A 72089-nucleotide genomic window follows, 5' to 3' on the forward strand; every position below is an offset into this window, starting at 1 on the left:
AGAGGGAAGTTTTTTCAGAGAACCTTTCTCTTTCAGATAACTCTTCTCTCCTATCAGAATTATGGAAGAAGATGATCTTTTTTCAACCAACTTGAATCCCACATTATTCATTGAGAGAATAAGGGGAGGGAGTTAACTCCCTCCCCTTTTTATTAATCTCAAATAAATTAATAAAATTATATATATATATAATAACTACTTTATTATATATATACACTATGTGTTATATCAAATATAACATATAGCCTATAGTTTTATATTGCATCAAATATAACATAAATTATAGATTTTATTCTCTCTCAACTATACATGGAATTTAATATAAATCACATTTATGTTAAATCTACTTATATGAATCTCATCCATATAAATGATATTTGGATCATATCCAAATATTCAATTTCTCACAATATAAATCATATTTATATTTAATTACATGAATCTCATTCATATAATTGGTATTTGAATCATATTCAAATTCCTCTCATATATAATGTGTCAAATATATTATAATTAATTATATCATATATAATTAATTCCCTTAATTAATTTGAACACTTCAAATTAATCCAAAGATTAAATCCTTGTTGAGCTACAGTGGAGACCTTATTGACATGTAGATTGAAGCTCTAACGATACTTGTATAATTAATTAAACTCTTTAATTAAATTACTCAACATCTGTTAACTATCGGTTACTCCACTAAAGACCAACAGTTGAACTCTTTACACTACAGATAAATTTCTGTGTCAATTGAATATAACTAATCAACAGTGTGATGACCCTTCACAAATTGCTCGTAAGTACAGCTGAGCCAAAATATATCTAACTCCTCAAGTACCACTAATCCCTCTAATGAATAATAAGTCATAGTTCCACTATGACCAAGTACTCTCGGGCCAGAAGAGGGTGTGGTCACTATGCTCAAGACTCGGAATCAGCCCTCAAGGGAGCAATTTATCTACTTGCCCCTGCATCAGGGAATGAGTGAATTTCGTCTTGTGTACCTGAGTTCCTAGCTCCTCAGTCAGATGAATCCCCAAAATGATAGGCTTGTTGAGTTGGCAATCTGGCCACTCTCATCCATACAAATCAAAGGACCGTCTTCATGAGCAAGAGTTCACAACTCACTCAGGATTCAGGTCATGTCATCTATGGTCATCCTAGTGAAATGTGAGTCTCTATTATTAACGGTGTTATATAAAGAGACTAATCGTGGTCCAGTCTTATACAAACTCTTTGTATAGGATGCCCCCGCTCGCATGTCTCCACATGAATGATCAGGATCAGATCATTTGTAGCACTTTACAATACTTGTAACACTTATAAAGCAGGCCGTATCCGTAGTGTCACCAGGATAAGGTACCCAGACTTATCCATCTACTACAAACCGTTTAGGTAATTATTTAAACAAGATTCACTTATATGTCTCTACATACTTGTTTAAATGATATGAAATAACCTCGCATCTTAGTTTATTGGATTGAGTATATTTTATAAAATAATACTTATTTTATTAACAACAATATGTTTATATAGAGTTTACAAACTACGAGATTACAAGGTAATTTAACACACCATTCCCAACACAATGGACACAGAAATATATCTGTAATGTGAAGAGTGCAGTTGTCGGTCTTTAGTGGAGTGACTGCAGTTAATGGATGTTGAAAATTTGATTAAAGAAGTTTAATTAATTTTTCAAGTACCATTGGAGCTTCAATCTACAGGTCCATAAGGTCCATTTTGTAGCCCAACTAGGATTATTGAGAATTAATTTTGGATCAATTTGAATTGTTCAAATTAATTGAGGAAATTAATTATATGTGATATAATTAATTTAACTTAATTATATATGATCGGAGCTTCAATCTACATATCCATAAGACTAAAGATTCACTTCCCCATTTTCAGTCAAGTTTGACATGCTCCATTTTCACATTTAAGTTGAAATGATGATAAAGTCAAGCACAAATTGTTTAGCTCCCATTAAGAAAAGAAAAATGAATTACTATTGAAAAGGGAAAAAAAAAAAAAAGGAAGTATAAGAAAAAAGTGTTGTAAACAAAGAAATAGTGAAAAAAGGAATAAAAAAGGGGTGGCCGGGAGAGGAGGAGGACATGATGTAATAAAAGGTAGACGGAAGTTCTAAAAAAAAAAAAAGGAAGGAAAATTTAGTGAACAAAAAAAAGTTTAAAAAATTAAAGAAAGAATGAGAATGAGTAGTAGAAAACTTAATGGAAAGATAAAAATACTGAAAAACAAAATAATAAAAGCCATAAGAAAAGAAACAAAAGGAAAGTAAAGAAAAATAGTTGAAAAAAAATCTCTTAAAAAGAAAAGAAAATCGTGATTTTTTTTTAATAAAAAAGGTGAACAAAAAAAACAAAAGAATAGATGGAAAAGGAAAATTGAAAAAAAAAAATAAAGTAAAAGAAAATGGAAATAAGTTAAATTGGACAATTAAAAAAACACATGCAAAATTGTGTAAAATTAAAGAAACCCAAAAATCCCATATACTTTTCTTGCACACAAGTCGCCGCCCTCACCCCCAATAATTTTAATTTAAATAACAATTTCTTAGGATTTGCCTCAAACACATGTGCTGGGCAACCCCAGATCCTAAAATGACGTAAACTACCTTTACGACCATTCCATTCTAAAGGTGTTCCAATAACACTTTTGGACGGAACACGGTTCAAAATGTAAGCTGCAGTTTGAACTGCATAACCCCAAAACGAGTTAGATAGAGAAGCATAATTCATCATAGATCGACCCATGTCCAACAAGGTTCGATTTCTCCTTTCTGATACACTATTTTTCTGAGATATACCAGGTGCCGAGAGTTGGGATACAATTCCATTTTCTATCAAATAGTCTTGAAATTTTAGATCCAAATACTCTCCACCTCGATCAGATCGAAATGTTTTAATGGTTTTATTTAATGTGTTTTCAACTTTAGCCTTGTACTCCTTGAACTTTTCAAGGGCTTCAGACTTATATTGTATTAAATAAACATATCTATACTTAGAATAATCATCAGTAAAAGTGATGAAATATTCAAATACTCCTTTTGTCTTAACATTTATCGAACCACAGAGGTTTGAATGTACAAGTTCTAAGGGTTCTTTGGCCCTGTGACCTTTTCCAGTAAAAGATCTTTTAGTCATTTTGTCTTCAAGGCATGACTCATATACCGGTAAAGAGTTTTTTTCTAACTCCCTTAGAAGTCTATTCTTGACCAGTCTCTCAATCCTATTGAGATTTATGTGTCCTAATATTAGGTGCTAAAGATGGGCATTTACCTTAGGAGAAATTTTAAGTCTTTTATTTTAAGTTATCACAATTTTAAAATTTTCATGATTGCTTTAGTTGCTAATGATCTTAGCACATAAAGATTATCTTCCAGCTTAGTAGAATAAAGTTATACATTATTCTTAGAAATAAACGCTTTATTCATAGAAAAATGTATAGAATAATTTTGTTCAATCAAACACTTTATAGAAATTAAGTTCCTCTTTTAGTCATAAAAGCAAATACATTTTCTAATAAAATATATCTATTTTGTAAAGTAAGTCGGAGTCCTCCCACTGCCACAGCTGAGACGACGTGTCTAGTTCCAATACACATTATCATCTCCCCAGCCTCTAGTTGCCGCTAGGAACTAATTCCCTTAAATGAAGAATAAACATGGTTAGTGACACTTGAATCTATTATCCAGGTTGAATCATTATTATCCAATAAACAAATTTCTAAAACAAGTAAATCACATTTACTTTGCTTGGCCTTCTTCTTTTCTGCAAAGTATTTAGAACAATTCCTCCTCCAGAGTCCCTCATGGTCGCAATGGAAACAAATTTCTTTTACAGCCTTGGCCTTATTGCCCTTTTAGGCAGCAACTGGTGGGTTAGCTTTTCCTTTTCCACCTTTATTCTTTTTTCACTTTTGGTGTTGAAAGAAGAAGGCATAGACTTAGTTCCAGAGGTCAAACCTCTGTATAACTTCTTAGAGGATGAAGAAACATTTGCCTCACCCTTTTGTTCTTTGGATTTCCTCAAGGATTGGAAAGTCTATAGCTCATTGAGTAAAGTGATCAGGTTGTAGTCAATTCTGTTTATAACAACATTGCTATAGAACTGTAGGAAACTTTCAGGTAAAGATCCCAATATGAAGCTAACATGATTGGCTTCATCATCGACAGACCATTCATCACCGCCGTGTTGAAGTGGACTATTATGTTGAAAACATGTTCTCTAACAGATGCCTCCTCTTGCGTACGGGCATTGAAGATGTTTTTCAGCGCATCATGCCTGAGTTGTGTAGATGGTTGTCTAAACATCCCCCTTAGGGACTCCATGATCTCACGGACAGTGATCATGGGCTCATGCTTCTTGACTAATACTTTAGAAAGGCTTGCCAAGATATATGCTCGGGCCTTCTCATTTGCCCGTATCTAATGCTCATATGCTTCCCGAACATTTTTAGGAGCATTTTGAGTAGGAACAGGAAGACAATCCTCCATTAGGATAAATCTTAGGTCATCAATGATTAATATTATGTTGAATGTGTTTTTCCATGTTGTGTAATTTTCGCTAGTAAGTTTGTCGACAGTGAGTAAGTTTAGGGTTACAAAAGTCATAATGAATTTGCTGAAACATACAATTTATTTAAATTAGTATTCAAGCATTACCCATTTAGAAAAACCAATCAAATTTAGCAAAATAACTTAGTGCACCCTATGTGACATCTATTTTGCAATGATGTTTTAGTGAGTCGGGGTAAAAGTTACCGTAGGGTGATCAGGTACCCCTTCTCTAAAATGAGACTATCTCAACCAATATATAGAACAACTCATTGTTACTGTAAATATTAGTCACCATTGTTCAGTCCAGAAACTGTTAACTTGCTTAACATTTTCTTGTAAGTATAACCCCTCATTTTAAATTCTAGAGTTCCGCCCCAATGAGTCAATCGTAGGGAAAAATTGATTGAAGCAAAAACTAAAGCAATCCTATCAATTTCTGGAGTTTGAGTAAAAAGTCATGCAAAAATTTGCCCAAAAATAATACTTACTTTGGATATTTAAACAACTTTGATTAATGTTCATTAAACACTTTAATAAACTTTAATCAATGATTGCATGCTTGTAGCAAATTTATTTAATTCACCTCTCCGCTCCTGCCCCATTGCCAACCCTACTAAAACCCAAATAAAAAATTGTTTATTAAATGTCCCAAACAATAAAAGCATTAAGCATTTAATTTACATGCAATACAATTGCAATATAAGAATCTTTATTAAATTTAAATAATGAATCCAAAACAATAATCCATGTAATTATAATTTGGAAAATACTCTTTTGTCCCTAAGTGTTCAAGAATAGGTCCATTTGGTCTCTAAAGTTTCAAATTGACCATTTTAGTCCTTGAATTTTTTTAAAATAAGTTTAAAAAGCCTTTCAAGTAATAAAACCATCAAATTTAAATATAAAATTGGCTAAATGGATGATGTAGCAAAATGACTTGGAACAAAAATATTTTTTTAATCTTTTTCTCCTATATCTCCTCTTGTTTTCTCTCTCTTGGTCTCCCTTTGTTAGAAAAGAATAAGCCAGCAAGGATCAATCAAGAAATAAGACCCTGCCACCTAAGACAAATGTGCCAAATCAGAAAGCAAAGCCAGAGTGGATATAAAGGAAAAAGGAAAAGGAGACAACTAATTTTCTGTTTCAAATAATAGGTATCGACTTGTAAAATAGGGACACCTGTCCGTTGTTGGTTAGAAAACTTTATTCCCTTTTCTATTTTTCTGATTGCCCAAAACCCTAAAGGAAAGGGCGTGTATATACATGGTTATAAAAGTCACTCTGCTGATATACAAAATATATAGAAAAGAAGGAAAACATTCACATTCGTTCCTCTCTGTTTTCTTTTTATTGACTTGGTATCAAAGCCTACAATGGCTAACACCTCACCTTCTGGAACATCAACAAAAATGTCTGAGACCACGAAGTTCAACACTCCACCGTTGAATCAGCTTCTCAATCAGATCACGAGTAGCAAGCTTGAACGAGGGAGTTTCATGCTATGGAAGACTCTAGCCCTATCGATTCTTCGAGGCCATCAGCTAGAAAGACATCTCTCAGGTACAAAAATCTACCCTCTCATGTTCATTTCCCTCCCTGTTGAAGGTATGCCAATACATGAGGCTGGGACAGTCGTCTCTAGTTTCTCTGGAGGTGCGTCAAGCTCCACAGGTGAGCAACTACTGAATCCTCTCTATGAGGCCTGGGTCACAACTGATCAACTACTATTAGGATGGTTATGTAACTCAATGGCACCATAAGTTGTAGTTCAGCTCATTAGATTTGAAAATGCCAAAGACCTATGGGATGCCATCCATGCCCTCAATGGAGTTCAATCACGAGCTAAGGAAGACTATCTTCGTCAGGTGTTTCAACAAACACGCAAAGGAAACTCCACCATGTCCGAATATCTAAAACTCATGAAGCTTTATTCGGACAACTTGGCTCAAGCAGACAGTCCGATATCTCCTCGAAACTTAATCTCTCAAGTTTTACTTGGTCTAGACGAATAATATAATCCTGTAGTTATTGTGATTCAAAGTAAACCAGATATATCTTGGTTGGATATGCAATCCGAACTTCTCTCCTTTGAGAAATGGCTAGAGCATCAAAACTCGACCAAATCCTTTGTTGCTTTTGCAGGTAATCCCTCTGTGAATGTGGCCTTCAACAAGAGCAATGGTAGTGCAAAACCTACAAACTCTAATAATAATCCAGGTAACTCTAAGTTCCAGCATAACAATTCCAAAAATTCCTATCCAAACAATGGAGAGGGCAACAGAGGCAGGGGTCAAGGCAGGGGGCAATCACCCAACGTGTCAAGTATGCTCCAAGTATGGTCATGTGGCTGATGTTTGTTACCAACGGTACAACAAGGAATATGTGCCCAATATGAATCAGGGCAGGGGGTCTGGTCATCAGCAATCATCCAACATAACTCCATCAGCCTTCGTGACATCCTACTCTAATAATTCCTTCACAGCTACCCACGAAAGTTCAGCATATGTCAATTGGTATGCTGATAGTGGTGCCACCAATCATGTCACAGCTGACTTAAATCAATTTGCCAATCCAACTGAATATTCAGGCACTACTCTTGTAATCGTTGGTAATAGTGATCAACTATACATTTCTGCTGTAGGAAACTTAAGCTTAAAATCTGATAAGTGTGTACTTAGCTTGGAATATGTGTTTTATATTCCCTCTATTGCAAAGAACTTAGTGAGCATCTCTAAACTATCTCAAGATAATGACATATTTGTGGAATTTCATGGAAATTGCTGTACGATAAAGGATAAGCATTCGGGCAACATTCTGGTGAAAGGCACACTTAAAGATGGTCTCTATCAACTTGAAGAAGCAACCGTACAACTATGTGATATCTCAACTCATAGAAGATCAGACCTCCTCAGACCTATGGACAAAAATAATGACTCAAAAGCATTTTTACTATCAAATGTCAATGTCAATGTTCTTGAGTCAACGGTTATGTGGCATAGAAGATTAGGTCATCTTTCCCCCAAAGTTTTGAAATCAATCTTAGATCAGTGTAAACAATCAATCAAAGTTAATGAAAAAGCTATGTTCTGTGACTCATGTCATTGGGTAAATCCCATTCTCTATCGTTTTCTCACTCTATCTCAAAGGCCAAAGCAAAGTTTGACTTGATTCACTCTGATGTATGGGGACCAGCCCCAGTAGTGTCTACAATAGGCTTCAGATACTATATTTCCTTTTTGGATGATCATAACCGATTCCTGTGGACATACCCCCTTAAACAGAAATCTGATATGCTTGCAGCATTTCAACATTTCACTCAAATGGTTAAAAATCAATTTGATACAACTATTAAAGTGTTTCAAATAGATAATGGAGGAGAGTATACAAAGATTCATCAGTTATGCTCTTCATTGAGAGTACTAAGTAGGCATTCTTGTCCTTATACATCCGCTCAAAATGGACAGGTTGAAAGAAAACATCGACATTTGGTTGAAATGGGACTCACACTTCTAGCACAAGCCTCAATGCCATTACAGTACTGGTGGGATGTGTTTATCAATGCCAATCTTCTGATCAATGGACTACCCACCCCTATACTAAATGGATAATCTCCAACTCAGATAATGTTCAACAAGTTGTTAGATATAACCAAGCTCAGAACATTTGGATGTGCGTGCTTCCCTTGCATTAGACCATATCAACATCAAAAATTTCAATATCATTTTGAAAATGTGTGTATTTGGGTCCTAGTGTGCTACACAAAGGGCATTGGTGCTTAACAAAATCTGGTAAAGTATACATATCTAGAAATATTGTCTTTAATGAGACTGAGTTTCCCTTTTCTGCTGAATTTCAGGTGACAAATTGTAACTCAAAATCAACCATTTCACCACTGCCCTCATATGTGACTGTTCCTCTCGTTGATGTCCTTCCCGAGCCATTACCTTCTCATCAAACTATACCAACAACCAATCCTCACCAAAGCCATTCACCAAGATCTATACCTTATACTTACAATCCTGCCCTACCACACCAACCACTCAACCCGTCACTTACTGCACAAGAAATGACATCTCCAATTACATCCACCATCTCCTGTCCATCAGCCCTACAACCCCTCAGCTACTTCCCCTATGACCATCACCACTCATGTGTCAATCTCACCTTCACCAGTCATTGCAAACTCTCTGCACATGGACCATTCATCTTCCCCTACACCTAATCCGTAGTCCACTGTTTCCACTGATTAACCATAACCCATAGTCTCCCTTCAACCAACACATCCGATGATTACCAGGGCAAAGTTGGTATTTTAAAACAAAAAATCCTGGTCACAGCTACTAAAACTGATTGGACTACAACAGAACCTACTAAGGTTAAAGAGGCTCTTCTCACACCTCAATGGAAAGAAGCCGTGGACAACGAATACCAAGCTCTAGTTCAAAGAAACACATGGCACTTAGTACCACCTTCGGCTTCATACAATGTTCTAGGCAACAAGTGGATCTTTAGGTTAAAGAAACATCTTGATGGCTAAATAGACAGATATAAAGCATGACTAGTAGCTAAGGGATTTCATCAACACCAAGGGGTTGATTTCTTTGAAACATTCATCCTTGCGGTTAAGGCCTCCACCATTCGAGTTGTTCTGATTATTGTTTCTAAAGGCTGAAAGATCCGTCAATTGGACTTCAACAATGCCTTCCTAAATGGCAACCTACAAGAAGATGTATATATGCAGCAACCTACTGGGTATGTCAGCACAGAACACCCTGAGTATGTATACAAACTTGACAAAGCCATCTATGGCTTAAAAAAAGCCCCTCGGGCCTAGAGTCACACCTTAGGTAATGTCTTGGTTAGCTGAGGATTCAAAATCTTAAAGGCTGATAACTCAATATTCATGTTTCACACTCGTGAATCAATTATTTTTTTGTTGGTTTATGTGGATGATCTCATAATCACAGGCAATAATCCTCAACTAATCTTGCAACTAATCAGACTATTTGACAACAAGTTTGCCTTGAAAGATCTAAGCCTCTAACCTATTTCTTAGGGATTCAGGTCCATTATCTTGATTCTGGCTTCATTCTCAATCAAGCAAAGTATGTGGAAAACCTACTACACAAACTTGGTCTAACAGATCTCAAATCGGCAGCCTCTCCTTGCACTGTGGGTAAACACCTCTCGTTAACTGATGGGAAACCTCTGTCTGATCCTTATGTGTACAGAAGCACCATAGAAGCTCTTCAATATCTAACACATACGAGACCAGATATAACATACATTGTTAATCACTTGAGTCAATTCCTGAAAGCACCTACCGATATTCATTGGCAAGCAACAAAGAGGGTACTTCGATACATTAGTAGTACTAGACATCATGGACTTCTCTTTCAGTCTAGTACTAATTTACAAATCACAACCTTCTCTGATGCAGATTGGGCTTCCAACATAGATGACAGGAAACCTATTGCAGCCTATTGTGTGTATGTAGGACACAATCTAGTGTATTGGTCTTCCAAGAAGCAAATGGCGGTCACATGTTCCAACATAGAGTCTGAATATAGGGCTCTAGCTCATGCCACAACTGAGATCATTTGGCTACAACAACTGATGAAGGACTACAAATTCAAACTACCTACAAACCTATCCTATGATGTGACAACATTAATGTTGGAGCTCTAGCCTCAAACCCAGTCTTTCATGCTCGTACGAAGCACATTGAGCTAGATGTACACTTTGTTTGTGATCAGGTCATCAATGGCAAGCTTGAAGTCAAGTACATTCCATCATCCGACCAGATAGTTGATTGCTTGACAAAGCCATTAACACAATCTTAGTTCCATCTGCTTCGAAATAAACTCGGTGTGGTTGACCTCCCCACGAGTTTGAAGGGGGATGTTAGAGAAGAAAAAGGCAGTAAGGATCAACTAAGACAAATAGTGCCAAATCAGAAAGCAAAGCCAGAGTGGATATAAAGGAAAAGGAGACAGCTAATTTTCTGTTTTAAATAATATGTATCAACTTGTAAAATAGGGACACCTGTCCATTGTTGGTTAGAAAACTTTATTCCCTTTTTTATTTTTCTGATTGCCCAAAACCCTAAGGGAAAGGGCATGTATATACGTGGCTATAAAAGTCACTCTGCTGATATACAAAATATATAGAAAAGAAGGAAAACATTCACAGCCGTTCCTCTCTGTTTTCTTCTTCTTGACTCTTTCTTCCCTCTCCATCTCTCAATTTCTCTTCTCTTCTCTCTCTTGGTCTCTCCCTTCCCTCTCCATTCTCTCTCTTTCTCGTTAATTTTTCAACTAAATTCAAGCTTTCAAATGTGTTGATTTTTTGGGAATTTATGTCACGATCGTTGATCTTGAACTTGCTAAGGTAGCTGGAAAACTTACAGCTGCGAAACTAGAGGAGAGATTTGTGGAATGCATCATCAGAGAGTGTAAACGTCACTAATTATGAATTGCGGTGTGACATTTTGGGTGTTGGAGGATCAGGTTAGAAACATATTCGTGGACAGAGAAGCTTTTTTGTTAATTTTCTTTCCTCTTTTCATGTCGATTGCTCATCAAATCTCTTGAAAGAAAACGGATGGAATTCATTTACTCCTATAATTGTATATTTCCATTATTCCTTTTTTTTGTTACCATTGTCGAGGGTTACAAATTTTGTATTTGGATATTGATTTTACTTCATTTCCATGAGTGAAGTATTTTTTATTTTCCCCTTGTATGAGAAAAATTTGCAACAAGAAAACTGATATAAAATCAGTCTTTTCATCTATGTTTAACTCAATTCACCTTCCCCAACAGTGAAGGGAGATCCACTTTTAGAGATTAGAAATTTTTAGTCGAGCATTGGAAAATAGATTTGTAGATTTTATCAAAAGGGAAGGGAGAGAGGATATGTGAGGAAGAAGAACGAGAGAGAGGAGATAAATATTAAAAAAAATATTTTTATTCCAAGTCATCTTGCCACATTATCCATATAGTCAATTTTGTGTTTAAATTTAGTGGTTCGGACCTTTTAAGTCTATTCTCGAAAACTCAGGGACTAAGATGACTAATTTGAAACTTTAGAAATCAAATGCAAATATTCTTAAAAACTCAGGAACTAAAAAGATATTTTTTCCATTATAATTTCATAACTCAAAATCACCATTAAAAACTATAATTCTAATAAAAATATCCTAATAAATTCTACAAAACAGGGGAAAAGAAAGAACTTTTACACATGTCACATTTGTTCTCATTGCGAGTTTCATGATCTCAAACCTTGAATTTCTTCTTAGCTCTCAAGAATGTCACTCCACAACTCCTCTAATATGCAGAAAATATTAAGAGACTTTTCTCTCTATAAGTGACCTCTCCATTAGAATGAAGTGATTAACTCTATTTATAGAAGGGAGGAAATATTCCAATCCTAATATATTTAGGTTCTTTAAACACTTTAGGAATCTTAAATAGTTGACTAACTTTCCTATTTAAAATAAAAGCTAAAAAGATTGAAAAAACATGCAAGTAGGCACATGTTGATATTTTTTCTTCATGGTCATAACGTTATGTATTGTAATTAAAGTGTGTGATAAGGGAATCAAACTTCAAACTGTGAGATTGATTGTACAAACACTATGCCAATTAAGCTAGGCTCTTATTCCTTTGTGCCTCATCTTCTTCCTTTTGTAGTTTCCTTATTCAATGCACTCTAATGCCCAAAATACTTTAATTCACCTCTGAATTCTTCTATTGTCCTCTAATTGCTCAACCTAAATTTTAAACAAATAACACTTGAAAGCTTATCTATTTACACAAAACTAGCTAAAACTCAAACCAATAATTAATGGCATACATATATCACTTCTAAAGGAGTTAGTTCATGTCATGTTGCTATTGTTCTTTCTTTAATTTATATTGCAACAATTTCTGTACCTTTTAGTTATACATAATATGGGTTTTTCTTTATTTATTTTATCTTTTGTGTTGTACTCTTTCCATTATGAGCTAGTTCTTTCTTTGGGATTCGAATATGTGGATCTCCCAAGGAAGGAATACAAGTCTCAATGCATTTGTGAGATTCAATCTCAGGGAGAGTTCATTTATTTGACCAGAAGGTACTTTTTCTAGTACAATGGAGTGGTAGATTTGAAACACATACCGTTTAGTTAAACACATACCGTTTAGTTGTTAAACACATATTTATATGTTATACTAGTCGAACTAAAGTCATTTTTGGCTAAATACAAGGCACTTGTCAGTGCAATGCTTAAATTTTAAGTTACTATACTTACACTTTTTTTTTATATAAAATATACTTAAATATTCTTATTATTAATGTTAATTTTGTTGCAAAATAATATTTTTTTTTATAGATTTTGTCAATGTTTGAAATGTCGATGTCGATGGAAATTTCGGGAATCTTTGTTAAAATTAATGAAAAATTGTTATAATTAGTTAATTGAACTTTGATTGAACACTTTTAGTCATCATTTTATAAAGTAAGATAATATTTATATATATACTATAAATAAAAAAAATACAGATGCAAGAGCATAAATTTAAAAAAAATAATTGCAAAATCATATCAAGATTTGGTAAGTAATTACAAAATTAAAAGAGATATGAAATACTATCATACAAAATAATTGTAAAGGGTTTTATTATAAATCGTATATGTCTAATACAAAAAATATAACTATGGTGTAGGGTGGCAACAGTTAGTTCGGTTCGATTTAGTGGCCAAACCAAACTGAATCTAGAATTTTAAAATATCTATAGGTAAAACCGAATCGAACCAAACCACATGCATGCGGTTCAATTTGATTTTAAATTCAGATTTGGTATTTTTTTATGTATGTATATATTCTTTTAAAAAAAAATAAGAATGATTCAGTTTTAAATTTGCTTTTATTCTTTAAATTAAAAGTGGTTTGATTTTAAATTCGGTTTCACTTTTTTTTTTAAAAAAATATATAAATTAATAAATTAATATTAGTTAAATACGAATCGATTCGGTTTCAAATTCGATTTTTGAAATTGAAATTGAACTGAATTAATTCGGTTTTAAAATTTCTTTAAAACGGACTGAACCACATTTTTTGGTTTCATTGAATTTTCTGATTTGGTTCGGTTCGGTTTTTAGAGATTGTACGGTTTTTGCGGTTTGAATGGTGGTTCCTACCTTGGAGCATCCAACTTGGAATTTTGATAATTCTAATGAAAATTACAATATTGGAAAAGTTGAACATTGAAAAAAATATAGAAAAAATGACATGTAAAGAAAACAATACAACATGTTGTTGATATTTTAGAAATATATCTGCGATATTTTGATTATATATTCATGATTTTGTTGGGCTGCTATAGATATATCCATAAAATGACATACATTGATAAATCAGTGATATATTGTAAAAGATGTTACCTCCAGTATCTCTATTGGATACTTGATTTTATGGATATTTTGATGATATATGAGCGAAATTTTACAAATAAGAATTGGAAAATGACATTAGCATGTGAAGCTATACAATTGACATATAATTAGGACCATAAAAATTGGAACAAGAAAAATGTGAACTAAGCTGACATAACTAATTCCTTTAAAAAGAAAAAAAGAACACAGAAACCTCGAAATTGGTTCGAAATGTGGAAAAAAATAAAATTCTCCCAATCAAAATTTTAAGTCGTTCAAGATTTTGATCGGACTTCTACAAATTCATATCAATTGAGCTATGCTTAGTTTGAAATATGTCATATTTTAGACACCTCATTTATGGGCATTCTAAGAGGCTTGTGTATCTTATAATTATGCAAAAAAACAAGCAGACCATCCATATGCCCATAAAACAAATGAAATTTTGCACAAATCACTTGTGAGTTATGGAGCTTTTTACAATTAGATCCATCAATTACAATTTGATCAATTAACTCCACGCAGTTTGTTAATGGTTGCATTCATGCCCATCCATTAGCATTGATGTTTTATATATTTGTAAAGTTGAAATTTGAGTCAATTGATGATTAGTTGTTATCCATGATTAAAATATCGATATTAATGTCAAAATTGACATCAATATTGATCATGGATGATTATCGATATTGATGTCAAGCTTGTCAATTTATAATATGCCAATATTTTAATCTGTTATTCTGCATCAAAGCGTGACTCAACTTGATCATAAGATTTAAATGCCTTTTTAATTATCACTGAATTTTTTCAATTTTGCTTTATGTTATAGTTCAATTCATTTTACCATTTTCTTTCTAAACCTTAAGTTTCATCTCACTTCAATACAAAAGTGAAAAAACATTGTTTGTAATTCACAAACAAAGGTAAATGTAAAATATTAACAATCGACTGTGATTTTGCGATGTAACAAAAACCAACAAAACAGAGAATGAGAGTCGAAAACAAGAGAGAAATAATGCACAAATGATGAAATACTTCAATTGAGTTCTATATTCCTTAAAGTGGAAACAATAACTAATTTCCAATGCACTAACCTTAAAAATCTACCATTAACCTTGAAAATCTCATCTATTAATCTCATTACGGCTTAGTTTGGGGTTGCTGTAACTTTTAAAATAATTGATGACAACTATACTTCTAAAAAAATCAACTGTTAGATGAAATAAATACTTGGTAGATTTCAGGTTAATCTTGAAAAGTAGGTTATAGTGTTAGGTAAATAAATACAAAAAATAACTTATTTTAGATACAACAACAAAATATACTTATAAGTAACTTTTTTCTTCGTAATTTAAAATTTTAAATAATTGTCTAGAATGATATTGTTCGCACGAGATTTCAAGAGAAATTTATTTCGTGGAACTTAAACTTTGTATTTGTATTAATTTTGTGGAAAGTGAGTACAATCTCTAATACATAATGTTTTGATGCTTTCAAAATAAGCTATAGTCTTTAAACTGGCCGATCTTCTTGAATGATCGGTCTTTGAGCTAGTTGATTTTCTTGGATGATCGGCCTTTGGGCTTGTTGATCTTCTTGGATGATTGGCCTTTGGGCTTGTTGATCTTCTTGGATCATCGGCCTTTGGGCTTGTTGATCTTCTTAGATGATCGACCTTTGGGGCTTGTTGATCTTGTTGGATGATCGACCTTTGGGCTTGATGATCTTCTTCGATGATTGGTCTTTGTGCTTGATGATCTTCTTGGACGATCGGCCTTTGGGCTTGTTGATCTTCTTGGACGATCGACCTTTGGGCTTGTTGATCTTTTTGGATAATCGGCCTTTGGGCTTGTTGATCTTCTTGGAGGATCGGCCTTTGGGCTTGATGATCTTCTTGGAGGATCGGCCTTTGGGCTTGTTGATCTTATTGGATGATCGGCCTTTGGGCTTGTTGATCTTATTGGATGATCGACCTTTGGGCTTGTTGATCTTCTTGGATGATCGGCCTTTGAGCTTATTGATCTTCTTGGATGATTGGCCTTTGGGCTTGATGATCTTAAACTTGAAGATGGAAGTAGGGTCATGCACGCCGACTTGAACTTGAAGATGGAAGTGGGGCCATACATGCCGATCTTGAACTTGAAGATGGAGCAGCATCGATGGAGCCTCTGAACTTGAAGATGGAGAAGCATCAACGAGACCTTCACATTTGAGTTTGACAAAGCATTAGAAAATCCTCCGTATTTGAGTTTGACGAAACATTGGCGTATCCTCTGCACTTGAGCTTGAAAAATCGGTGAATCCTCTGTATTTGAGCTTGAAGCATCGACGAATCCTCCACACTTGAGTTTGACAAAGCATCGATGAATCTTAGCATTGAGCTCGGCTTTGTGACTTTGAGCATGAAGATGGCATTGCTAAGCCTCCCGACTTAAGCATGGAGATGAAACATCGATGAAACCTCTGAACTTGACGATGAAGGAGCATTGATAAAGCCTCTGAACTTGAAGATTGAAGAGCATCGCGAAGCCTCTAAACTTGAAGATGGAAGAGCATCCAAGTTTGATTTTGAAGAGGAAGTGAAGCGCATTCCAAGTGTGTACATTTTATTTACTGTGTAGCTCCTCACGAGGGATGAACATCTTTAATCCGTTGTGTTGCTCCCAATAAAGATGAACATCTTCAATCTGGAGTGTCATTCTTTAACGGGGATGATCAACATCAATCTTGTAGTATCATACTTAGGTGGTTGTGGTATCCTTTTTGATGAACTAAACTTAAACTTCTTTAAGTTGCCTTCGTACCCTTAAAGAAAGGGATTAAATCATGATGTAGTTCAAGTTTTTTTTTTTTTTACTGGACTGAACTTGAATTTTCTTTCAAGCTGCCTACGTACCCTTCATAATGATAGGGATCAAGTCATAACGTAGTTCAAATTTTTTTAACTGGACTGAACTTGAAGTTTCTTTCAAGCTACCTACGTACCCTTCATAATGATAGGGATCAAGTCATAACGTAGTTAAAAAAGAATGTTTTTTTTATGCACGACTGAACTTAAATTTCTCTAAATTGCCTACGTACCCTTTATTATGACAGGGGTCAAGTCGTAACGTAGTTCGTACAAAGATTTTTCCTTTTTTTTTCTGGGGGGGAGGGGAGGGGGCATTCACATTTTAAGCTCATGCAGGCTAGGAGCATCATGCAGTTTAGGCTCTTACGATGAGGAGCTTCTTCATTTAAACTTCAGAAGCTCTTATTTCATCATGGTTTTAATCATCCTTTTCATTTATAGGATTCATCAATATGATGAGTTTTGGCTTCACTATCAAGGAACCTTCTGTACTTATGTCAATAGAAAATTTTCTCTTCATGCATGAAGGGAAACGACTGTGAATCTTTTCGTTGTTGTTTTCTTCATGGAATGACGTTGCCTTCAAGATTTTCATCCTTCCTTTATGTTGATCGTTGTTGTCTTGAGACGATAAAAAATAGATGCTGAAGGTCGATCTTTCTTTGATGTGGATATACTTAGCCTTTTGAAGGCTAAAGTTTGAGTAGAACTAGTCGTTGGACATTGGTCTTCTTATCCTGCCGTGGCCATACTCAATCTTTGAAAGACTGAAGATTGGGTACTTGAAGGCTTAATACGATCGAAGATAGAAGTTCTTTGCTTCATTTCTTCTGAGTCGTTGACTTATTCAACAGTTATATGATTGTTGTCGACTTTCACTATGCTGACAGTGTGACATGCAGTAATTTCTACTTTCTCTGGATGATTATTGAGAAAGCTTCTTGGGAGAAATTCTGCCAAAGTTATCGGTCTCGGAATTGAGGGAAGTCCTTGTTTTCTTTCTTAGCAGGCTTAGCTTCCATGTCATCTTTTTTCCTTTCTTTTTATGAGTCTTGTTCCTTCTTCTGTAGCTTCGATAGGAATGCGACTCTTTTTGGGTGGAGTTTGGTTGTCTTCTCTTTCGACGAGTCACAACTATCCACCCTTTGTCGTCATCTTCAACGAGCTCATCTTTATTTTTGGAAATATGTTGTTAGAATCTCTTGTTGGAATTGAATGACTATAGGCTCAAAAGTCCCAAACTTGATGAAACTTTCTCTTTGATCATGAGATGCAGACGGTTTTGGGACACTTGAAGTCATCGCTACTACCGCGTGATTTGTTTGAGCTATTTCATCAAGCTTCAACTCAATCTTCTTTTTACGAGCCAACTTTAGAATCAAATCCTTCAGCACGAAGCACTTTTCAACTAGGTGGTTACCGACTTGATGATACTTACAGTAGTTAGGATCATCTACTTTTCTTACTTGTTCTGGTCGCTTGTATTCTGGCAGTTGAATAAGTTGTTTCTCTAATAATTGCTCCAACATGTCGGCAACATCAGAATTCGAAAATGGATAAACCTTCTCATGTCTTTCCTTGGGAGTTGGGCGATGCTTCTAGCTGCCATCATGATTTCTTTTAAACTTTATTTCTTTTCCTTTGGAGGAAAGTTTCAGTAGGGTCATCTGAACAACCATAGATTCTCTTGTGGCATATCCACAATCTTTTCAATGCCCTTGGCTTCATTCTTGTATTTTCTCCCTTCAGGGACTAGGAAATCTTTAGTTCCCCTGTTGACGATGCTCATCTCCATATCATAAGCACGTGTTGCCAACTTCTCAAATGTACGAGATTTTATCCCTTGTAGAATGTAGAGAAGTTCCCAGTGTATGCCTTGAGTGCACATCTTCATTGCAGATAATTCAGTGAGTCTATCTTTGCAATCCAGAATCATAGCTCTCCATCGATTGATGTAGTCGATGGTCGACTGTTCTTTCTGCTGTTTTATGCTCGTAAGCTCCATCATGCTAACGGTGCGCCTTGTGATGTAGAAGCGGTTGAGGAACTCCCTTTCTAGCTATTCCCAATTGTTAATCACTTCTGGCTCTAAATCAGTGTACCAATCAAAAGCATTCCCTTTTAAGGTTCTGACAAATTGCTTGACTAGTAGGTCTCCTTTAGTTCCTGCTTTTTCGCAAGTTTCAATGAAATGAGCAACATGTTGTTTCGGATTGACCTTTCCGTCGAACTACTGGAACTTTGGAGGTTGATACTCAGTTGGAATTCTCAAGTTGTCGATTCTCTTGGCGTACGGATTGGAGTACGTAAAAGAAGATTGCGATGGTCCTCCATACTGAGCCCTTATGGAGTTTGTAATAATATCTTGCAGCCGTTGAACTGACAAGGTGGCGACAGAGGTAGATTGTTGCGGATGGTCTTCCTGCAAGACAGTTTTTCCTTTGTCATTAAATTTTGTAGTTGGAGATTGACTCAACTCAGCAGTATCTCGAGCATGTATCTGATATCTTAAAGTAGCGATTTCATGATCTCGCTCCTCTACAACCTTCATTAGGAGATTTATCTTCCTTTCCATCACTGTCGTGACTGACTCAGTCATTACATCAGCCATCATGACAGACACTACATCAAGGTATGATTCTTCTTTTGATTGGTTAAAAACAGAGGCAGAGTTGTCAAACAAAGGATTTTCTCTTATGATGATTTTACCTTTAGAAGATTCCATCACCTGTTCCCAGATTTTCTCTATGAAGACAAAACCTTGTTCTTGCTCCTGCATACTCTCCTTTGAATGGTTGCAGATGACAAGTCCTATGTAGGTGTTGCTTGCAGCAGTTGCTTTGGATGCAACTTTCTTTGGTGCCATTAGTTTATTCGAATGTTGAGAGAGAGATGAGAGGTAGAGAGGTCCTATCGGGCGTGCCAATTTGTTCGCACGAGATTTCATGGAACTTGAACTTTGTATTTGTAATAATTTTTTGGAAAGTGAGTACAATCTCTAATACATAATATTTTGATGCTTTCAAAATAAGCTATAGTCATTAAGCAGGTCGATCTTCTTGAATGATCGACCTTTGGGCTTGTTGATCTTCTTCGATAATCGGCCTTTGGGCTTGTTGATCTTCTTGGATGATCAGCCTTTGGGCTTGATGATCTTCTTGGACGATCGATCTTTAGGTTTGTTGATATGCTTAGATGATCGACCTTTGGGCTTTTTGATCTTCTTTGAAGATCAAACTTTGGGCTTGATGATCTTCTTGGATGATTGGTCTTTGGGCTTGATGATCTTCTTGGACGATTGGCCTTTGGGCTTGTTAATCTTCTTAGACGATTGACCTTTGGACTTGTTGATCTTCTTGGACGATCGACCTTTGGACTTGTTGATCTTTTTGGATGATCGGCCTTTAGGCCTATTGATCTTTTTTTATGATCGACCTTTGGGCTTGATGATCTTCTTGAACGATCGACCTTTGGGCTTGTTGATCTTTTTGGAGGATTAGTGTTCGCACGAGGCTTCTGGAGAAACTTGTTTCGTGGAGTTGAACTTAAGTTGGTGTTAATATTGATGTTGATTTGATGCGATGTGGTTCAATCTTTAGTACTTGGTCATCTGATTCTCTCTCAATCCATTGTGTACACTTGATTTGAGGAAGTGAAGCACGTGATGATCTTAGAGTTGAAGTCTTGGAAGAATGCTTGTATCTTCAAAGGACTTCAGTCTTCAAGTGTGGTCAGAATGTTTGAATCTTCAAAGGACTTCGATCTTCAGAATTTTGACATGTCTTCTGATCTTCAGAGCTTTGATATGTCTTCTAATTTTCAGAGTTTTAGTGTCTTCTGATCTTTGAAGCTTTGGAGGAGTTATATTCTTCAGATCCTTGAAGCTTTAGACTTCAGATCTTCAGAGAGATTTTATCTTCAATTCCTCCCCCCAAATGAAGAGATAAGACCTCTATTTATAAATTTCTCATGGACCTTACATGGGCTTGGGCCTAATTACTTTATTGGGCCAAATTGGGTTTGGGCTAAAGTTGAGCTTAGGCCCATTTGTGAAGGATCTCTTAACGAAGAGTTCCATAAGCGTTCGGATTTCTCCAATTTCACGGTGACCAAAATACATCAAATACATTCAAACGCACAGTTATGCAAACAACCAGTCAATTAACGACATGCTTTGAACAAAATAATAACAAGGGAAAGAGTTCACATACCAGTTGAAGACGGTATTCAAACTTTGGAACTTAATGCAGCGGATGACCTCTACTCAATCAACCAACGCCCAGCAGAAGCGTCGACTACAACAACATGAATAACCGCACGAACACGAACGTCGCAAGGACGACACCACCAGAAAAGAGCCCCAGGTATTCTCGGAGTGAGAACCCAAAGCGTGGTATTTGGTGAATTTAGTAGAGTTAGAGGGAAGAACAGATCGTGTAGGCGATAAGCAAGTGGGAGGGAATAAGAAGCTATCGTATAACAAGATGCTTAACGTTTAGGAAAAACTACCCGATCGTGTAGATTTTACTGAACGATCATTTAGAAAACAGAAGGCGGTCGTTTAGCAAACACGACACACTATTCGATCGTTTAGGTAAGCTAACCGATCGTTTAGGACTTAGTGTGCGATCGTTTAGGCGCTGAGCGACTATCGTATAGGCTCTCAATTTTAAGCGATCGATTACTTTTCACACCAACGCGCTCCCGGACAAACAATTCAAAATTAAACAAATTTCATTTTAATTCATCGATTACAATAACCGACACAGTTTCCACAAACGCACGTCCAAACCTGATTTTGGATTAATTATCATATAATTAATCAATTAAAATATTAATAAATAAAATCATATTATATTTTTAACGTATAGTTTGATATCACATATCTACTATAATAATTTCTCCTCTACTTGATATAAATCATATTTATATATAATTTCCTCCAAAATAATGTATCTCATACATTTAGCCAATTATATCATATATAATTAACCAGTCCAATTATATCATATATAACTGAACTTTCTCTTGTCAATTTGAACATTTCAAATTAACCCAAACACTGATTCTCGACTTTATCCAAGCTATCCAGAGGACCTAATGGACCTGTGGCTTGAAGCTCCAATGGTCCGTGAATAGCTAATTAAACTCTTTAGCCACGAGATCCACCATCTGTTAATTGTCAGACATTCCACTAAAAACCAACAACCACAAATATATTTCTGTGTCCCTCGGATATAACCAATCATGAGCATGATGACCCTTCACAGATGTTCGTAAGTACAGCTGGGCTAAATTACCATTTTGCCTCTGTAGTTACATCTCACTTTTTAAGTACCAATGGTTCTTCTAATGAACAATACTATATAGTCCAACTATGTGTGAACACCTCTCGGGCCAAGAGAAGGTGTGTGGTGCCATATCATTCAAGCCCCAGAATCAGCCCTTAAGGGAGCTATCTATCTACTTACCCTTGCCTCGGGGAAGGAATGAATTCCATCTTGTGTAGCTAAGTTCCCAACTCCCAAATTAGACGAATCCCTAAAATGGTAGGTTTGAACCGGTGACCTGGACACTCGCACCTATACAGATCAAAGGACCGCCCTCAATGGCAGTAGTTCTCTACTCACTCAAGATTGAGGTCATGTTACCTATGGTCATCCTAGTGAAATGAAGTCTCTGTCATGAACGGTGTTATATAACGAGACGTTAACACTTCGTGGTCAGATCTTATACAAACTCTTTGTAGAGGACACCCTCGCTCGCATGTCCCCAACACGAATGATCAGGATCAGACCATCTGTGACAAGTTACAACACTTGTGACAATTCCACAAAGCAGGCCGCATCTATAGCGTTACCAGGATAAAGTTTCCCTCCTATATCCATATTCTACAGATCATTTTGGGTATCATTCAAGACATTATCCACTTGTATGTCACCACATATATGCTTAAGTCACATGCAGATAACTAGGGATTTTATATTTATTGGTCTGTGGTAAAGCAAATAAAACAAGCAACTGAGCAAAATACAAGATGCGAAGTAAATATCATATATTATACAACACAAGCGTTCGTACAAACTGTTTACAAATTACAGGACACGAGACTTTAGGGCATTAACCTCAACAATCTCCCACTTGTCCTAAAGCGAAGTGGAGTGTACAATAAATTAGTACAAAACAATAAACTAGGGCATAAAAGCCCAGTACAAAAAAATCTCCAACTTACCCTAGTCTAGCCGCGGGCGATCCTGTAGACCCATGCTCCGTAGGTGACCCTCAAATACTATAGCCGTGAAAGCCTTCGTAAACGGGTCAGCAACATTATGCTCTAAAGTGATCTTCGTGAAGATCACGTCCCTTCGATGCACGATCTCGCGGATTAGATGATACTTCCGCTCTATGTGTTTGTTGCGCCTGTGACTCCTCGGCTTCTTGGAGTTCGCCACTGCCCCACTATTATCACAATATAGGGTAATGGGTCTAGACATATCTAGAACAACTTTCAGTTCTGTCAAGAACTTCCTGAGCCAGACGGCCTCCTTAGCAGCTTCACAAGTTGCTACATACTCCGCCTCCATAGTGGAGTCGGCGATACACCCCTGCTTAGTGCTTCGCCTCACTACAGCCTCCATTAAGAATAAAGGCTGAATCTGATGTGGACTTGCGAGAGTCCTTATCAGTCTGAAAGTCAGAATCTGTTCTCCGAAGATACTTGAGGATGTTCTTCACTGCGGTTCAATGACCCTGGCCTGGGTTAGACTGATACCTACTGACTATGCCTACAGCGTAGCAGATGTCTGAACGAGTAAAGAGCATCACATACATCAAACTGCCAGGGGCAGACGCATATGAAACCCATCTCATCTCCTCAACCTCTTGAGGCGTCTTAGGACACATGTCTTTAGACAAAGTGACTCCATGCCTGAACGACAGTAGATCCCTCTTGGAGTCCTGCATCGAGTACTTGAGCAACATCTTGTCAATGTACGATGCCAAAGACAGTACTAACACTTTGTTCTTACGATCTCAAAAGATCTGTATACCTAAAATAAACTGAGCCTCTCCCAAATATTTCATTTGGAATTAGGTCACTAACCAGTTCTTAACTGCGGTCAGTAGACCTACATCATTCCCAATGAATAGGATATCGTTTACGTACAACACTAAGAAGACTACTGAAGCATTGATGATCTTCTTGTAAACACAAGGTTCATCAACGTTTTGGTCAAAACCATACGACTTGATCGTAGTATCAAACCGTATGTTCCAAGATCGAGACGCCTATTTCAGTTCATAAATGGACCAATTCAGTTTGCAAAGCTTTTGCTCTTGACCTTGGGCTATGAATCCCTCGGGTTGCACCATGTAAATGGTCTCCTCAAGATTGCCATTTAGAAAGGCCGTCTTGACGTCCATTTGCCAGATCTCATAATTATAATAAGCTGCAATGGGCAGGAGGATGCGGATCGACTTTAACATGTCAACAGGCGAGAAAGTCTCCTCATAGTCGATTCCCTCTACCTAGGTATAACCTTTTGCCATAAGTCGAGACTTGAAGGTCTGTACCTTCCCATCAGCACCCCACTTGCGCTTGTAGATCCATTTACAACCTATAGGTCTTACCCCATCAGGCTGATACAAGATCCCATACTGAGTTGAAGTACATCGACTCCATCTCGAGATTCATGGACTTAACCCATTCATCCTGGTCAACATCCTCCATTGCCTTCTTATAAGACAACGGATCCTCAACGTCACCATCTGCTACCATAGCAAGGATTTCCGTGAAACCCAGATAGCAAACGAGTGGGTTCGCAACCCTCCCACTACGTCGAGGTTCCCTAAACTTTTGAGGTGGAACCGACCTATTGGATGAACTCCCATCAACAACTCTTGCTGATGTAGTTGACTCTTCAACAACTCTTGTTGAAGTTTTAGTAGTTTCATTGAAAAGCTCACGTAACACGACTTTGTTTCATGTATTGTGCTCCTTTATATGATCCTCCTCCAGGAAAATAGCGTTTGTTGAAACAAACACCCAATTTTTTGTCGGATCATAAAAATAACCCCCTCGTGTACCTTTGGGGTAGCCTACAAAGAGACATAACCTCGACCATGGTTCCAATTTCTTAGGATTAGCCTCAAGCACATGTGTAGAGCAACTTCAAATGGGGAAGTGACGTAAACTAGCTTTACGCCCGTTCCACAACTCCAGAGGTGTTCTTGCAACATTTTTTGAGGGACACAGTGAATATGTATACCGTAGTCTCCACTGCGAAACCCCAAAACGAGTCCGGTAAGGAAGCGTAACTCATCATCAAGCGAACCATGTCTAACAAGGTCCTATTTCTCCTCTCCGCTACACCATTCTGCTGAGGTGTACCCGACGCTGAGAGTTGAGAAACGATTCCATGTTTTATCAGATAGTCCTGGAATGCCAAGTCCAAAAATTCTCCACCTCAATCCGATCGAAGTGTTTTAATCCGTTTATCCAATGCATTTTCAACTTCAGTCTTGAACTCTTTGAACTTTTCAAAGGATTCAGACTTCTGTTGCATAAGATAAACATACCCGTACCCTGAGTAATCATCATACTCATAGCCACTTCGGGCTCACACATTCATAGAACCACAAAGGTCAGAATGTATTAACTGAAAAGGCTCATTGGCTCTATAACCTTTTCCTGTAAAAGGTTGTTTAGTCATCTTACCCTCAAGGCAAGATTCGCACACTAGTAAAGAGTTTTCTTTTAACACACTTAAAAGTCCATTCTTCATCAATCTCTCAATTCTATTGAGATTGATGTGCCCTAAACAAAGATGCCAAAGTTGGGCATTTTCTTTTGGAGCAATTCGTTGACGTTTTGATTGAGTTACGACAGTTCTAAACAATTCATTATTATGGAGGGAATTAATGGCTAACGGCCTTTGCACATATAAATTCAATTCCATATTTACTGTGCAAATAAAAACACCATCTTTATGAATAAACGCTTTATCCACATTAAAAGAGATAGTATATATTTACATTGCAATAAACACTTTATAGAAATGAGGTTCCTTTTTAGTTCAGGAACAATATATACATCATTTAAAATAAGAAACCTATTCTGTAAAGCTAACTGGAGTCCTCCCACTGTCGCAGCTGAGACAACGTGTCTGGTGCCTACTCACATCGTCATCTCACCGGCCTCCAGCTGTCGCCAAGATCTAATCCCCTGAAAAAAAGAACAAACATGGTTAGTGGCGCCCGAATCAATTATCTAAGCAGAATCAACATTCTCCACTAAACAAGTTTCAAGAACAAGTAAATCACATTTACCTTTATCGGCCTTGGCCTTAGCCTTGGCTGCTTTCTTCTCTTTCAGATACCAAGGATAGTTCCTCTTCTAGTGTCCATCTTAGTTGCAGTGGAAACACGTTCCTTTAGAATCCTGTGGACGCCTCCTTGGGGCAATAGGTGGTGGGTTAGCAGGTGCCTTCCTTTTTCCCTTACCACCCTTCTTTTTCTTCCCCTTTCCAGAGTTAGAAGTAGAAGGTGCAGACTTCGTTCATGAGGTCGAACCTCTATGGAACGTCCTGGAGGATGAAGCAACATTTACCTCACCCTTGTTCCTCTCCTTACTTTTCAGTAAAGATTGGTAGATCTGCAACTCGTTGTGGAGAGTTGTAAGGTTATATTTCACTTTGTTAAAAATCACATTGCTAAAGTACAGGAAGCTCTCGGGCAAAGAATGCAGGATTATGCTAGTCTGGCTGCCCTCATTGATGGTAGACCCATTCAACTCCACCACATTAAAGTGGACCATCATGTTAAGCACATGTTCACGAACAGAGGCGCCTTCTTCCATTTTTGAGTTGAATATGTATTTAAGAATCTCATGCTTAAGCAGTTTAGATGGTTGTCCAAACATCCCCCGCAGGGACTCCATGATCTCACGTGCTAAGACCATAGGCTCATGTTTCTTGGCCAAGACTTCAGAAAGACTTGCCAAGATGTAGGCTCAAGCCTTCTCATTCGCCCTTCTCCATCGTAATGCCAACGTGGCTGTTGCTATTTTGAAAACGTTGCTGAAAATACAAACAAAATTTTATTAGATTTTGCTAAACCACTTTTAAACCAATTAGTTTTGCAAAACAGTTTCAAGTACCTGAAGATATAGACTTATATTTTGCAATGATACCCAGTGAGGCAGGAAAAACGTCACCGATGGAGTGATCAGTTGTCCCTTCGTTGGGATGAGACATGCTCAACCATTAGGCAGAACCAACTCTTGAAACTGAACCTAACAGCCATCATTTTTCGGTCCAGAAATGATAACCTTTAACAATTCCGTGTAAGTGTGACCCCTCGCTTTCGGTACCAGAGTCCCGCTCTAATGAGCCCACCGTAGGGAAGAAGCAGATTAGGACAAGAGACTAAGTTCTTATCCTCTTACAGGAGATTAAATAAAGAAATGCGCAAAACTGCCATCCTTTAGGGGGACATTCCCAGGGTGCCTCAAGGTGATGCGCAGTAACTTTATTTAACCTAACAAGGGAGACTGATGGATATGTTGTCGCACTTCCTGCTCCCACTTACTATGAACACTCTCTCCATCTACCTTGATATTAACCTACCCAAACACCATCCGTTAGGGGGACACGCCAAAGGTGCCATGAGGCCGAGGGTAGATCTCACGGTGTGGACTATTTAGGAGAAATGTGAAAGGTTTAAGTGAAGCATCTTATGCTCAAGTACCTCCCACTGAATGTTCTACCTAGGGTTCATTAACCTAGACAATCCAGCTACTGATTTTAGTCTAAGTCGTCTTTTTTAACTCTGTTCATAAACAACGTTTGTCTATGAAATATGAACAAGTTCAAGTAGTCACATTTAAACACTTTAATGGACTGTTCTTAACTTGCATGCATGCATCAAATCTATATAATTCACCTTTTCAGGTAAGTTCCCAGGTAGGAATGTTACATTTCCGTCAACTTAAATACCCTAGTCTAGACAGAACCCGCCTTAGACAAAAGGTCCTTTATAGATAAATTTACTACACTTTAACCTTTTATCAGCCAATTTAATCCTATTAAATTGATTAAAAGATTAAAGCCTTAGGGTTGCTAATCATATTAGAATTGTGATCTTAGATCTATGTTATCCAAGTTTTAAACACTTTAAAACCATGAACTAATCCTAAGTGAGTATGCATGTCCTTTTTATTTCTTTTAGTTCTATTTTCTCTTTAACTTTTAAAAAGAAACAACTAAAAATATTGCGCACAACGAGGTGTTTATAACAATTATAAAGTAACCTATGTGTCATGCTTCATGCAATTTTCGGTCATTACTATATATAACTTTTATATAACGCGTAACAACCAAGCAAACATGCTATCATTCACCCTTATATTATAACAATTATAATATAAAGATGATGCATGTCAATGCTTTTTATGCATGTATAAATATAACTCTTATATTATATGATGCATGAGCATGCTCTTACATAATTAAATTATATTTCTCTAAATTATAACCATTACAATAAAGAGATGATGCATGAACATTGCATCATCTAAGGTGAGATTTACTATATGTGTATACCATATGACATATAAAAAACATACAATGCATGTAATAAATAAAAGATTAATGGACTGGGATGAGCCTTTACAAAAAAAAACTGAAATGAAATAACCCTATCTATTACAATTTTCATTAAGCAAACCGGTTCACAAGTGAACCAGGTCTTGAACCGCCAGGAGGACTCCATCGTGTAGTAAACGTCGTAGGTAGATGATCGTTCAATGCGCATTAGACGATAGAAGCAAAATTAAACGATCGCGTAGACGACAACGAGGCTGTGAAGCCTAATCGTCTATGCGATCGCTTAACGCGGCGATAGATAAACGATTTACCTTACGTTACTAAGTGATCGTTTAGTCAGTTACTAAGAGATGAAGCTTAATGACCTAAATGATCGTCCAGTGCGTGCACGCGTTAAATGATACGCGAGCATCCCATCGTTTACACGATCCGATACTCTGTGATCGCGTACCTGATCGTCAATATGATGTGATCAACCCTTGATCGCATTTTCCATCGTTTAACCGATGCAATCAACAACGATTGCGTACTCCATTGTTTGTACGATGCGATCGACCCTTAATCGCCTCATTCCTCGAAGAACCGCAACGCTTGCTCCGATCTTCTTCTTCGAATGACCCAAAACTTCAAACAGACTTTGAATACAGACTCGATAACGATTATTAATGCCCAAAAAATGCAAGGGTCTTTACAAACAACTGAAATGTAAAAGAAATAAATCAAACCGAGGCTACCATCCACGAAAACATCCATTAATCCGCACATCCACAGCAATTTAACCATTAAATAGTGTAGAAATGCACCCATCAAGAACGTAAATGTCATTTCGTTGCAATATATGAAATCGGAGTATCAGAACCTGACTCTGATACCAATTGAAGGATCTCTTAACGAAGTGTTCCATGAACGCGTTCGGATTGCTCTAATTTCACGATGACTGAAATACATCAAATATGTTCAAATGCACAGTTATGCAATCAACCAGTCAATTAATGACATGCTTTGAACAAAAAAATAACAAGGGAGAGAGTTCACATACCAGTTAAAGACGGTATTCAAACTTTGGAACTTAATGCAGCGAATGACCTCTACCCAATCAACCAACGCCCAGCAGAAGCATCGACTACAGCAACATGAATAACCGCACAAACACGAACGTCACAGGGACGAACCACCAGAAAAGAGCCTCAGGTATTCTCGGAGTGAGAACCCAAAGCGTGATCTTTGGTGAATTTAGTAGAGTTAGGGGGAAGAACAGATCGTGTAGGAGATAAGCAAGTGGGAGGGAATAAGAAGCTATCGTATAGCAAGATGCTTATTGTTTAGGAGAAACTACACGATCGTGCAGATTTTACTGAACGATCGTTTAGAAAATAGAAGGCGGTCGTTTAGCAAACACGACACACTATACGATCGTTTAGGTAAGCTGACTGACCGTTTAGGACTTAGTGTGCGATCGTTTAGGCACTAGGTAGACGATCATTTAGGCGCTGAGCGACTATTGTATAGGCTCTCAATTTTAAGCGATCGATTACTTTTCACATAATGTGCTCCTTCGATCTTTTTCCAGACGAACAATTCAAAATGAAACAAATTTCATTTTAATTCATCGGTTACAATAACCGACGCAGTTCTCACTAACGCACGTCCGAACGTGATTTTGGGTTAACTATCATATAATTAACCAATTAAAATATTAATAAATATAATCATATTATATTTTTAACGTATAGTTTGATATCACATATCTACTATAGTAATTTCTCCTCTACTTGATATAAATCATATTTACATCTAATTTCCTCTAAAACAATGTGTCTCATACATTTAGCCAATTATATCATACATAATTAACCAATCCAATTATATCATATATAATCGAACTTCCTCTTGTCAATTTGAACATTTCAAATTAACCCAAACACTAATTATCGACTTTATCCAAGCTATCCAGGGGACCTAATGAACCTGTGGCTCAAAGCTCCAACGGTCCGTGAATAGCTAACTAAACTCTTTAGCCACGAGATCCACCATCTGTTAACTGTCAGACATTCCACTAAAAACCAACAACCACAGATATATTTCTGTGTCCCTCGGATATAACCAATCATGAGTATGATGACCCTTCACAGATGCTCGTAAGTACAGCTGGGCCAAATTATCATTTTCCTCTTGTAGTTACATCTCACTCCTTAAGTACCACTGATTCCTTTAATGAACAATACAACATAGTCCAACTATGTGTGAAGACCTCTTAGGCCAAGAGAAGGTGTGTGGCGCCACATTGTTCAAGCCTCGAAATCAGCTTTTAAGGGAGCTATCTATCTACTTACCCCTTCCTCGAGGAAGGAGTGAATTCCATCTTGTGTAGCTGAGTTCCTAGCTCCTAAATCAGACGAATCCCCAAAATGGTAGGTTTGAATTGAAGACCTGGCCACTCGCACCCATACAGATCAAAGGACCGCCCTCAATGACAGGAGTTCCCAACTCACTCAGGATTAAGGTCATGTTACCTATAGTCATCCTAGTGAAGTGAAGTCTCTGTCATGAACGGTGTTATATAACGAGACGTTAACACTTCGAGGTCAGATTTTATACAAACTATTTGTATAGGACGCCCCCGCTCGCATGTCCCCAACACGAATGATCAGGATCAGACCATCTGTGACAAGTCACAACACTTGTGACCATTCCACAAAGCGGGCCGCATCCGTAGTGTTACCAGGATAAGGTTTCCTTCCTATATCCATATACTACAGACCATTTTGGTTATCACTCAAGACATGATTCACTTGTATGTCACCACATACATGCTTAAGTTACATACAAATAACTGGTGATTTTATGTTTATTGGTTTGTGGTAAAGCAATAAAACACATAACTGAGCAAAAAACAAGATGTGAAGTAAATATCATATATTATACAATACAAGCGTTCGTACAAACTGTTTACAAACTACAGGACACGAGACTTTAGGGCATCAACCCTAACAATTTGTTGTTGGACCGAAATACTGGGCTTGAGCTTAATCTTTAATTTTAATCCAAAATTTCACGATGGGTTTGAATTGGGTTGGGTCCGAGCGACTTTAATTATTCGATCCAATCCAACTTATAATTTTTTTAATAGGCTTGAGCTTTCATTGATGATGTGGCAACTCGTGATTCGCCAAAATTTTTCGTTCAACAGATATATTTTATTGGTTACAGATTGATTTTTAAATATTAAGGGGATAGTTTTATTTAAAAAAATCAATATGATATACCTTTTTTTTTTTAAAAAAAATTGATGTATTCAACTCATGAAAATTAGGAAATAGATATGGTTAGGTGAGAAATAGATAGATATATAAAATAAATCTTATTTCTAAAGTATAAAATTGAAAACTAAATATTCATTAAAAACTCTACCATATTTAATAGAATCTAAAAGCTAGTAGGATACTACTTTTAAAATAGACGGAAAATTATGTGTTTTTTAAACAGTGATTTTAACCGATTAGTTTAAATTTGTTTTATCAAATGGAAAAAAAGGTTAAGTTTCTATAACCACTTCTATCTCTCCTAAAAAAAATCCAGGCTAAGCCATTGGCCACCATCCTCTTATTTAACCGACTAACATAAATTAAAAAATGAAATTATTTTAATTACCTGCAAACTAAGTTTCTACTAATTTTTAACAAGTGACCATTAACAAACTATAGAGTTAAAATCTAGAGATGTAATTGTAACAAATTACATAGTTTATAGAGTGATCAATCAAATTAAAAATTGAAGAGTAATTATAACAATCCTATATTAAATTATCTGTGTGCCAAAGTGTAATATAATTTAATCCACATCAAGATGTGTTAGCGACAATGATGTTTATGGTTGGGATCTACGATTGTTATCGTACTAAAATGAAAAAAAAATAGTTAGACCGCACATAATCACCATATTCTCGTTGAGTGCAATTTAGAATACACGAGAGATGAGTGCTCCTCATTACACCCAAGTTTTTCCCTTTTATCTTGGACAACTTAGGGTGTATTTTCATAATTTAGCCTATAAATAAATTAAAAAGACAAAAATACAACATCGGTCGACACGTTGGCAGTTATGAGTCACATCGGATGTAACGCAGGAATCTAAAGAAAAAAATAAGCGCACATTTGCCATGTTCTTTTCTTTCATTTTCGCAGCAGCATCTCAAACTCCTTTTAGGTTGCCTTCTTTCATGTTTACTGTTCTTAGCCACATTTTTCTCGACGCGCCTCCTGGCGCGTGGAAGTTAATTTCTGTGAGCGACCATGGCTGCATAGGAACCTCCAAAATGCTTTGAATTCAAACCACCACCATGGCTTTGTTCTTTTCCCCTACTTTTTCAAGTCGCAGATCTGATGCTTCGTCTCATTGCCTCTCTCGTTTGTAACGATGCTCTCTTATTCTCAGACTTTGAATCTCCGTCTTCACAATCACCACCGTCGTTCAAGGCTCTTCCGATGGCCGCCGCGGTTCGCCAAACCCGTCCATAAAAGGAATTTCATCAATTCTTCGATGACGTGTTTCAATGCAGATTCGTATTACGGCGTCAAGGTGAGTTTTGCACTTTTGATCATTTCCTGCGAGTTGTAATCTGTTTGCTATTTGATCAATCCTTGTTTGCTATTCTTATTCGGTGAATCAGACGGCTCTAGTTAGTTATTAGAAGCAGAAGGGGAGGGGAATGAGATGAAATAGTATATGTTAAATGAACCATCAGCCAAATATGTTAAATGAACCATCAGCCAAAAGCTTAGGAACTGAGAAGCCTAATTGCGAATATAAGGGAAACAATCAACCAAGAAACTTAAGCTGATACTAAATAATAGGATATCGTAAATGAATTATACCGGTATTTTAACAAGAAATAGTCAACTCAAGCAAAACAGACAGACTTCTGAAGTTCGGTTGCGGATGGAAGAAAATCATAATTTTAAACAGAACAATCATAATTAGCACCATTTGTTGTTTTTTTAATCTTGCTGTGGGTATATATGCTTTTGTTGTTTCTAAATGCAAATTTTCATTTCTTATTAAAAAAAAAAGAAGTTGTTATCAACATCAGTTAGTTTGAGCAAATGTTTGGTCAGATACTTAGATTTTTAATTTTGCTTCTTACGTGCAGCTAAGAGTGTCGAAGGTTCATAACACTCGATACCATCAACCACGTAGGGTGACTGAAGTTAGTGCCTTCGATCAGGTATGTTCATATGTTATCGTGTTTGATTAAATTTTATCAGGATGATTAAGTGTTGCACATGTTGATATGAGGTTCTATGGTCAACATAATAGTGATAACTTATAACTTATTGGGCATCATTTTTGAAAGCCATGCTGGTAATTATGTTTTTTTAGAAATAAGGGAATGAATATAAAATCCTTCCTCCTTGAAACTGCAATTGTTGTGTGAATAGTCAAACTCAGCGCAAATGAGATGAAGGAATTGGTTGACGGATTATTCCATGCCCGCAACAGAACAACATTCATTTTATCTTTAGCAGATGCTTTGTTCTCTTAGAGGAACTAGATACCTGTTGTTTAAGTAAAGCTCCCTATGCTGTTCTTCGAAAATAAATATTTTGAAAATGTTGTCTAAACAGGGCCGTACTAGTCCTGTATAGATGGCTAGGCTTCTTACATTTGAATTGATGTCACTGAAAATTTGAGAAAGAAAATAGGTTCTTTTTGTGAATGAAATGATTTAACATCATTATGATAGAACTCGGACGATCTATTTACTCTTTAGGCCAAAATGCGAGGCCTACTCCCTTCAAATGCTCTGAGAGCTACAACTCAATACAATGCAAAAAGATGAAAATACTCCTCCACAGATTTACTAAATAGCTTAATTTGTAACAAACCGAATCTTCCAAAGGGCCCACATAATTCTATTTCACTCCCCATAATTAACCGTTTTCCCTCTCATCATTATTTACATTTACTTCCTCTCCTCTCTTTCGTTTTCTCATATACCGTCTAATGAACGGGGTCTATCACATTATACTAATATAGTAATATCATGTAACTTTCTTTAGGATTCATTTGATTTTGGTATACCCTCGCTTGACCACTTCAGTGACAATGAGGGGACTGCTACTGGATTTGGGCTTCCATCCAGTGATGGTGAAGACAGCGATCCAGACATCATACTAAATCCAGTTTCAGATGTTGATTTGCCTACTGTATCTGTGCAACACAATGATGCATTGACAGTCACTGCTCACCGGATGGCAATGCTTAGTAGAGGACGTCATAAACACAAGTGAGGAATCATTAGTTGTTTACTTTGATGAAATGGTTTTAGAGGTTTACTCTTCTTCATGTATTTGTTTATAATTTTATTAGTTTATAATTAATGAAGAAACAGCGAAACATACACATTTGTGAAATTCGTCTTTTCAGTACATGCCATTTAATCTACTCATCTTGTTTTCCTACACGGGCAATGAATACTTGCTATTCATTTGTCTTTAATTCTAGGTGCTTGACAATAGTTAACAGTTTTCATTTAAGCCCCATAATTTTATCTTTAATTCTAGGCGCTATTTTTATCTTGTCTCATCGAATGTCAATTTGCTCCTCTGGTGTCATAATCGCAATCTTCATGTAATTGCTAGTTAAGACTAATTGTTGTAGGACAGTATGGTCGCTTTGTGCTTTCTCCTTCGCCTTTGGTTGTTCTTTTTTGTTTTGGTTGTTGTTTATCAGTATAAGACATCACTAAGTAGTTGTTTTCTTCTTTTATCTATTGTTCTTATAACAATTAATTCACTTTTGACGACATAACATTACTTCAAATTTTGATTGTCCTTGTTGGGTCTAAATCATAAAGGCCATCTTTCTATTGCCAATAGCCAACCAAAAAACCATGTAGTGTTGATATCTTGAGGGATTCAAAGCTTCAACTAAGAAAGGTTTTTTAAGTTTGCATATATACATCTTCTTGTGATCCATTCCATTAGGAGTGTGCAAGCGTGTTGGATGATTAGGGTGGTCAGATGGTTCAATTTTAAAGAAAGTTAAACAGTATGGACTTAACACTCCTTATGGATTAGGTGATAGATTCTAGCTTCTCCAGTTCCTCGGGATGCTTGAAATTGGTTGTTGGAAAAACCTTGGAAGTTTTTCATGCAAATCTCTGTCTGATTATTGGGTTGCCGAGAATGAGATCATCCCCCCAAATTTTGCAGTATGTTTTGGAAGGCCCACGATTGAAAAAGGCCAAAATTCTGATCTAGATTCTTCTCTTGGGGTTGCAGTATTTATGATGAAGTTAAAGAGAATAATGGCTGACGGCCCTGAACTATATATATCTATCTTATATGTTTGGTTATATAATGTTTTAGCTGTTTTTAGCATTTACTCTTTTTCTCTGTGCTCACTCTCCTGTTTCAGTTTATTTGCACGATTTATCAATAATTTCTATCTAAAGGGTTACAATCTGTGGATAGCATATCTCGTGAGTAACATGCACTTTTTCTGGTTTGACCTTGTGGCTGTGTTCAGGATCAGGCACGGACTTTTTACAAATACCGGGCTGATGGCTTTCTTGATGATCCTTCTTCTCTATGTGGACTGGTGTGCATGGCGAACTGTTCGACTCCCTTTAGGACCATTTCACTTGACTGGCCCTTTTCTGACATCCGCCTGTTTAGCCTCTTGTGCAGGCTATTTATGTGTTCCACTGCTCTATCAACTTAAGGCTTACCAAATTACAAGGCAAGAAAGACCTGTTAGACACGCATTAAAGAGAAAGACGCCTACTATGGGTGGATTGTTTTTTGTGCCAATTGGTATAGCTGTTGCTAAATACTTTGCTAGTTTTTCTTCCGCTGAAGTTTCTGGAGCATCAGTGGCAACTTTAGCATTTTTTGCCATTGGGCTGGTAGACGATATCTTAAGCCTAGTCAAGAGTCAGAAGTATGGGTTATCTGCCTGGATCAAACTTTTGTTGCAGGTGAGGCTTGTAATATCACCCCACCCACCACCACCCCCCCCCCCGCGGAACTAGGTGGGTTTTTACAGTCTGAATAATTTCTCTTCTGTTGTTCTTTTACAGGTAGCTGTTGGAATCTGGTTTTCTTTTTGGCTCCAAGATGCAAGTATATCATCTCCTTACAGCATGTATACTTTCTTGTATTAATCTGACCACCCTTTTATGATGGTAACTCACATATCTATACTCGCAGTAATAAACCTCTAAGAGAAATTAACTCGGTGTGTATCATGAATGTACCTGACCTTGGAAAATGACTAATGCCTCATTTGGTAACAATTTTTTTATTTGTTTTTGTTTTTGAAAATTAAGTCAAATTTTGAGAACTAAAAAAAATTAAGTCAAATGGTTGCTCCAAGATGCAACCATTTTGTTATTTGTTTTCTTTTTGGCTCCAAGATGAAATTTGGAGGTGGAAATAGTATCTATAACTTCTAATCTGTTGTTTTTGTTTTTGGTGAAAAGTAGATACTACTTTCACCTCCAAATTTCTTCCTTAGTTATCTACTTTTACCCAATGATTTAAAAAACCAAGTTAAATTTTGAGAACTAAAATAAAGTAGCTTTCAAAAAGTTGTTTATGTTTTTGGAATTTGGCTAAGACTTCAATCATTGTACTTAGGAAGGATGCAAATCATTGTAAGAAATGTGGGTGAAATAGGCTTAATTTTGAAAAACAAAAATAAAAAACCAAATGGTTACCAAACAGGACCTAAAAAATTTGCATTTTCAAGGAACCAATCCAGAGTAGAGACACGCACACATACTGATGTTAATAGTCATTAGATTACCAAATAATGCATATGTTATGTGGATGTAGCATATAGACTATCCTAAAATGGAAGCCTTTCAACCTGAAGAGTCTTCTGGCAATATTAAGTACCTAATAAATGGTCATGGAACATTAGATTAGAAAATTTTTTAGTTCTGGAGTTAACTTTATTTTGGCATTCTCTGTTCTACCAAAAACAAAATGTTGCACTTTTAGTGAACAAAACCTTTGATTTCAAATGCAGGAAAATGTTGATCCCTATGCCGGCACCTCTTGGCCTTGTATTCCTTGGAAAATGCTATATGTGGTTGACATCATTTTGTTTTGTCTCTATGGGGAATGGAATAAATCAGACGGATGGTCTTGATGGACTAGCTGGTGGGACTGCGGCCTTGGCTTTCATTGGGATGGCTATTGCGGTGCTTCCAATATCTTCTGGTTAGTACTACAGTCTTGAGCTCTTTTTCGTTTTTCGATTTTCTTTTCCTTCCTTTTCGTTCTTTCTTTCTTTCTTGGTTCCTTTCTTTCCGGGGAAAGAAACTATGATGATATGTTTTCAACATTATTTCCGGGGAGAGAGAGTGAGAGAGACTAGCTATGTGCAAACAATTCTGTTATGTTATTAAATTATGCAGTCTGGTAATATTTTGCAACTTCGTTTTTAAGCAAGAAACTGAATTTGCAAATCGGTCCTAGACATCTATCATTTTGCAATATGACTGAATACTGATGTATGGAAATTTCAAACCAGACCTTTCCATATTTGGAGCATCAATGTCCGGAGCTTGTGTTGGTTTTCTTTTGCACAACCGATTTAAGGCCTCTGTATTTATGGGTGATACTGGATCCTTTGCACTCGGTGGAGCATTAGCTGCAATGGCTTCCTGCAGTGGAATGTTTCTCCCACTATTCATTTCTTCTCTAGTTTTTGTATTAGAAACATCATCCGTTATCTTGCAGGTATGGTTCGTATTCTATCTTTTTGTTCCATTTTCTATTCTGTATGCTTGTTCAATAAGAGATAAGCTATTCTTTTTCTTAAATAAGAAAGAAAAGCTTTCATTAGCAACATATGAAAAGTAGACAAAGGGAGCCGTTTGAAAAAAGTCTTATCCTGTATTTGACAGTATTCAAAGGGAGGAACTTCTCACTTATAAGAAAATCACACCCGTAACCATAGCCAAGGAGCTGACTGTAAACTGAGACAAGAAAGATCATCAAGAGGAGTGTAGTTAAATAAATTTTTGGCGAGGGTGCACCACAAATAAGCCAGAAGTTTATCTAGTCCCCCTCCCACAAAATTTTTCTGTCGTATGAAGTTCTACTTTTACTGGTTCTTCCTCTTTCTGATCTTGTCCGAATTTCGAAATGAGTCACTATAAGGAAACCGAGTTGTTTTGCGAACAACAAGACAATTATACAAGTATAAAGAATAGCAGTTAAGAGTTCAGATTTTATATCAAAATCTTACAAACATAAATATAGTTTACTTGTTTGAGGTATCAAGTCGCAATTTGTTACATATATATATGTGTGTGTATATATATAGATAGATATGTGCTAAGAACTTCCATTTGACATCTAACAGTACTTAAATCTTAGGTAGTATACTTCAAGATGACAAAAAAGTTCCAGGGAGTTGGGCGTCGCATGTTTAAAATGGTGCCATTTCATCATCACTTGGAGTTATGTGGCATCAAAGAACCATTCATCGTTGCTGGGGCATATACTGTATCCTCCATATTGGCACTGGTTGCAGGTTATATTGGCCTTATTTCAGCATAGTTGTTTCTCTTTCGACATGTGGAATGGAAGAATCAAACCTTTGTTCTTTTACCGAGAACGTATGTCTTAACCAACTGCACATAAACTATGCTTAGGTCGCTATTAACACCCAATTTTGTAGTTATGCTACAAGTTGTTTTTATTTGTTTTTTTGGGGGGTTGCGAGGCGCCGTGGCCTATGTTTCTAGTAGGAGAGTTTTGTCCATGTCTGATAAGTATTTGCTGAAATTGCTTGATTGATAGAATATTCAAATTATATGTCTCCGATTTTCTAATTTTTTTTCAAATAAATGAAATTGTAACGACCCAACTTTATAAGACAACTAGTAGAGTCTACTACATGCATGCATAAATTTTTACATTGAAGACAAGAAAATTTGGACGGTCTTAAAAAAAGAAAAAAAGAAAAATATTGTATTTAACCAAATCCCTACCCAAGATTCCAATCATCTGAATTGGGGTATCCCTTCAATCATAAGTTTTAGGAAAAAAAATATTAACTAGAAAAGAAAATCTCTATTACCTAAACTCGGTCCAGAAAAAAAAAGTCATGAAAAGAGATTGTAAAGCATGAGAAGACCTATGAACTCAAATATGGAAGCGTTTCCTAGTCCCGTTGGCCTTGTCACGGATTTCTCTTGTTAGTCGCTCGGCTATCCTTGCCCTTTACCTAAAAAATATGTAGACATAGGATAAATATAAAATACTCAGTAAGTGATCCCATTATCGGAATCAGGTGGTGCATTCACATGCAGTGAATGTCTGGGGTTAGTGGGACATGCATGATGAAGTTGTTTCTAAATGGCTAACTAAGGGGATAACCTTACTCGCATCAACTCACATGTCTAGTGACTCAGAGGCACACCGTCAATCACAGGGAAAGAAATATGATCGTGAGCCTGTCGGTTCATGCATGTCTAGTGGCCTAAGGGCTCACTGTCAAACATAGAAAAGTAACAGAAACATGAACCTGTCGATTCACACGTCTAGCGGTCCGAAAGCATATCGTCAAACATGAAATTGGACCCATCGGTCCCCTGTAAATAAACATACATCAAGACGAGACAACATATCACTACTACTAGTCTAATCATGCATCACATACATAAATTTCATGAGTAATCCTACAGCTCATAACACAACATAGCATATAGGCTCAGACATGCTCAAACTCCTCAATAAAAAAATATATCCATACAACAAGAAGGTATCACAACTTTCAAAACTAACTTCCAGATTCCAAAAAGTAACTTGATAAATCTAAATTAGGGTGCCTCACACGAAAGCACCGGTAATAGTATCACTTACCTCAAATTGGTTATAAAAAGTCCACGCAAACAATCTTCTTAAAACCCTTGGATAAACTTTAATCGGTCCTATGACATTAATCATAAGTTTAGTTTAACAACTATGACCTAAAATAATGAGTCCAGGGTTTAAATTAATCCTGGGTCTAAATTCAAAGGATAACCAACCAGAACTTACCCAAAACTTATCAAACTTCAACAATTTTTCGCTAAAAAGTGATGGTTTCTACTTCGATGTATGATGTCCCTAAGATTCCCAAATCATGAATATAAATTTCAAACCAAAGAGAGGTTACCAATTTAACCAAAATCCAAATGGGTAAATTAAACTAAAAAATCCAAAGAAAATAAATCTTACAAAAAAAAAAATCCAGATATCCAAACCCTTTTTGGATTTAGAACCCCAAATCCTTTTTGGGAAGAATACTTTAAACTAATTATCACACTTAATCGATTTAATTTAATTATCTTCTCCAGAAAATACAAAAAGAACTCGAAACTCCAAATTTTAATTCAATTTTTCAAATTAAATTAATAGTGAAACAATCCGACATAAATCCCAAATTTTCCTTTAATCAAAATTAAATTTCAAAATTCTTCTCTGAGCAAAAATTTGAATTGACTTATCCTTTTACAGTATTTCAATTTAACTTCGAAAATTCAAAATATTCTCAATTACTACAAATTGCTAAAGTTAAATGACGAACAAATTTGGAACGTCACAGAAATCATTTGCTTAACAAGAGTTGGGTTATTAGTATGCGTATCTGCAGCATTTGTTGAATAGGTTGATTTTGATTTTAAGATGTAATTGGTCTCTCTGTTGATTTAATTTTTCTGCTATTTAATTGAAAGAGTAGGAGTATGGTGAACAAATAATTTTGGAAAATTTTACTTCAAGGTGGGAAACGAGAAGATTTATTGATATAAAGAAAGATATACCCAAAATTTCTCGTTGCCTCAAAACTCTTTCGATTATTTTAGTACAACAAATGAATAAAAAAAAAAATCAAAGACGAGAAATCAGAACGAATAGCATAATCATCCCATTGAAGGTGGTCTTTAAGCAACACAACAAAATGATGAGTGGGCATGAGAAGCTAATTCATGAGCAACCTCGTTATACCGTCATTTGCCTACATAAACCCAAGGATAGAGCCGCTCACATGGATCTCTCAAATAGTATCAACGAAAGTCTGAACCTCATTCACATATCTATCATTCCCAATTATACATACAAATTATATATGAGATTGCATATAAATCTCTATTTAATAGCTTATTAAAAGATTGAAGCATAATAATCCAATGCAACTAGATAATAACAACATATGAAAATTAGGTACCTAGTCTGAATCCATAAAAGTGCTATTTTTCCTAGCTTAATTCGGGCTCATTCATGAATTTTACGTGTTTATTATGCTTTTGTGTAGGTATTGAGCAACTAAGAGATAGAACGAACCATTAGAGCCGAAAAAGGGACAAAAATGGGCCAAAACGGAGCTTGTAGCATCAACCGTGAAGAAAGGAAGAAAAATGACCAAATTACTCCTATGGAGTGTAGCAATCCTACCTCTTACGCTGTGCTTTACGCTTGAAGGCGGAGACCAACTTTTCATGGAGTGTCGCAACGCTGTCTTGGAGCGTAGCTATATTACAAATTTTGATGGACATGGAGAGACATGCGTGTGCACCTGAGCGCAACCCTGATGCTCAAGGCCTACGCTACGACAACAAAAAGCCAGTGTAGTTATGCTGCTCCTCAGTGTTACGACGGTTGACCATTTATATAAAAAAAACTTTTGCTTGATTTAGGTCATTCTATGCTCAATTTTTCAACCACCAACTTCATTGTCTTTGTATTTTCCTCTTCCCATACTTTATTTCTTTTAGTCAATTTATTTACTTTGGAAACTTCATATTGGCACATGAGTGACTAAGGTAAGTGCTTCTAGCTTAGGGTTAGGTTGAAACTCATTTTGATTTGGTTGTGAGAACTTGTAATTAATGGTTTGCTGTTATTTTCTATAGATTCTTGATGCATTTTAATATCTATGCTTAGAATTTATTGTGGCTTGATCACCTAGGGTATTTTCTTTGCTTTGCTAGAGATAAATATGTCTATGTGTTAGTCTCAATTAGGGCACAAATTAGAGCATGCTTGTGAGTAATTTGTAGGTTATTTATGATAGCCTATTTACTACATTGCAAGACTAATTGTTCAAGAATAACATTGTTAGTAATTTGAGACCTTTCTTGGTTGTTAATGACCTTAGCTAGATTACCTAGGCTCAACGTGGTGTTTTAATTGATTAGGCTCTAATAGAGTCGGTTAATTAAGCATCTAGACTAATTAAGGAATTGATTAACATTAGGGCGTTAGTTTTGATTGTTAGTCTAGCTAACGAGCCAAGAAGAGAATTGAGCATGCAAACAATCTCTTGAGTTTGATGAACAACCAAACTAATGAGTGGATTCTGAATCCTTAGGCTAAGCATTTTAATCAAACTAATTTTCATTTCAATTAAGTGTTTACATTTATACCTTTAAATTCTATTGTAATAAAAAAAACTCACAACCCCCTCCCTCCCCCTAATCACCTCTTGAATTCATCAATTGGTTAATTCATCTTAAGATTCCCTGTGGAGACGACCTGGTTTTGTCACTTATACTACGTTGTAGTGTACATAGTACATATTGGAGTTATAAATTTATTTGATTAGTGAAGGTTTATGGGTGACGAAAAATTTTCTCACTATCAAATTGCCGTCGCTGCCAGAAAATCTTAGCAACTGTTTTAGCCAATTCTTGAATTTGATTTAGTGTGTGTATGCCTCTTGTTGAGTATGACCCATTCTTCTGGAGGTCCTTAACTTCAAATTTTTGCAGTTATTGACAGGGAAGAATGACGACTTCGATAAGAGAGGAAAAGATAGAGAAAGTGAACAAGGAAACTAAACAATCTCGTCAAGGTGAATAGTCAGAAAAAAAAAAAAAGGAAGAGTTAGAGGACTTACAACCAAAAGTAGACATGGGGGATTCCCCTGAGCACACATTAAGGCAACTGCCTGACATGACATAACAACAACCTTTGTGCATAGTTCACCCTGCCACCACCGTTCCGTTCGAGTTGAAGACTGGCGCAATTCATTTGTTGCCTCAGTTTAATGGTACCGTTGGAGAATACCCTCACAAACACTTGAAGTTTCTTGTTGTTTGTGAAGGGATGAGACCCCACGGAGTCACTGAAGGTAGCTTAATCTAAGAGCATTCTCATTTTCTTTAAAGGAGTATGCTAAAAATTGGCTCTACTACCAGCTCCATGGTTTGATCATTACATGGAACAAGTTGAAGAAGTTGTTTTTAGAGAAGTATTTCCCTGTACCGAAGGCAAACAACATTAGAAAAGAGATTTATGGCATAGCCTAAGGCGTCGGGGAGACATTATTTGAGTATTGGGAGGGATATAAGCAACTTGTGCACTCTTCCCACATCACTAGATATCAGATCAACTTCTAATCCAATATTTCTACTTAGGGTGTAATGACCCAACTTTCTAGGATTGGTATTGGACCATTACTATGTGCATGCAAAAATCTTAAAACGACTTTTTCACAAAATATGACTAAAACTAAAAGAATTTCATAAAATAAATTACTTTTATAAAAATCCAAATAACTAGAATTTTTTTATCATGGTCCCCTAAAACGTAAACTCAAATAAGAAACATAATTTAAAACTCCAAACATTTGACTGTTAACAAATGTAATATGAAAAATATGTTCGAAAGCTTCTATCTGGCCCTAATAGTATGGTACGAATTCTTCTTGTCATTCGTTGGTCTGTCCTTGTCCTTACCTAGAAAATATATTATAAGAAAGTGTGAGTATAAAAATACTCAGTAAGTGACCCACTATTGGGCCTATTAGGTGATCATTAGCCTCCCTATCGAGACACAGGTGTACTTCACGTATCATAGCCATAAGCATAAGGGGCAAACGCGAAGGCATGTTTTCATAGGTAGTGATCCCAAAATAACACATGCCATGACAGTCTATTGAACCCAAAGGAACACATATCATGGCGGTCTACTGATCCCGAAGGAGCACATATCATGGCAGTCTAGTGATCCTGAAGGAACACAAATCATAACAATAGTGGTGATCCCTTAGGGATACTGAATTAGTCATAAATGATGAACCCAAAGGTTCACAAACATAAGATGTAAACAACCCAAAAGGAGTGCTAATAGTCACCATCAGTCCAACATGCAACATACTGAAGGATCTCATATCGAAGAGTTCCATGAGCACGTTCGGATCGCTCCAATCTCATAGTGACCGAAATACAACATATACATTCAACATACAGTTATGCAAACAAATCTTAATTGACGGCATGCTTTGAACAAGATAAATAACAAGGGAAAAAGTTCCATACTAGTTGAAGACAGTTTTCGACACTTTGGAACTCAACGCAGCAGACCCTCCATGTGATCTACCAACGCCCAGCAGTAGCGTCAACAACAGCAGGACGAACATGAACGCCGTGGGGACGACACCACCACTAAAGAGCCCCGGGTATTCTCTGAGTGAAAACCCAAAGGGTGGTCTTTGGTGAATTTGGTAGAGGAAGGAGGAAACACGAATCGTGTAGGCGATAAGCAAGTGGGAGAGAAAAAGACGCTATTGCATAGTAGACTGCTTATCGTTTAGGAGAAGTTACACAATCGTGTAGGTTTTACTAAATGATCATTTAGGAAAAGGTATACGGCCATTTAGCAAAAACAATACACTATACGATTGTTTAGAGAAGCTATCCGATCGTGTAGGAAATAGTGTGCAATCGTTTAGGCGCGAGGTAGACGATCGTTTAGGCGGAGAGGACTATAGTATAGACTCTCGTTTTACGTAAGCGATCGTTTAGATGTTCACCAACGCGCGTTTGATTTCTTTTTGGACGATCTGAACGATGGGGATTCAAAATGAAAACATTTTTCATTTTAATTCATCGGTTACAATAACCGACGGATCCCACTAACCCACGTCCGAACGTAAATTTTGGATTAATTATCATATAATTAACCAACTAATTTATTAATAAATATAATTATATTATATTTTTACCCTATAGTTTGATATCACATATCTACTATAGTATTTTCTCCTCTTCTTGATATAAATCATATTTATATCTAATTTCCTCCAAAATAATGTATCTCATACATTTAGCCAATTATATCATATATAATTAACCAGTCCAATTATATCATATATAATCGAACTTCCTCTTGTCAATTTGAAATTTTCAAATTAACCCAAAAACTGGTTCTCGACTTTATCCAAGCTACCCAGGGGATCTAATGAACATGTGGCTCGAAGCTCCAACAGTCTGTGAATAGCTGACTAAACTCTTTAGCCACGAGATCCATCATCCATTAACTGTCAGGCATTCCACTAAAAACCAATAGTTGAACTCTTCTTACCATAGATATATTTTTGTGTCCATTGGATGTAACCAATCATGAGTACGATGACCTTTCACAAATGCTCGTATGTACGGTTGGGCTAAATTACCGTTTTGTCCCTATAGTTACATCTCACTTGTTAAGTACCACTGATTCCTCTAATGAACAATACAACATAGTCAAACTATGTGTGAACACCTATTGGGCTAAGAGAAAGTGTGTGGCGCCACATCGTTCAAGCACCGGAATCAGCCCTTAAGGGAGCTATCTATCTACTTACCCCTGCCTCGAGGAAGGAGTGAATTCCATCTTGTGTAACTGAGTTCCTAGCTCCTAAATCAGACGAATCCCCAAAATGGTAGATTTGAATCGACGACCTGGCCACTCGTACCCATACAAATCAAAGAACTGCCCTCAATGGCAAGAGTTCCCAACTCACTCAGGATTGAGGTCATGTTACGTATAGTCATTCTAGTGAAGTGAAGTCTCTGTCATGAACTATATAACGAGATGTTAACACTTCGTGGTCAGGTATTATACAAACTCTTTGTATAGGACGCCCCCGCTTGCATGTCCCCAACACGAATGATCAGGATCAGACCATCTGTGATAAGTCATAACACTTGTGACCATTCCACAAAGCGGGCCGCATCCATAGCGTTACCAGGATAAGGTTTCCCTCCTATATCTATATACTACAGACCATTTTGGTTATTACTCAAGACATGATCCACTTGTATGTCACCACATACATGCTTGAGTCACATACAGATAACCAGAGATTTTATGCTTATTGGTTTGTGATAAAGCAAATAAAACAAGTAACTGAGCAAAATACAAGATGTGAAGTAAATATCATATATTAACAACACAAACATTCGTACAAACTGTTTGTAAACTACAGGACACGAGACTTTAGGGCATCAACCCCAACATATACAACATCCAGATTTTGTATCCAATCATAAACATGTTATCATGATTGTTGCGATTGGTGTCTCAACTTTCTCTTTATTCTCGTAGTTTGTAAACTATATAAACATATTGTTATCAATAAAATAATTGTTATTTTATGGGTATTTACTCAATCCAATAAACTAAGATCCTAGGTTATTTTATGTAACTTAAACATGTATGTAGAGACATTCAAGTGGATAATGTTTAAGTAATAACCTAAACAGTCTGTAGTAGATGGACAAGGCTAGGTATCTTATACTAGTGATACTACAGATACAACCCGCTTTGTCGTTGTTACAAGTATTGTAAAATGAAATGATCTGATCTTGATCATTCATGTGGAGACATGTGAGTGAAAATATCATATATAAAAAGTTTGTATAAGACCAGATCACAAAATGAATAGTCTCTCTTTATAACACCATTGCTAAAAAAGATTTACATTTCACTAGGATGACCATAGAGGACTTGATCTGAATCCTGAGTGTGTTGTGAATTATTGCCTATAGAGACGATCCTTTGATTTACATGGGAGAAAGTAGCAAGTTTCATCAATTCAATATGCCTACCATCTTGGGGATTCGTTTGATTGGGGAGTTGGGAATGCAGCTACACAAGAAGAAATTCACTTTTTCCCTATTGTTAGGGTACGTAGAGAAATTGCTCCCTTAAGGGTGATTCCGGGGCTTGAACAATGTGGCGCCACACCCTTTCCTGATTAGAGAGAGGTCCGGTTATAGTTAGACTATAACTAATTGTTCATTAGAGGGATTAGTGGTACTTAAGAAGTTAGAGGTAACTATTTGGCCCAACGAGCAATTTGTGAAGGGTCAACGCATTGTTGATTGGTTATATCCAATGGATACAGAAATATATATGTAGTGCGAATACTGCAGCTGTCGATCTTTAGTGGAGTGCCGACAATTAATGGAAGTTGATTAATTTAATTAAAAAGTTTAATTAATTAATCAAGTAGTATTGTAACTTCAATCTACAGGTCCATAAGGTCCTCTCGTTAGCTATGATTAATGAAAATTGAATTAATATTGGATTAATTTGAAATGTTCAAATTAATCAAAGAAAACCAAATAATTATATGAGATATAATTAATATAGTGTATATGACACATTATAGGATTAATTTGAATTGTTCAAATTAATTAAAGGGAATTAATTATATAAGATATAATTAATATAATGCATATGATATATTATAAGTTTTAACGAGAAAAATATATATATGAATATGATTTAAATATTATAATATATGTGTTACATTATAATATAAAGTTTTAAAGGGAGAAATAAATATTTGAATATGATTCAAATATTAATTATATGAATATGATTCATATAAGAACTATAGGTTAAAATTAATATGACTGTGATTCATATTAATTCTATAGGTTAGATGAGAGATTAATAAACTATAGATATATTATTTGTGATATAATATAAACTATAGGTTATATGTTATAACATATATAATTTTATTAATATATAATAAAGTTAGTTATTATATATTTTATTTTATTTAAAATTCAAAATATTTATTTTAATTTTTCTTTGTAATAATTAGGGAGGAAGTTCCCCATTAATCTCTCGACAATTTTTTTTTACGTGAAATCAGTTTACATTTCAAAGAAGATTGGGGATCGTCATCTTCCTCCTTGGTTTTCTCTTTGGAAAAAGTTCTTTGAGAAATTCTCTTATGTGAATTTCCTTTCACAAATCTCCTACTCCTTTCCCAAAATTAATCCAATTGCGAGCCTACAATTCCGCGAAAATTCTCATTCTTGAGAACAATGGTCTCGTAGTGGTGCCCATTGGTTCTTTCTCCTTTGCTGCATTCATGGAGGTGAGACCGGGGAAGGTGGCCATTCGTGAGATCACGAGAGGAAATGCGAAGAACATTTGTACTCAAGGGTGAGACTTAATTGTCTCCATTTTTCTCCTCTCAAGCATGTTGTAGATTTTGTTGTTTTGTTTATCCTGGAAAAACAATTGGTTTACTCTGCATTTTCGGTTTTGGATCTAAATTGAAATTAAAATTGCACGGGGTCCACACGCTTTTTCTTGGTATTCAATCCCTTCAATGGTCTTAGTAACATAACTTATAGGTTTCCAAAACATCCTCAATAGTCCATCCATTTCATAGCAAATCATTCCATCATAATAATATCATGCTTTCATGTATATACACAATCTTAACATCAACTTAGTTAGGATGTCTAGTTCGAGGGAGAATCAGTAGTAAACCATTTACATCAGTTAAGCTCAATATAAGCAAATTAATATTTCTTTTGGCCTAGATTGAATCCTGGATTAAGTCCCTAACAACAGTTATAATCAAATTAAATTCCAAGCTTTAGGGTTTAATTTCAAAATATAGATTAACCTAAACTCCATTAACATTCCCAATTGCGTATTGACCCCAATAATCTCCTCAATTAAAATAACTTTCTTCAACAATTGCCTTCAAGCTTAACACAAGGACACTAATTTACACATAACCCAGAACCAAGAATTTACCAACAAATTTTCAGCACCTATTATTTCAAAAGGTTCCAAAGTTTTAGTACTTCACAAAAAACATGCCAAAATCTCCAAAATCAACATCATGTAGTTTTGTTAACACAAATTATTTATCTAATAAAATCAGAAGTTTTTTATTTGACATTTAGGCAACATTAATTCAATCCAATACACTAAGATCCAAGGTTATATGATGTCACTTGAACAGTATGTGATTGACATATAGGTGGTTCATGTTCAAGTAATAACCCAAAAGGTCTGCAGTAAATGAATGAAGGTTGGGTGCCTTATCCTGGTAACACTGCGGATACGACTCACTTTGTAATTGTTACCTGAGATGTAAGTATTACAAACAACCATATTATTCATGTAAAAACATGTGAGTGGGGGTATCCTGTATAAAGGAGTTTATACATAGACCGGACCACGAAATAATTAGTTTCTCTTTATAACACCGTAACTTGAAGAAACTAATATTTCACTAGCATGACCATAGGATACTTGATCTTAATCCTGAGTGAGTTGTGAACTCCTGTTTATGACGGCAGTCCTTTTATATGTATGGGTGAGAGTGGCCATGACAACCAACTCAATAAGCCTATCATTTTGGGGATTTATTTGATTGGGGAGCTGGGAATATAGCTACACAAGATGAAATTCACTCATTCTCATTCCTTGGGAAAGTAGATAAATTATTCCCTTAATAGCTAGTTTCGGGTCTTGAAAAATGAGGCCTCAACCTCTCTCTGGCTTGAAAGATGTTAGTTTATAGTTGAACTATAAACTGTTTGTTCATTAAAGGAATCTGTGGTATAACTGTAAGGGTAAAACGGTATTTTAACCCAGCTGTAGTTACAAGCATTCGTGAGGGGTCATGGCTCTGTTGATTGATTATATCCATGGACACAAAAATATATCTATAATATTAAGAGTACAACTATCGATCTTTAGTGGGGTGATTGGTAGTTAATGAATATTTATTAATTGGATTAAAAAAGTTTAATCAATTAATCTCATATCATTGGAGCTTCTAATCTATAGGTTCATAAGGTCCCCTGTTAGCTCACTAAAACTAAAGGATTTACTGAGGAATGATTTGATTTGTTCAAATTAAATGAGGAAATTTTATATTAATAAGATTAATATATAATGGTTAATTATAAATATGATCTATAATCCAAATTATATAAGAGAGATATATTTGAATAAGATTCAAATATTAGATTTATATCAATTGGATTCATAAAAAGATGTATACATATAAATATGTGATATTTATATGTTAACTAACTCTATATTAAATATGATTTAATTGATTAATTAATGGTTAATTAATTGATTAAGAAATAATGGAGATTGGAGGTTAGTATAAATATATGATATCTATGATAATTAATTAAATGTATATTAAATAGGATTTAATATATGGTAATTTAATTAATGTATCAATTTAATTAAATAAGGATTATTTAATTAATTAACACTAAGGATATAAAGGAAAATGAGCATATAAATATATCATTTAGGGTAATGAGGTTTTTTATAGCCCCCAAGCCTCCACCTTCTCTCTTCCAAGTTCTTTGGAATCCTGGAGAATAACAAAATAGGAAAGGAATTGTGAGTTTTGATTTCTTCTTTTCTTCCTCTTTTATAGTATGTTTATAATTTTGTTTAAATGTTTATCCCAAAAAAATGCATATTTTATTTTATTATTGTGTTCATACGCAGGAATCGATTCCTTCACTAACTCACCATGAAATTGAAACCAAAGACAAACATTAGTGAGCATTCAAGAATAAATAAAACCCACACAAAATCAAAACATCTTACCCAAACATACACCGAAAATCGAAATTATTATGGCTGGACAGTAGCTCAACGCCCTTCAGAACTCCAATCTAAAAATTGAAATTTAATGGATAACAACCAACTAATGCCAAAATTCCATGGGTAATCAAAATCTTCAAAGAAACTCACAAAAAAATGTGTCAAAAAGCCCGCTGGCCAGTGAGTCAAATCCCCTTTCGCTCTAAAATCTACACCGAGCACATGACGAAGACAAGAATTTCAGGCTATAAATTAATAGGTCACACCAAACCTCATCCATAAACATCCAAATCTCAAAATTATAAAGAAACCTACCCACACCTCAATAAAATCCAGCGACGTCGATGGTTATGGGCGGACGAGGTGACTGTGATCGAGAAGACGAGCGGCGGTGCGACCCACCAATTGAAGACTCGATCGGCAACTTGACTCGAAACATGCGCGAACGAAGACCCACCGACGACGGCTGCTAGTCTGAAACGAAGAAGGGAAGAGGGAGTTGCTGATCAATTGGAAAAGAAAAAGAGAGAGAGAAAGAGAAAGAGAGAAATCGGAAGAAAGAACTCCTAACTGTGGTGATCTGCGGTGACGAAGTGCACCGACGACTAGTGAAGGGGTGACAACCAACGATGTTCGATGGTGTGCATGGCTATGCACGAATGGTTGATGGTGTACGGTTGTCCATTGCGTTATGCGAAGAAGAGAGAGATTGGGGCTGATTCATGTGAAATTGAGATGAAGAGAGAGAAACTTGTGGGGATGGGGTTGGCGGCTGATTGAGAGAAGGAATATTAAACATACATTTTCCCCAATAAGCCTTAAAAAAAAAGAAAAATTTTCCGGCCCCATTTTTTTTGTCTTAGCCCTTTCTCACTTCTAATTTACTAATTTTTCCCAAAATCTTCTATCAAAAATAAAATATAATATACCAATTATCTCCACAAATTATTTCTATTTTGGCTCCAAATCCCAAGTCTTCTTCCTTTTCCTTCTTAAATTCTAAAATGTTTAATTTTCTCTTAATCTTTTGTCCAATATAATCTAAATCCAACCATTATGTCTTCAGATTAATTAACTTTGGGCTCCAAAAATCCAAAATTAAAAGGAAACTAAAATCTAATAATTTAAGATAAATAATTTAAGTTTTATTAAAAACTCGGGATGTTACACAGACTTCTCTCCAATGATCAGCGCTCAATAGATGTTGCAGCTGGCGGAGCCCTAGCTGATAAGACTCCCTCTGAAGCCATGCAACAAATCTCTAGGATGACAAAAAACTCACAGCAGATCGAAACAAGAGCGAATGGAATCATCCCATCAGACACACAAGAGGTAAAGGAACTATGTTCTCAATTAATTGATGTTACTTCTATTGTAAAATAGATTATTCGAAATCAACTGTAACCTCAGACTCCTATTGAGGAAGTCCACTATGTTGGAGGCCAAGAAAGTCAACTGTAACAGCAACATGAACTCATTAGACACCACCACAAAGGAGACTTCCTTGTTATTCTTAAAGTGAGAAACACAAAAGAGTTGAGTGGACTTACGTGTTAATTTTGGTGAAGTGAATGAATTTTTGCTTGAGAGAAATTGTGTTTCATAGAGTGAAGGAGGAAGATCAAGATGAAGAGATTGAGTACAGAACTCTTCTGAAACCAAAAAAAAAAAAAAAAAAAAAACCGTATCACTCATCTCCATTTCTAAACATCACCACCTATGAGAGAATATTAGTGCGGGAGTGATCTTAACTCCCTCCACCAATCCATTTAATTAATAACTCCTAGGAGTTATTGATTTTGAATTCAAAATTAAAAAAAAAAAAATTATTATATTAACTAATTAATATAATTAAACTATATATTATATCCTATATAATATATAAACCTATAGTTTAATCCTATATAATATATAAAACCTATGATTTATTATATCACATATAATAAACCTAGTTTATAATTATCTCATATAACTTATAGTATTAATATGAATCATATTCATATTAATTTTAACCTATAGTATATATATGAATCACATTCATATAATTAATATCTTAATCACATTCAAATATTTATTTCCCTCATTAAAACTTTATAATGTATCACATACATTATACTTTATAATATAATGTATCAACATACATTATATTAATTGTATCTTATAATTAATTCTCTTTAATTAATTTGAAAAATTCAAATTAAACCAAAATCAATTTGATTCTTATTAAACCTTATTGAGCTAACAAGGGGACCTTATGGACCTACAGATTGAAGCTCCAATGATACAAGATTAATTGATTAAACTCTTTAACCATATTCATTAACTATCAAACATTCTACTAAAATGCCGTACTCTTTGCATTACAGATATATTTTTGTGTTTATTGGATATAACCAATTAGCAGTATGTTGACCCTTCACGAATTGCTCGTAAGTATAGCGGGTCAAAATTACCATTTTATCCTTGTAGTTACATCAAACTCCTTAAGTACCACTGATCCCTCTAATGAACAATTAATCATAGTCCAATTATAACTGTACCCCTCTCTAGCTAGAGAGAGGGCGAGGGTCCTCATTGTTCAAGATCCAAAATCAGTCTTTAAGTGAGTAATTCATCTAGTTACCCTAACAAAGGGAAGGAGTGAATTCTATCTTGTGTAGTTGAGTTTCTAGCTTCCCACTCAAAAGAATTCCCAAAATGGTAGGTATATTGAGTAGGCAAATCTGGTCACTCTTACCCATACAAATCAAAAGACCGCACTCATAGGTAAGAATCCACAACTCACTCAGGATTAAGGTCAAGTCACCTATGGTCATCCTAATGAAATGTAAGTCTCTTCAATTAACGACGTTATAAAGAGAGACTAATCATTTCATGGCCCGATGTTGTACAACTCTTATATAGGATACCCCAACTCACATGTCTCCACATGAATGATCAGGATCAGATCATTTATAACACTTTATAATAATAATTACAAAGCGGGTCGTATCCATAGTGTCACCAGGATAAGGCACACAACTTTATCTATATACTACAGACCATTTAAGTTATTACTTAAATATGATCCACCTGTATGTCACCACATACATGCTTAAGCTACATAAAATAACCTAAGATCATAGTTTATTGGATTGAATTAATGCACATAAAATAACATATATTTTATTAATAACAATTTGCTTATACCAATTTATAAACTACGAGAATATAAGAGATTTAGGATACCAATCCCAACAATCTCTCATTTATCCCAAAGCTAGTGGAGTAGAGTGTACAATACAAACAAAGTACATAATACAATAAACAAGGGCATACATTATACCCCAGTAACATATCTCGCTTGCCCTAGACAATATGTCGTATATCCTATAGACCGGGACTTTCTAGATGACCCTCGAACACTTTAGCCGTGAGAGCCTTCGTAACGGATTAGTAGCATTATGCTCCGAAGCTATCTTCATACAATCATGTCACCTCATTGCACAATCTCTCGAATCAAGTGATATTTCCTTTCATTGTATTTGCCTCTTTTATGACTCCTAGGTTCCTTTTGTTGAGCTTTATGCCCTAAAACTCGTAGATAGTAAATGTAGCATTTAATCGATCATCAATAAAAGTGTTATTAATGCTTATTACAATAAATAATTATTGTTTTATCTTATATTTATCTTGCCTAAATAAGTTTAATCCAATAAACTAACATCCTAAACTGTTGTATGAGTCTTGAACTGTATGTGGAGACATACGAGGATCAATGTTCAAGATATAACCTAAAAGGTCTATAGTATATGGATAAAATTGGGCACCTTATATTGGTGATACTATGGATACGACCCACTTGTAATTGATACAAATGCAATGATCCAACGTGTTCATGCCCTAAATCTTGCATGGTTCTATAGTTTGTAAACATTATTGAACAAACTCAATGTGTATTTAATAAAATATATGATATTATAGTTGCATTAACCACAAACAAATAAACTAACATCCAAGGTTATCTTTGTAACTTAAACATATATGTAGAGACATATGGGTGGATCATGTTTAAGTGATAACCTAAATGGTCTGTAGTAGATGGATAAAGTTGAGTACCTTATCTTGGTGACACTACGAGTATGGCCCGCTTTGTAGGTGTTACAATTGTTGTAAAGTGCTACAAATGATCTGATCCTGATCATTCATATATAGACATTCGAGCGAGGATATTCTATACAAGGAGTTTGTATAAAACCAGACGATGAAATGTTTAGTCTCATTATATAACGCCATTCATAATGGAGATTTATATTTCATCAGGATGACCATAGATAACATGACCTGAATCCTGAGTGAGTTGTGAACTCCTGCCTATGAGGGTGATTCTTTGATTTGTACGGGTGAGAGTGGCCAGATCGTCGGCTCAACAAGCTTATCATTTTGGGGATTCGTCTGATTGGGGAGCTGGGAACACAGCTACACAAGATGGACTTCACTTCTTCCCTGAGGCAGGGGTAAGTAGATAAATTGCTCCCTTAAGGGCTGATTCTAGGTCTTGAACAATGTGACGTTACACCTTCTCCTGGCCTGAGAGGGGTTTAGTCATAGTTAGACTATGATCTATTGTTCATTAGAGGGATCAGTGGTACTTAAGAAGTTAGATGTAACTATAGGGGCAAAATAGTAATTTGGTCTAGATGTACTTGAGAGCAATTTGTGAAGGGTCATCGTATTGTTGATTGGTTATATCCAATGAACACAAAAATATATCTGTAGTGTGAAGAGTGTAGCTGTCGGTCTTTAGTGGAGTGTCCGACAGTTAATGGATGGTAAATAATGTAATTAAAGAGATTAATTAATTATTCATGTACCGTTGGAGCTTCAAGCTACAGGTCTAGGAGGTCCCCTTGGTAGCTTAATAGGATTAATTGAGAATCAGTTTTTGGATTAATTTGAATTGTTCAAATTAATAGAGGGATTTAATTATATATGATATAATCAAGTTGATTCAATTATATGTGATATAATTGTTATAATGTATTTGATACATTATAGCTTAATGAGAGGAAATAAATATTTGAATGAGATTCAAATATAGTTTCTATGAATTGGATTCATAGTTGTTAAATTTAATATAAATATATTTATATTAAATGCCATATAATTGAGAAAAGAAACTATAGCTTATATTGTATGTGATACAACATTAAAACTCTAGGTTATATGTTATATTTGATATAACATATAATTTAATATATATATATATATATATATGATATAACATATAATTTAATATATATATATATATATATATATATATATATATATATATAAAATATGATAAGTTAGTTATCATATTTATATTTATATTATTATTATTTTAATAAAACTCCCTTCCCCTTCTTTTCTCTCCCGTGCGTGGTGGTTATTTTTGGCAAGTAGAATAAAAGAAAAAGTTTCTTCTTCTTTTTGGTGGGTTAATCGATTTTGAGAAAGTGAGAAAACAACAAAGAATTCTGTGTGTTTGTTTTGAGTTTTGAGAACATTCTCAATCCTTCCTCCTCAACATTAAGTTTTCCCTCAAAACCAAAATAGCTAGAGCCCACCACTCCTAGATTCTCACCTTGAGAATACCGATGAAACATTTGTGGTAGTGTTCGTTCTTGTTCGAGGTTATTCTTGAAGAAAGTCTTCAAGGAGTTCGTGAATTATTCGAGGAAAATTCGTGAAGAAAAGTCTTCAAAGGTGAGGTTTCTAAAACATTTCTTTAGCATGCTGTAATTTATAATTAAATGCATATCTTGTTTCTAGTTTACTGTAAACTTTGTATTCAATGACAATGAAATTGGGTCAATCCGCTTCTGCTCAAGGTTCTCTTTCCTAAAGATTTCCTTCAGAAATAGTAACTACTAGATGTAACACCGTTGACTAGTCAGGTTTCTATTTCACTAGGATGACCTAGGCAACTTGGTCTTAATCCTGAGTGAGTTAGGGACTCTTGTTCATAAAGAATTGTCCTTTGATTTGTATGAGTGAGAGTGGCAAGTTCACCGACTCAATAAGTCTACCATTTTAGGGACAAGACCTAGTGGGGAGCTAGGAAACTTAATTTCACGAGATGGAATTCACTCATTCCCTACTATAAGGTAAATAGATGAGTGTTCCCTTAAGTGGTGTCACTGGGTCTTGAACAAAAGGCCCACCCTCTTACTGGCTTGAGAGAATTTTCTGTTTAATGGTAGGACCATAAACAGGTTGTTTATTAGAGGAGCACTAGTGCTTAAAGATGTAGAGGTAACCTAGGGTAAAACGGTAAATTGACCCAAGTGGCGTTATGAACACTTATAAAGGACAAACTTGCTGTTATTGGTCGATATTTGTGGACACAGAAATATATCTGTAGTGAGAAGAGTGCAACCGCGGATCTATAATGGAATGTACCCATAGTTAACGAATATTGATTAACTTGGTTAATGAGTTTAGCCAATTAATCTCATATTGTTGGAGCTTCTAATATGTAGGTCCATTAAGACTCACTGGTAGCTCATAAAGGGTATTAAGGTAATTATAGTAATTTGAAATGTTCAAATTCACTAAGTGAAATAATATAATGTATGGAGATACATTATAATATAAATTTTATATTTTAATTAAACTTTCTAGTACAAATCCATTTTGAATTTGATTCAAAAAATTAATTTAAGGAAGAATTAAATATTTGAAAGAGTTTAAATATTAATTTTAATATGAATTGAGTTCATATTAAAACTCTAGATTAAAATTAACGTGCATTCGATGCACATTAAAACTATATGATATGAGAGAAAGATAATTGAAGCGATTCAATTATAGGATTAAATTAAATATATGATATTTAATTTAATGATTAATTAATTGGAGAATTAATTAACTCTTTAATTTGATTTGATTTGATTTAATTAAATAAATTAAATCAAAACTATGGGTTATATGGGAGATGTTTATTTAAATATGATTTAAATAAAATAGTTAATATTGATTTAATTATTAATTTATTTGATTGTATTAATTAATTAAATAAAATAAATTTAATTTATTTAAATTAAATTAACGATTAGTTAAAGTAATTGATCTCTCACACTTGGAAGGTTGAACTTGGTCTTCTCTCTCCCTAACCAAATGCCACACATGGAAGTTTTTTTTAATTCTTTCTTCATTATTGGCATGAAGAGTGTGGATCTAAAAAGAGATTGGATTTGAATTTCTAACTCTCTCGTTGGTTTTTCTCTCTAAAAAAAAGAGTTTTTTTTCTTTCCAATAAAAGACTCCCACAAGTCTTCTACTTTCAATCCTAAGAGAACATTGGTGAAACCATAGTGGTGGTGTTGCTTGGAATGAAGAGATCGTGATCTCGATGCATTGTTGAGAAGAATTGGTGAAGCCTTCCAAAGTCACAACGTAGGTTTGTTTCATAGTTCCTATTCTCTGTAGGTTAATTCAATTTTTTTCAGCATATTATAGCCTATGTTTTACTATAGATTTACCTGATTAGACTATTGTAAAATTTGTCAAGTATGGATATTTTATTTGTTAATTAAAAATAAGTTTGATTCTCTGGTCGTCTTCCACTACGTGGTGTTTTAAACTCTACAATTGGTATCAGAGCCAACTCAATTTTTAATCATCGATTAAAATTTTCATTGATTTAAGGTGGGATTGTTGTATTATGAATGTTAATTTGTTATGAACTAGAGGTTAATTGGTCATAGATTAACATGTTTTGATTTGATCATTTGTAAAGACCACTTCGTTTTTTTAGCGTAATTTCATGTAAGTTGAGACTTTGTAAGTCCGTGTCTAACAATAGGATTGAAATTGATGAAGATCAGGACCAAATTTGACCAAAAATGGTGGAAAATGGAGGTTAGAAACAGGAAATCGAGAAAAAAAATTTATGGCGGATGCCAACATGACGTCAACCCTAGGTGCAAGCGATTCATCCAGTCCGGCCGCGTAGAGGCACGGTTCAGCTATTTCTTGACTGGTTCGTTGAATGGCCAGAGTGGTTTGATCGATTCTTGGCTGGTTTAGCATTTTTTCGACACGGTTCGAGCGGTTTTGACCCAGTTCAAGTGACTTTGGCATGGTTTGAGCATTTTTCGGCCAGTTTGAGCAGCTTTTGTCTGGTTTTGGAGCGGCGAAAGACTTTATAGGATAGATTTAATGAAATTAATATAATTTTATTGTTTATTTTTATCCTAGAGGCCAATTAACCAGTTCATATGCTATTATAGATGTCATTTAGATATAATCCCATCTTAGGTTAAGCATGTTCATGCATAATTTATATTATAAGAGTTATAATGTATGGTTTTATGCATGATGATTTAATTTCATTAGTTATTTAATATAATTGTTATCTTAAATTAGTGAAATTAATAAAGCATGGAACATAACATTACTTAGCTTAAATATAAAAGTTATATTTAATTGAATGTCTTGAGCATACTTGTTTAATTTTCAACATTGGCTTTAATATAAAGTGTATGTTAATAAAATTATGAAAATCAAAGATGCATTGAGCATGAAATATCCATAGTATAAATATGAATGTTATTCTTTTTCATGCAAAGCATATAGTATGGATTATTTAATTAATTAGAATATGATTGTTAATTAAATTAAACTGATTATAGGGCTAATTATTAAAATTTGAAAATAGTTTTAAAAATGAATGATTAGAAACCGTCAATCTAGAATCAAGAATTGCATACAAACATAGGATCATAGGATAGTTAATTAATTTCAAATTGTTTAAATTAGTTAGACCTAAGATCACTTTAGTTCTAATAGGATTAGAATTATTTCTTAGTTTTAAAATAGTTTTAATGAACTAAGTAGGAAAAACATTACTATGATTATAAAGGAACTTTACCGGTTAGGTTCTGTCTAGACTGGAGGTATTTAAGTTGACAGTTTACGGAACACCTCTACCTGAGAACTGACTTGGAACTTGAGTTGAATTAATCATAGTTTAATGTTAGCATGCAATGTCACTAGGTTAATTGAAGGAGTTTAATTCACCTAGAACATAGGAAAAAAACCTTATTATAAAGAGTTATAATATGCGTAGACTTAGATAGATAGACTTGACTGGATTTATCTAAGTTAAATAACCTTAAAATATGGTAGGACACTTTAGTCGGATAAAAATTACAAAACGAGATATTTATATCAAGTTTTGCTTCTACGTCCCTATATTCACACCATAAGATCCATGCTCGGCTTCTGTCACCTTGAACGTGGCCTCCCTTCAAAAAGTATTTGCATGGGTCAATAACAAGGTGAATGAGAAAAGTGTCCATAGTAAGTGGGAGCGGGACACATGTCAACGTATCCTTCGGTCTTTACCCCTAGGTCACATCGTGAGATTCTTATGATCCACCTGCGTGTCATTATGGAGCGACCATCCCTTCAAAGGGTCTGATCATAGGTTTCAGAACACCGCAGACTTCTGAAAAGGATAGGTTCACTTAGGTTAATTACCAATAGTTGTCTTTCCTAACAGTAATCTGTTGGTACATACCTCTAGGATCTGAAATTGAGAGGGTTACACTTACAGGGATGAGTTAAGAGTTAACCGATCCTTGACCAAACAACGGTGGCTAATGTCTATAGGAATATGAGTTATTCTGGCATGAGAGTTAGCTGAAAATTATCTCATTTAAGAGAAAGAATAGCCGATCACCCTTCTGTAACTGTTGCTCTAAACCTTTAAAGTATCGTTGCAAAAACGAAATCAATAGTTTATTAGAGTTTCTATGATTTCTTGTTTTTGTTAAATGATAGGATTCCTTGCAATTTGTTTGCTTGTGTGATGGACTAAGGCAAAAATAACTAATACGATCATTTTTGTTTAATTTCAGCGATGTCTTCATCAATTATCGCATTGCTTAAAAATGAAAAGTTGACTGACGGAAATTACTTTATGTAGAAGTCTTACTTGAATATGATTCTAGTTGTTGATGATCTGTGGTTTGTTTTATCAGAGGAATATCCTCTGGCCCCTGCTTGTAATGCATCCCAGGCTACGAGGAATGCTAATGACTGATGGATAAAGGTTAACGAAAAGGTCCGCACCTACATCTTGGCAAGCTTAACTGAAGTCTTGTCCAAAAAGCATGAGACTAGAAAACAACAAGGAAGATTATGGAAACTCTATGGGAGATGTTTGGACAACCGTCTTACCACTTCCACCATGATGCTCTCAAATACATTTACAACTATTGAATGAAAGAGGACCAATCTATTTGGGAACATGTCCTGGACATGATGGTCCAATTTAATGTGGCAAAGGCAAATAGAGTAGTCATAGACGAGCGCAGTCATGTTGCGTTCATCATGGAATCTCTTCCGAAGAGTTTCCTATAATTTTGCAGCAATGTGATAATTAACAAAATCCAATATTGTTAGACTAAACAATACACGTGGAAACAATTTGGATCTTAAGCACCCTAAATTTCATTTATTTTAAAGATAAAACAGGCATGCAAATAACTTTGAAATTAAGGTTTGAGTTGTAACATTTATAGCTCCAAATTGACAACTAATTCCGCTCCAATCTCCTCACGAACCGGTTGTGTGCCACTCGAGGCTTTTTTCGACTATTTTTCAACCTTAGAACGGGATGATAAGATCCAATAAGTGACTTTGTAGGGATGAATTTAGTTCAGAAATTAAGAGATAATTGAGGACTTAACTTCTAAAACTCTTTTAAAATTTTTAAGTTGCCAAGAAGAATTTTCTTTTCAAATAACTTGAAATTTACCAAATGGCCAAGAAGAATTACATGCAATTCATGCAAAATTGAGTTATCCAAATTTTTTACACTTTAAATTGCACTCAATTTAGTGGAATAAGTGGCATTTTGTGGAATCAACACTTTGTAAAATGAACTACTCGCTAATTCACTAAAAGTTGATTTTTCCACTAAAAAACATTCTTGAATCTTTTTCCACTAAGTGAAGTTAAATTTTGACTTTTGACTATTTTGAAGTCAACATTTGACTATAGTCAAATTTTAATTAAATATAATTTTATTTCAAAATTAATTCAAAACTAATTTTGGAAATTTTCAATCAATGAAGTCAACTTTTGGTCTTTGACCTTCAAAGCTTGGTGAAATCAACAGTTGACTTTGTCCACATTGATTAATTCCATTTAATTCAAAATTAATTTGAATAATTAATTAGACAATTTAATTAATTTAATTTAATATTCAATTATTAAATCAAACACTAATCCCAATGAATCCTTATTCATATTTTTGATATTTAAATCTTATTTAAATATCTCTAACTCTCTTTTTATCATTCGATTCCCAATTGATTGATACAACGTTAAATATATCGCATATATTTAATGTGTTGGATTTTATATCCTAAAACTTGTGGTTTGTAAACAATAAAACTTATTCTGAAAATTCAATAAGTTGTTATTGAATATATGAATTGTTTATTTCGTTTTAGAAATAAATCCAATAAACTAAAAGATCGATGACTATTACATGAGTACTTGAACTTTATGTGTAGACATAAAAGTGGATCAGGTTCGGCTAAAAAGTCAAAATGATCTATAGTATATAAATAAGGTTGTATGCCTTATTCTGGTAACACTATTGGATGCGGTCCACTCTGTAGTTGTTACAAAGAGTTGTAACGTGCTACAGACAAAGTGATCCTAATTCATACTTGTCATGACATGAGGAGTGGGGACGTCCTGTGCAAATGAGTTTGTACAAGATCGGACCACGAAATAAGACACTCTTACTTTATAACGTTGTTTACTGTTTAAGACTAACTATTTCAAAGCGATGACCTAGGTAATTTGACCTTAATCCTGAGTTAACTATGAACTCATGTTTATTTAGTTATCCTTAGATTTGCATAGGTGAGGGTTGGCTCAACAGCGCCAGCTCAATAAACTTCCATTTCAGAGGAAGACTGGGTAAATAACTAGGGACATATGGTGCAAGATGGAATTCACTCCTACCCGCTTTTAGGAATAGTAGAGAGGTTGTTCCCTTAAGTGCTGACTTTGGGTCTTGAACAAGGGACCGCACCCTCTCATTTGCTCGAGAGGGACTCAATTTTTTTATTAGATCACAAATCAATTCTTCATTAGAGGATCAGTGGGACTTAAGGAACAAGAGGTAATCTTAGGGGTAAAACAACCATTTAACCCAGCCGTTATTACGAACAACCTGTGAAGGGTTAACTTACTAATCATGGTATATCGAGTGGGCATAATATATCTACAGGGTAGTGCAACTTTGGGCTTTAGTGGAATGACCCAATAGTTAACAAATGGGGGTTAATTCGATGTAAAGAGTTTAGCCAATTAATCTCGGATCGTTGGAGTCCATGATCTGTAGGTCCACGAGGTCCTCCTACTAGCTCATAAATGGATTAGCCTTAGAGTAGCATGATAAGTTAATTTGAAACGCTCAAATTAGAATTAAGGGAATTAGTAATTATATGTGATATAATTACTCGTTTAATTTTGGAATTAAACAAAATTGGAGAATCAATTAATATTTAAATATGATTTAAATATTAAATTCATGAATAGGGATTCATGATGGTGGAATCGATGTTAAATTAATTTAATATGTGATATTGAATTAATTATTTGTTATTAATTTTATTAGAAAATTAATTATTGAATTAATTTTGTAAAATTTTACAGATTTCAATTTTGGAAATCAATTTGTAAATTCAAAAATTGAAAAAGACTGAAAATGAAAAATCCCAAAAGTGGGATATCTCCACTTTCTATCTTAGTTGCTCACACATTCTCCACTCTTTTCATGAGTCAAATTTTCAAGCATGAGGTACAATTCATCCAGCTATCTTCTTTACATGATAGTCTTGCAATAAATAGAGAAGATTGAAGTAGAAATTAGGTATGCAATTGATGCACTTGATAAGTTTTTGCTAAAAAACTTGAAGGTTGAAGAAAGTATTCTTCCATGGTGCAGCAGTGATCCTCTTCTCCAAATTTCCTTTATTCAAACTTATTTTGAGTCCCAGAACTCAATCTAAGGCATCAAGAGAATAGTAGGGAAGGTCTTGAAGTAGTTCACAAGTTGATTTGGAGAAGATTTCCAGCTGGAATCGAGATTCAAGTGGTTCTACAAAGGTATGTTATGAAACCCTCTTATTAGTTTATGAGAATGCTTAATATAAAACCAAAATTAATGAATTAGAATACTTAATGATCTATTTAACTTCCGCTGCCTGTTTTCTAACTCTAACATAATGCTTATTCCCTAATTTGATTATGAACACTTCAAACTCGCACGTCACACTGTTCTAAGCTTTAGTCCGATATGAGCTAGCAGAGGGACCTAACGAACCTATAGATCATGAGCTCCAACGATTCGAGATTAACTAGTTAAACTCTTTAACCTAATTACATTCGTTAACTACTGGGACACTCTACTAAAGCCTAGTAGCTACACTCTCCTCACTATAGATATATTTTTGTCCATATGATTTAACCATGATTAGTGAGTCCGATCAATCGCAGGTTGTTCGTAATTACAGCTGGGTCAAAAATTTCATTTTACCTCTGCAATACATCTTGCTCCTTAAGTCTCCACTGATCCACTAATGAACAATTGGTTTATGGTCCTACCAATAAACCAAGTCCCTCTCAGTCATAGAGAGGGCAAGGCCCCTTGTTCAAGACTAGGAGTCAGTATTTAAGGCAACAACCTATCTACTAACCCTGAAATTAGGTAAGAGTGAATTCCATCTTGTATGACTATGTCTCCAACTATCTACCTGGTCTTTCTCCTAAAATGGGAAGCTTATTGAGTCTCTTTTGAGCCACTCTCACCTATGCAGATTAAAGGGTAATCCCAAATAAACAGGAGTTCATAGTTAGCTCAAGATTAAGATCGAGTTACCTTAGGTCATCAAATTGAAACAATCAGTTTTAAAAGTAAATGGTATTATAAAGAAAAGTGACTACTTCGTGGTCCAGTCTTATGTAAACTTCTTTTGCATAGGATGCCCCTGCTCGTATATCTCTACATTAACGATTCTCACATTGTTTGTTTTAAATACAAAACGAGCCACATCCATAGTGTTTCCAGGATAAAGTACCCAGCTTTATCCCTATACTTGATCCACTTTTGTGTCTCTACATAAAGTTCAAGTATTCATGCTATAATAAGAGGTTTTTTAGTTTATTAGATTTAGACTTTTACAAGTGCAATTTATATATTCAATAACAACTTTACTAAATATACCTCAATAAGATCTTTATTGCAAAATAGAATATGTTTAATGTTCACAAACTACGAGTTTTAGGACATACAACCCAACAAAAGTCTCCTTAATGAGCTGAAGACTTACCAATCTCTTTTGAAAAATAAGGGACCGGTTGAAAGAGAGACAAATGTTTCCCATTAAAAAAGAAGTTCCAGAAGGGTTCATTCTCTATAACTAAGTTTGTTCCTCAATCTTTTTCTTCGAAGAAGATTTAGAAGAAGAGAAAAGATAAGGGCAAGACTCATGCCGCTGCTGTTCGAGGCAAGGGAAAGACCAAAGTTATAGCTGACAAGGGCAAGTGTTTCCGCTGTAACATGGATGGACACTGGAAGAGAAACTACCCTATGTACTATATTGAGGAAAAGAAGGAGAAAGAAGGTAAATTTGATTTACTTGTTTTAGAAACATATCTTATTGAACATGATGAGTTGACCTCGATATTTTATTTGGGAGCAACTAATCATGTTTTCTCTTCTTTACAGGGAATAGTTCCTTTCAGCAGCTAGAAGAAGGTGAATTGACGCTTAGGGTCGAAACAGGATACACCATTTTAACCCATGCAGTGGGAGTTGCAAAGTTATTTTTTGGAGATAAATTTATTTTTCTTAAGGATTTTTACATTGTACCCAAAACTAAGAGAAAATTAATTTCTATCTCCTGCCTAATCGGACAATATTACACTATTTCCTTTGAAAGTAATGAGCATTCATTTTCAAGAATGGTGTTCTTATATGTGCAGCTAGATTAGAACATAACTTATATGTATTAAGACCAACCAAAGAAAAAGCGATTTTAAATCATGAGATGTTTAAAACTGTTGAAACTCAAAGTAAAAGGCAACACATTCTCCTAAAATTAACAACACCCATCTTTGGCACTTAAGACTAGGTTACATAAACCTCTATAGAATCAGGCGTTTGGTAAATAATGGGCTTCTAAATGAGTTAGAAGATGATTCATTACGACCATGTGAATCGTGCTTGAGGAAAAAATAACCAAAAGACCTTCTAAAAGGAAAAAGTTATAAAGCCAAATAACCCTTAAAGTTAACACAATCAGATCTCTGCGGTCCAATGAATGTAAAAGCTCGAGGAGGATATGGATATTTCATCTCTTTTATAAATTATTATTTAAGGTATGGTTACTTATACCTAATGGGGCATAATTTCGAAGATACTGAAAAATTTAAGGAGTTTAAGATTGAGGTTGAAAACCTATTAAGTAAAATTATGAAAATACTTCGATCTGATCGAGGCGGAGAGTATATGGATAAAAAATTTCAGGACTATATGATAGAACATGGAATCCAGTCCCAAATCTCAGCTCTTGGTACACCTCAGCAAAACGGTGTATCAAAAAAGGAGAAATAGAACCTTTTAGACATGGTTCATTCGATGATGAGCTATGCCCAATTGTCTAACTCATTTTAGGGGTATGCAGTAGAGACTGCAACTCACATCCTGAACAATGTTCCCTCAAAGAGTGTTTTTAAAACACCTTTCGAGTTATGAAGGGGGCGTAAACCTAATTTGCATTGCTTCAGTATATGTGGTTGTCTAGCACACGTGCTTGTGACAAATCCTAAGAAACTAGAACCTCATTTAAGGTTGTGCCAATTTGTTGGTTACCCAAAAGAAACAAGAGGTGGTTTTTTCTACGATCCACAAGAAAATAAAGTATTTGTATCAACAAACGCTACTTTTTGGAGGAAGACCACATGAGGGATCACAAACCACGTAGTAAGTTATTATTAGAAAAAGCTACTGAAGAGTCAATAAGAGTTGTTGATAAAGCTAATCCTTCAACAAGAGTTTGATGAAGAAGATAGTTCTTCAAGTCCGTCACGTCCTTCTCAATCATTGAGAGTGTCTAGACGTAGTGGGAGGATTATATCACAACCTGACCGCTACTTGGGTTTAACTAAAACTCAGGTTGCTATACTTGATGATAGTGTTAAGGATCTATTGTCATATAGACAGACAATGAATGACGTAAATAATGACCAATGGGCCAAAGCCATGGATCTTGAAATGGAATCAATGCACTTCAACTCAATATGAGAAGTTGTAGATCTACCTGAAAGGGTAAAACCAATAGGGTGCAAATGGATCTATAAGAGAAAGAAAGATGTAGTGGGAATGTACAGATCTTCAAAGTTAGACTTGTAACAAAGGGTTACACCTAGAGAGAGGATTGACTATGAGGAAACCTTTTATCCCGTTGCTATGTTAAAGTCTATAAGAATTCTCTTCTCCATAGCCACATATTATGACTATGAGATATGGAAAATGGATGTCAAGACTACCTTTTTGAATGGTAACCTTAAAGAAAATATCTTTATATCTTAGCCCAAGGGGTATAGCCCAAGGTCAAGAGAAAAAAAAGTTTATAAGCTGAATCGATCCATTTATGGATTGAAAAAGGCTTCCAGATATTAGAATATAGATTTGATACTGTGATAAAAAAATTTGGTTTTTGACAAAATTTTTGAAGAGTCTTGTGTATACAAGAAAATCAATAAGAATAAAGTAGCTTTTCTAGTACTTTATGTGGACAATATCCTACTTATTGGGAATGATGTAGGTTACCTTACTGACATACAGAATTGGCTAGTGGCCCAATTTCAAATGAAAGATTTGGGAGAAACGCAGTATGTCTTTGGGATCTAGATCATTAGGGATCGTAAGAACAAAATGCTAACATTGTCCAAGTAACGTATACCGATAAAATATTGATTCGATATTCGATGCAGAATTCCAGTAAGGATTTATTACCTTTCAGGCATGGGGTTCACTTGTCTAAGGAACAATGTCTTAAGACACCTTAAGAAGTTAAGGATATGAGAGACATTCCCTACGCCTCAGTTGTGGGCAGCTTAATATATGCTATGCTCTGTACTAGGTCCTAATATTTGTTATGCAAGTAGAAATAGTCAGTAGGTACCAGTCCAATCCAGGGTTAGACCATTGGACAACGGTTAAGAACGTTCTCAAGTATCTTAAGAGAACGAGGGACTATCGTTGGTGCATAGGGTTCAGGATTTGAATATTACAGGATACACCGACTCTGACTTTCAGATTGACAAGGATTCTAGGAAATCACGTCAGGGTCAGTGTTCACCCTTAACGGGGGAGTTGTAGTTTGGAGAAGCATTAAGCAGGGATGTATAACATATTCCACTATAGAGGCTGAGTATGTAGCTGCTTATGAAGCAGCTATGAAAGTCGTTTGGCTTAGGAAGTTCCTTACAGATTTGGAAGTTGTTCCAAATATGGATTTGTCCATTACATTATACTGTGACAACAGTGGGACTGTAGCCAACTTGAAAGAACCTTGCAGCTACAAATGAGGAAAACATATAGAGAGGAAGTATCACTTAATACGGGAGATAGTGCAACGAGGAGACATGATCGTCACCAAGGTCGCTCCGGAGCACAACATGGCTGATCCATTTATGAAGGCTCTCTCGGCTAAAGTGTCTGAGGGTCATCTAGAGAGTCTATGTTTGCGAGATGAATATATAATATAATCTAGGGCAAGTGGGGGATGTGTAATGGGTATAAGAATGCCCTAATTTATTGTATTTGTATATTTACTTTTTCATGTAATGTACTTATACATTTGACATTTCCAACTTTGAATTATTTATTGTATGTACATCCCACTAACTAGAGTTTTAGTTCAAATGGAAGTTTTTTTGGGTTTTATGCCCTAAAACTCGTAGATAGTAAATGTAACATTTAACCGCTCTTTATTAATGTTCATTACAATAAATAGTTATTGTTTATCTTGCATAAAGAACCTTAATCCAATAAACTGACATCCTAGACTTGTTGTATGAGTCTTGAATTGTATGTGGAGACATACAGGGATCAGGGTTCAAGACACAGCCTAAAGGTCTATAGTATATAGATAGGGTTGGGCACCTTATCCTGGTAACACTATGGATACGACCCATTTTGTATTTGATACAAATGAAGTGATCCAACGCGTTCGTGTAGGGGACATGCAAGTAGGGGTATCCTATGCAGTGAGTTTTCATAAGACCGAACCGTGAAATAGTAACAGCTAGATGTAACACCATTGACTAATTAGGTTTCTATTTCATTAGAAAGATCTAAGCAACTTAGTCTTGATCCTGAGTGAGTTATGGACTCCTCTTTATGAGGGATTGTCTTTTGATTTGTATGGGTGAGAGTGGCCAGTTCGCCGACTCAATAAACCTATCATTTCGGGACAAGATTGAGAGGGGAGTTGAGAACATAAATTTCATTAGATGGAATTCACTTATTCCCAAATTTAGGGTAAGTAGATTAGTGTTCCCTTAAGTGGTGTCACTGGGTCTTGAACAAAGGGCCCTACTCTCTCACTGGCCCGATAGGGGTTTCTGTTTAATGGTAGGACCATAAATATGTTGTTCATTGGAGGGGTACTGGTACTTAAGGATGTAGAGGTAACCCAGGGGTAAATTGAGTATATATTCACTGGCCAAATGACATTACGAACACTCATGAAGGATAAACTTGCTGTCATTGGTCGATATCTGTAGACACAGAAATATATATGCAGTGAGAAGAGTGCGGTTGTAGGTCTATAGTGGAGTATACCCACAGGTAACGAATGTTGATTAACTTGGTTAATAAGTTTAGACAATTAATCTCGTTTCGTTGGAGCTTTTGATTTGTAGGTCCATTAGGTCCCACTGGTAGGTCAAAAAGGGTATTGAGGTAATTATAGTAATTTGAAATGTTCAAAATCACTAAGGAAAATAATATAATGTATGAAGATATATTATAATATAAAGTTTCTACTTTAATTAAACTTTCTAGTATAAATCCATTTTAGATTTGATTCAAAAGATTAATTTAAGGGAGAATTAAATATTTAAAGGAGTTCAAATATTAATTTTAATATGAAGTGAGTTCATATTAAAATTATAGTTTAAAATTAATGCGCATTGGATGCACATTAAAACTATAGGATATGAGAGAAAGATAATTGAATGTGATCCAATTATAGGATTAAATTAAATATATGATATTTAATTTAATGATTAATTAATTGAAGAATCAATTAGTTATTTAATTTACTTTACTTTAATTTAATTTAATAAATTGAATCAAGACTATGGGTTATGTGGGAGATGTTCATTTAAATACGATTTAAATGAAATAGTTAATTAAATAATTATTTATTTATTCATTTATTTAATTTATTGTTTTAATTAATTAAGTAAAATTGATTAATTTATTTAAATTAAATTAATGATCATTTAAAGTAATTGATCTCTCACACGTGGAAAGCTGAACTTGGTCTTCTCTATCCCTAACCAAACGCCAAATGTTGCGGGATGTTTTTTTTTATTCTTCCTTCATTATTGGTGTGAAGGGAATGGATCTAAGAAGGGATCGGCTTTGAGTTATTAATTCTCTCCGTGGTTTTTCTCTCTAAAAAAAATTGAGTTTTTTCTTTCCAAGAAAAGACTTCCATAAGTCTTCTACTTTCAATCCTAAATTAATACCGGTGAAACCATAGTGGTGGTGTTGCTTGGATTGAAGAGATCATGATCTTGGTACATTGTTAAGAAGAATTGGTGAAGCGCTCTAAAGTCACAATATAAATTTATTTCACAGTTCCTATTCTCTGTAGGTTTATTCAAAAAAATTTTAGCATAATGTAGCCTATGTTATACAGTAGATTTACCTGATTAGGATACTATAAAATTTGCCAACATATGAATATTTTATTTGTTAATTAAAAATAAGGTTTAGTTCTCTGATCGTCTTCTGCTGCGTGGAGCTTTAAACCCTACACCTTTAAATTTGCCACGACCCACTATTATCACAATAAAGTGTGGTGGGCAAAGACATATTTGGAATAATTCCAAATCAGTAAGGAACTTCTTCAGCCAAATAGCTTCCTTAGCAACTTTACAAGCAACTACGTATTCAGCTTCCATTGTGGAGTCCACGATGCTTCCTTGCTTGATGTTTAGCTAGACTATAGCTCCTCTATTAAGAGTAACACTTACCCTGATGTGGATTTCCTAAAGTCTCTATCAATCTGAAAGTCAGTTTCTGTGTATCCTGTCAGGATCAACTCTTTAGGTCCATATACAAGCATATAATCCTTCATTCTATGTAGATACTTGAGGATTGTTTTATAAATTGTCCAGTGATCTAATCCTGAATTGAATTGATATCTACTAGCAATTCCTACTGCATAGCAAATGTCAAGTCTGATACATAACATTGTATACATAAGGCTGCCAACAACCAATGCATATGAAATCTGTCTCGTTTCCTCAACCTCTTGAGGAGTCTTAGGACACTATTCTGTAGACAAGACAATTCCTTTCCTGAAAGGTAATAAACCTTTCTTGGAATTTTGCATCGAATATTTGATAAGTATCTTGTCAATATACTATGTCTGAGACAAAGCCAACGCTTTGTTCTTATGATCCCTGATAATCTGGATCTTTAGTACAAACTGCACTTCACTCAAATATTTCATTTGGAACTGGACAGCTAGCCATTTCTTTACATTTATCAGTAAACCTACATTATTCCCAATGAGTAGGATATTATCTATATACAATACAAGGAAAGCTATTAAATTGTTTATAGTTTTCTTGTAAACATAAGGCACATCAATATTCTA

The 72089-nt window shown here is 35.3% G+C and overlaps 2 protein-coding genes, 1 long non-coding RNA gene and 1 pseudogene across 6 annotated transcripts; 3 read left to right on the forward strand and 1 right to left on the reverse strand.

The window, feature by feature from the left end:
* Window positions 1-5958: 5958 nt before the first annotated feature.
* LOC150034778 (uncharacterized) lies at window positions 5959-6597 on the forward strand. The gene is made up of 2 exons (XM_090316844.1): window positions 5959-6256; window positions 6353-6597. The coding sequence occupies exons 1-2, from the start codon at window positions 5959-5961 to the stop codon at window positions 6595-6597; spliced, it is 543 nt and encodes a 180-aa protein (XP_090172970.1).
* A 2697-nt stretch (window positions 6598-9294) lies between these two features.
* LOC150034779 (secreted RxLR effector protein 161 pseudogene) lies at window positions 9295-10273 on the forward strand (annotated as a pseudogene).
* A 22420-nt stretch (window positions 10274-32693) lies between these two features.
* On the forward strand, window positions 32694-39359 carry TRANS11 (translocase 11). 2 transcript variants are annotated; one of them, XM_039037864.2, is made up of 8 exons: window positions 32694-33037; window positions 33609-33683; window positions 34519-34745; window positions 35990-36440; window positions 36543-36607; window positions 37496-37689; window positions 38003-38211; window positions 38854-39359. In XM_039037864.2, exons 1-8 carry the CDS (start codon window positions 32876-32878, stop codon window positions 39034-39036), a joined length of 1566 nt encoding a protein of 521 aa, XP_038893792.2. In that variant the 5' UTR covers window positions 32694-32875; the 3' UTR covers window positions 39037-39359. The 2 variants fall into 2 exon arrangements, with proteins under 2 accessions (XP_038893792.2, XP_038893793.2); XM_039037865.2 differs by lacking the exon at window positions 38854-39359 and adding an exon at window positions 38379-38757.
* An 11306-nt stretch (window positions 39360-50665) lies between these two features.
* LOC120083553 (uncharacterized) lies at window positions 50666-51912 on the reverse strand. 3 transcript variants are annotated; one of them, XR_016531368.1, is made up of 5 exons: window positions 51701-51912; window positions 51451-51603; window positions 51280-51338; window positions 51133-51200; window positions 50666-50890 (listed from the first exon to the last, which is right to left on the reverse strand). It is a non-coding gene; the product is annotated as an uncharacterized LOC120083553 (long non-coding RNA). The 3 variants fall into 3 exon arrangements; XR_016531369.1 differs by having other exon boundaries at window positions 51445-51603; window positions 51701-51896; XR_016531370.1 differs by lacking the exons at window positions 51133-51200; window positions 51280-51338 and having other exon boundaries at window positions 51701-51896.
* Window positions 51913-72089: the final 20177 nt, after the last annotated feature.

Source organism: Benincasa hispida, chromosome 8 (assembly GCF_027475165.1).
Source record: "Benincasa hispida cultivar pf3 chromosome 8, pf3_genome.v1.1, whole genome shotgun sequence".
Classification (NCBI taxonomy): Eukaryota; Viridiplantae; Streptophyta; class Magnoliopsida; order Cucurbitales; family Cucurbitaceae; genus Benincasa; species Benincasa hispida.

What these genes read in the sequence shown, in the direction of transcription:
- TRANS11 (XM_039037864.2), top strand. Translation starts at nt 32,876, where the DNA reads ATGCTCTCTTATTCTCAGACTTTGAATCTCCGTCTTCACAATCACCAC. An exon ending in AGAGGACGTCATAAACACAA is followed by an intron (nt 34,746 to 35,989) that starts GTGAGGAATCAT and finishes GGCTGTGTTCAG; the next exon opens with GATCAGGCACGGACTTTTTA. An exon ending in GGATCAAACTTTTGTTGCAG is followed by an intron (nt 36,441 to 36,542) that starts GTGAGGCTTGTA and finishes GTTCTTTTACAG; the next exon opens with GTAGCTGTTGGAATCTGGTT.
- LOC150034778 (XM_090316844.1), top strand. Translation starts at nt 5,959, where the DNA reads ATGGCTAACACCTCACCTTCTGGAACATCAACAAAAATGTCTGAGACC. An exon ending in AGGTGCGTCAAGCTCCACAG is followed by an intron (nt 6,257 to 6,352) that starts GTGAGCAACTAC and finishes CATAAGTTGTAG; the next exon opens with TTCAGCTCATTAGATTTGAA.